We start from the raw sequence: 67,407 nt of genomic DNA on the forward strand, positions 1-67,407 counted from the left end.
CGCCCCAAACTGATGTAGCCTCAGGGACTGAGGGCCCGGGGGAGGCCGTCCTGGAGTGAAGGGACCGCCTGGCTGAAGACAGTCCCGGGGATGGAAGGGAGAAGGGACAGAACTGGACGGTTCTGGACCTGGGAGCGTCTCTCTTCTCAGGGCGAGGGTCTGGGGACCCTGGATGAAGTTGCGGTTGTGGTATTTCCAGAATAACTGTCCGGGTGCACAGAATAACACTCTGGAGGCGCAGAGTGAGGAGGATCTGCAAGTTCCAGGGTTAGGTGGAGTCTAAGGGCCCAGGATGACATTCTGGGAGGCGCAGAGTCTGGGTCCCTGGCATTAAGATGTGGGTGCACAGGAATTCCAGGGGTGCAGATTAGGTAAGGTGTAGGTGCGCAGGATGACATTTTTGGGTGCACAAACTGAGAGCCTGGGGGCTCCAGAGTGAGTTGGGGGCTTGACATCAGGGTCAATGCCCCAGGATCCTGTGCTAAGGGACCCTGGCCTGGCGCCGGGAGGCGGCTCCGGGCGGCGCCGCGGGGGACCGGGTGGGGGCCTGTGGCCGGCCGGGGGCGGAGAAGCGGGGGTCGGGGTCCCTCCCCCTGGCGCGGGCTCAGGAATCCGCCGAGGGGCGGGCGGAGGCGCCGGGGTGGGCCGCGCCGCGGCAGGCGGGCGGGGGGCGCTTCCTGGGGCCGCGCGTCCAGGGAGCTGCGCTGTCCGCCTGTCCGTCTCCCGCAGGCACTACCGGAGCCAGCCGAGCCGCCGGAGCCGCGGGCCTCCGGGCCGTCACGGGCCCAAGTGAGTGGCCGTCCATGGGGGGAGGGCGCCAGCCAGAGTCTCGGCCGAGTCGGCGGCGTCAGCACCGAGCCAGAGGCCTGCGCTCCTCGGCCCGAGCCACTGGGGGACCGGGCGGGGGCGGGGCGACCCGGGGCGGGTGGGCCCTGAACCCCGGCCTGCGTGATCAGTCGACCCCCGGCCCTGGGAGGCTCCGAAGCCCCAGACACAGTCCCGGGCGGGTGGTGTCGGGGACCGGGTCTCTGAGTCCTGGTTCGGGCAATGGGGGATCCGTGGCCCAGACGCCCTGACCCCCACTCACTACCTCCCAGCCCCAGGATGCTCCCCTTCGCCTCCTGCCTCCCCGGGTCTCTACTGCTCTGGACGCTGCTGCTGTTGCTCTTGGGGGCAGCGTCTCCCCAGGATTCGGAGGAGCCCGACAGCTACACGGTGGGGACAGTGGAGCCCCTGGCCTGGGCTGGGCTGGGCAGGGACACCAAGACCAGGATCCTGGGGTGGCTGCTGCTGGGGCAGGTTCTCCCCTCCCCTGGTCCGTGGAGCAGCTGGAGCTGTTGTTTGGAGCAGGCGGGGAGGGTGGCCAAGCTTGGGCTCTGGTCTTGGCCTGGTCAGTTAGAGGGGAGGGGGTGACCACTGGCCACCTCTGGTCCCCCTGTAGGAATGCACAGATGGCTATGAGTGGGACCCTGACAGCCAGCACTGCCGGGGTGAGTATGCTTGGGGCACCAGGAAGTGGATTGCAACTCCAGCACGGAGAGCTGCTGTGGGAGCCAGTGGCCTGTCCCCTGCCCAGCTCTGCCTGGCCGTGGCCAGCTCTGGTTCTCAGGGGGCCAGCTTAGCTGGGGGTGGAGAAGCCATCCAGGCCCCTCCCTCTCAGAGAAACATGGGACAGCCTCCTCCCACCCCCCAGGAGTCCAGAGACCAACAGGGCGCTGCCCAGAGGCATGGTTCCTGGCCACCTCCTCTAATCACTTTCCCCCCCAGCTTCGTGCCATCGTGACCTGGGAGGGCAGCGTCTGCGGGGGTGGGCGAGAAGGCCTGCACCTCACTCTTGGGCTGAGTTGGGACCAGGGCTCTGGGGCGGCATAGAGACCCTCTTGGGGATAAGAGAATGGAAGTGAGTGGAGCAAGAGCCAGCCTGCCACCAGCCCTGGTGGCACTGGGAAGTGGTCCTGGGCAGGCAGCCTTAGCTGAGGAGAGTGGGAAGACCCTTCCTGGGTCACGCAGCTTAGAGGAGGCTGCACTGGGCTCCTGCTGCCCACCCCCTCCGTGGCCAGCCCAGGAGACTGGCTGTGCCCAGCAGGCCCCTCTCCGCAGATGTCAATGAATGCCTGACCATCCCCGAGGCCTGCAAGGGAGAAATGAAATGTATCAACCACTACGGGGGCTACTTGTGCCTGCCCCGCTCGGCGGCTGTCATCAATGACCTGCATGGCGAGGGACCACCACCACCAGTGTCCCCTGCTGAACACGCCACCCCCTGCCTACCAGGCTATGAACCGGATGAGCAAGAGAACTGCGTGGGTGAGTGAGGGTCGGCTGCCCTGGTGCTGAGGCTTCCAATCCTTCTATCAAGTGTCTATCACTGCATTTTAAAAACTCACAGCTCATGTTCCTCCCTGGCTCAAAAGCTTCCTCGGGGCCGCTGGCATAATAATATCCAGCCCCTTGTCCAGATCCTCACTGTGGGGGGGCCTGCCCAGCTTCCGTCCCATGCCCAGCCAGCTTCCGGGATCCTCCTTTTGATCGCTGCAGGTGCACCGGGGGAGCGCTCGCTGTCAGCCTCTTCCCCTTTCCTGGTTTGCACCCCACTCCTGGGTGCTATAGGCCTCAGAAGAAGGTTCTGGAATCAATCAGTGTTCCTGGGAGCATGGACAGGGCCTTATTTCCTCTGCTTCCCTGACATGGGGTCTCCCAGGGTAGGGGTGCCGATATCCCAGGGACTCCAGACCAGCAGATTCTTATTTGTGCTGTTGGGTGGGCTGTGCGTTCCTGTTTTGGGGGTGTCAGTCACCCACACACCCACGTGAGCGGTATCTGGCCTGTGTCCTCCCACGTTGAGGTGTGGGCTCCCAGGTAGGGGCTGAGTGGTGTCTCCTGCAGACGTGGACGAGTGTGCCCAAGCCCTGCACGACTGCCGCCCGAGCCAGGACTGCCACAACCTGCCTGGCTCCTACCAATGCACCTGCCCCGACGGCTACCGCAAGATAGGACCCGAATGTGTGGGTGAGTCTGCGGAAGGGTCTCTTCAACCCTGCTCGGTGCCCCTGGCCTGCTGGCTCTCACCCTAGCACCTGACCCCATTCCACCCCACCCAGATTTCACCCCAGCCCCCTGCCACCTCTACTCTACTGTCATAAGACTCAGGACTGTATGTGTGAGTCCCGGCTGACCCGGCCCAGTCCAGCCCCGCCCCGAGACACAGAGAAGGCTGTGGGTGATAAAGCCTTGAGTCCCAGGCGGCGTGGGCCCCACCTGACTTCTGCCCTCAGCCAGCCTTCCCCACCTCCTCCCAGATATAGACGAATGCCGGTACCGCTACTGCCAGCACCGCTGCGTGAACCTGCCGGGCTCCTTTCGCTGCCAGTGTGAACCAGGCTTCCAGCTGGGGCCCAACAACCGCTCCTGTGTGGGTGAGGCTGGGCCGAGCCAGGCTCCTGGGTCCTGGGCAGGGTGGTGTGGGGTGGGCCAGCTCCCTTCCTGACCAACCCAGGGGAAGTGGGGGCTCTGGGATGCTCCTTGGCTTTCACCCCTCCCCGTTTTCCCCGGCACCCTCAGATGTGAACGAATGTGACATGGGGGCTCCGTGTGAGCAGCGATGCTTCAACTCCTATGGGACCTTCCTGTGTCGCTGCCACCAGGGCTATGAGCTGCACCGGGATGGCTTCTCCTGCAGTGGTAAGAGCCCCACTCCTGCCATGCGTTCCTCCATTTGATGCCACCATGTCCCTTCCACTCCGCCCCCGTACGCCTCCTGTGTAGTTCGCCCCAGCTGGTGGCAGGGCACCTGCAGAGCTGCCCACCGGAACTCCCAGCCCCCTGGGGAAGGCACAGAGGGAACAATTAGGTTCCCCACAGAAGCTCAGCAGGGAGACTGGGCAAAGGCATCAGGCTGATGTGCATGTGAGTCCTGAGCCGGGGCAAGTCATATTCTGAGCCTGTCTCTTCTGTAGAATGGGTTTTCTTGAGGATTCATTGGGGAAAGTACAACAGTCAGCCTCTATCGAGTCCCAGGCAGCTGCGTTTTAAAGTGTCCTAGCATTGGAGTTCCCTTTGTGGCTCAGGGGTTGATGAACCTGACTAGGATCCATGAGGATGCGGGTTCGATCCCTTTCCTCACTCTGTGGGTTAGGGATCTGGCATTGCCAGGAGCTGTAGTATAGGTCACAGACGAGGCTCAGATCCCGAGTTGCTGTGGCTGGGGTCTAGGCCAACAGATGTAGCACCAGTTCGATCCCTGGCCTGAGAACTTCCATATGCCATTGGTGTGACTCTAAAAAGCACAAAAAAAAATTAAAAGTAAAAAAAAAAATAAAGTGGAGTAGCATTTATTGAGAACCTGCCCTGTGCAGTGTGCTGCTCTCACATACTCAGCCTCTTTTAATCCAGCCAACAATCCTATGAGGTAAATGTGTTTTTCCTCCTTCAAGCTGACAGTAACAATGCCCGCATTTCATTGGGAGAATCACAAAAAATAAAATAAAGTACTTCAAGGAAGAGAGGTTAAGTGACTTGCCCAGGGTCACACAGCTAAGGGTGCCACGGGGCCAGGGCACTATCTCACGCCATGTCACCAGCCTTATAACCTGTTTCTGTTGTTCTTCACGCTTTGCTGCCAAGTAAGAGCACTCAGGGCCAGGCAGCATGAGGGGCACAGAGAAAACCTGGCTCTTGCCTGTGCTGCTCACAGTTGGCAGGAGGTAACTGTGCCCTGGCTGATTGTAGGTTGCAGGAATCAGGCAAAGTACTGAAAACCGGAGCAGACTGAGACGCCTCAAAGCTCACTCACTCTCGGAGTTCCTGTCGTGGCTCGGTGGTTAACAAATCTGACTAGGAACCATGAGGTTGCGGGTTCAATCCCTGGCCTTGCTCAGTGGGTTAAGGATCTGGCGTTGCCATGAGCTGTGGTGTAGGTCGCAGACACGGCTCAGATCCCGCGTTGTTGTGGCTCTGGCGTAGGCTGGCGGCTACAGCTCCGATTAGACCCCTAGCCTGGGAACCTCCATATGCCTCAGGAGCGGCCCTAGAAAAGACAAAAAAATAAAATAAAATAAAAAGGCTCACCCACTCTAACCCCTAATTTTATTGAGAGGGAAATTAAGGTCCCCCAAACTCAGCCAGTAGGATTTAAATGCAAATCTTGAGATTCCCAGTGTTTTTTTTTTTTTTCCCCTTTCTTAGGGCCGCACCTGTGGCATATGTAAGGCCCCAGGCTAAGGGTCGAATCAGAGCTACAGCTGCCCGCCTACACCACAGCCACAGCAACGCGGGATCGGAGTTGCGTCTGCGACCTACACCATAGCTCACAGCAGCAACGTCGGATCCTTAACCCACCAAGCGAGGCCAGGGATCGAACCCACAACCTCACGGTTCCTAGTCAGATTCGTTTCCACTGCGCCATGACAGGAACTCCTCCCATTGCTCTACTATCTTCTAGTCCTGGGACAGAGAGAGGGGTCTGTGAGCTGGGCAAACCTTTTCTTTTTTTTTTTTTTTTTGTCGCACCTGTAGCATGCAGAAGTTCCCAGGCCAGGGATTGAACCCTCGCTAGTGCAGTGACCCGAGACACTGCAGTGACAACACCGGCTCCTTAACTGCTAGGCCACCAGGGAACTCCTGGGCAGAACTTTCTTGAATCCTCTTTCCCCTTCCGAGCTCTGCAGGGCTGATCTCCTCCGCCTCTGTCTTCCTACACTGAGCCTGGCCTGGGGCTGGGCTCTCTCGATGAGCGTGTGTGGGGCTGCGCTGAGAGGACGGCCGTGGCTCAGGCCTCATCCTCACTCCCCCTCAGATATCGATGAGTGCAGTTACTCCAGTTACCTCTGCCAGTACCGCTGTGTCAATGAGCCAGGCCGCTTCTCCTGCCACTGCCCACAGGGCTACCAGCTGCTGGCCACACGCCTGTGCCAAGGTACAGGTTGCGCGGGGGGAGCGGGCAGGGTGGTGTCAGGGGCTGGTGGCCTGACATTCGGGTTCCAGCCCCTCTCCCCTGGCACAGACATTGATGAATGTGAGTCGGGTGCGCACCAGTGCTCGGAGGCCCAAACTTGTGTCAACTTCCATGGGGGCTACCGCTGCGTGGACACCAACCGCTGTGTGGAGCCCTACGTCCAGGTGTCTGACAAGTGAGTCAACTCGATGCCAGCCCCGAGTAGAAACTACAGCTCCCAGAAAGCTCTGCAGCTGGCTGGCACCTCTTCAGGCTGGCAAGTGCACCAAGGGCTGATGGGAGTTGCAGTCCTTCATGACTGCACCACACTAGCTGTTAAGAGGAGTGGGAGGGTGCTTTGGGGATCCCTATGGGGTGAGCCAAATTTGGAGGCTGGGCGAGGACCTCATTCGTGTCCCCATCTTGGGGTCTTCAGTCGCTGCCTCTGTCCGGCCTCCAACCCCCTGTGCCGGGAGCAGCCCTCGTCCATAGTGCACCGCTACATGAGCATCACCTCGGAGCGGAGCGTACCCGCTGACGTGTTCCAGATCCAAGCGACCTCGGTCTACCCCGGCGCCTACAATGCTTTTCAGATCCGTGCTGGAAACTCACAGGGAGACTTCTACATCAGGGTAAGGCTTTCCCCTAACCCACCTCTCAACTGACACATGATCCAAAATTAAATTCCGGGAAAACTTAAGTGGGAGACTCACCTCTGCCACCAAGCCCTGCCCCTTCTCTAAGTCCCATGGGGCCGGGGTGGGGATGGGGTGGGGGGGCGTCAGACTTCCTGCAGAAAGGAAGGGATGTTCTAAATCCCCTTGGTACAAACGAACTACAGATTGTTGAATGCCATCTAGCAAGGCACCCAGATACTGGGCTTTGAGTCTCTGTACTGGTCTGTGTATCTGGCCTCAACTGCTTCACCCTTAGAACAAGCAACTGGCACGAGAGGCCTTCGGAGGTAACGCACAGCAGAGGCTGGGAAGGGTGGCCATGTGGAGCTGGGTCTTGGAGAGAGAGGCAGCCGGGGTCGGTGCAGGAGCCTGGGGTCTGTGAATCCAGCTCTCTGCTGGTGGGGCTGTTAGGAGGGAGGGGTTCAGACAGGACTCGCAGTGAGACGCGTGCAAGGGTTTGTCTGCATCCGTGTTGGTTTTCTTTCTGAAGCTGAGTACTTTGAAGGTGAGTCTGCCTGCTCCAGGTCACCAAAGGCCCCACCGCTCCCAAGAGTCTGAAACCTGGCCCTGAATCATCAGCTGATGCTGGTCAGACAAAAGAACTAGCTACAAAGGGGGGGAAGAGCACCAGGGGGACCCTTCTGTGGGCAGGAGCCTGGGTGCTGGAGATGTCAAGGGAGTGGCGGAGCCGGGCGAGAGCCGGGGTCACGGGCTGGCCTGGGCTCTCTCCACTTCACAGCCAGCTGGCTGTGGGTCAAAGACCCGGGGCAGGGAGGTGGTCCTGGGGCGTAGGTTGACCCGATCTACCTGTCCCCCACCCATTGTACCCCGCAGCAAATCAACAACGTCAGCGCCATGCTGGTCCTCGCCCGGCCTGTGACGGGCCCCCGGGAATACGTGCTGGACCTCGAGATGGTCACCATGAACTCCCTCATGAGCTACCGGGCCAGCTCCGTGCTGAGACTCACCGTCTTCGTGGGGGCCTACGCCTTCTGAGGAGCGGGGGGCAGCCCTCGGGGAGGGGGAGGTTCCCTGCCGCCGAGGAGCCTGGGGCTCAGGGATGACTGTGTTCTGCTAAAAGGGAAGATGCTGTTTCGAGGGGCAGAGACAGAGGCAATAAAGGGACAAAGAAGGCGTCCTGGTGGCTGAGGTGGGCGGGTCACATCGCAGTGAACCCCAGAGCGGGCAAAGGCCAGGCTCGTGGGAGGTGGGCCAGGCCCACCAAAAGATGGGGGGGTGTCTCCACCCAGGCCGGGGCGGGGGGGGGGCACTGACAGAAGCTGCATCCCCAAGGCCGGGACTGGCCTACAGACCATGGGCCTCAGAAGCACCCTGCGAAGGGGGAAGTCAGGAGGCTGCCGAGTCCAGGCTTTAGCCCAGAGACTTGGGCTTGGCCGGTCTGCAGGGGGCCTGAAAAATCCAGCTCTAGACAGTGCCAGGAGGCCCTGGTTTCAATCCTAGCTTGGCCTCAAACTCTCAATTTGGACAAACGCTAGTAGCTCCCTGAGCCTCGGTTCCCTGGTCCCTGAGATGAGGCAATCGGACTGAGTGCTTTTCAGACGTTTCTGTTCCAAGCTACAGAACCTCTTATCAAAGAAAGTTTTATTGGATCGGGGAACTCTGATGATATAAACTAGATTCGAAGTTGCAACGCCTCACTGACTCCGTCTCCCGGGCGGTCTGAGGGCTCTGCCAGGGGGCACCCCAAGGGCCCTGCTGAGGAGCTCAGTTCATTTATTTATTTATTTATTTATTTATGTTTGACTTACTTTTATTTTTTTATATTTTATTGGCAGAATGGGTTTTATTTTTTTTATAATGCTTTTTATTTTTTTCCATTATAGCTAATTAAGGAGCTCAGTTTAAAAACCCTTGGACCAGAGAGTGTTGGCAGTTTCTGGCTGGCTATCTCACGAGATCCCTGGGGCCTGGCGTCGCCTCCGTAACACAGAAAGCTGCAAGCACTTAGATTTTTACTGCAGCCCAAAGATTCTGATTAAAAGGCTGGTGAGCCTGAGAAGAGGGGGCTGGGGCCTGTCCCGTGCCATGGCTCAGGTCAGGGGGCCAGAGGTGCAGTAGAGCTGTGACAAGGTCCTGCTCAGAGCGGGCCCCAGATTCCTGCACGAAGAGAGAGGCAGGTAAGGGTCAGAGCCCTGGCCAGGGTAACCCCAGCCCCACCTACTCCGCTGGGTCCTGGCCCTTGCCCTCACCGCTGCAGTGGCCCACACTTGATGGTGCTCAGCAGCATCTCCTGTTCCTTCGAGGTGGCACAGGCGTCATAGGCGGCCAGCAGGCTGGGAGTGGAGTGGAGAGAGCCTGAGTTTCTAAGTCTTGGCAATGGCTGACTCCTGGCCCCCCCTGAGCAGCTTGGGCCAGCATCACGGGAGACAGGCAGGAAGGGGTCAGCACAGGTTATTAGAGGAGTCAGGACCACGGCCACTCTTCCCGAACCTGGCATTTAAGGCCCTGTTCCATCTTTTCATGCTCCTCCAAATGTTTTCCAAGCACGGCTGTGCTTGGCCCAGTCTTCATGGCCCACGCCCTCCTCCAGGAAGCCACCCGTGATGCGCCAGGTGGAATGGCCCCCTCCCTGCTCCCAATGCCTGAGAATCTGTTTGCTGCCCACTGGCCCTTCCCCACCACCTGCCCTCTGTGAACTCCCGGGTGTCAGCTGGGGCTATCCAGCCCTCACAGAGCCAGACCACCCCACAAAACGCTGGCTGAGCCGAACTCCATGCGGGCAGAGCACAGGGGCTCCGTGGGGGCCTACCTGGCAGGGGTACTGTACCGATCCACCAGTGCGGCTGCCTTCTCCCCGCTCACTCCACGCACCTGCATCAGCTGCCTGGCAAACACCTCCCGCACAGACTGGGCCTGGGGGCGGGGGAGGACGAATCAGGGGTGGCCTAGGGCCCAGGGCCAGACCTCGGACCTCAGAAGGAGGAGCTGGGAGAGGACGTACCTTGTTCTTCATGGCTCCCGTGTTGAACTCATTGAAGGTGAGAAGTGAGCAGAGAGGGTTTGGGGGGGGCCCAGCCCTTGATACAGGGTCCTCTGGGGGTCCCCAGGGGCGACTGCGGAGGGTGTGGCCCTAAGAGAAGAGGGGGCTGAGGCCAGGCCGGAGCTCTAGGGCACAACCCCCAGTCCCACCTGGCCCCATGGCCCCATCCTAGGCTTCAAGGGACCCCATCCTAGGCCTCAGCGGGCCAGCCTGAGAATCAGGGGTCTCATTCTCCTCACCTTCCCTGAGCGAGCCCAGGGCCCGGGCGGGGGCCAGCGCCGGCCACACGGCCCTGCTCACCTGGTAGAGTCTCTGCAGGCCCCTTGTCAAGAGGGCCAGGTAAGCAGCTGACTCCTTAATGTCCGCCGTGCGCTTCACAAAGAAGCCATCAATGACCTGGGGGAGACGATCCAGGGAGGGAAAGTGGCTCCTGAGCGGAGCCATGGGCTGCGGGGTCCCTGCCCGCCTGGCCCTGCCCTCCCAGCTCACCTGAGTGTTGGTGACAGCCTGCAGCAGCGTGCTCTCGGGAAGGCTGAGGTTCTGCCCCGAGCCACGCTCCTCCACCAGGTATACTGGGTGCCCCAGGCCGCAGCGCTTCAGCCGGAACTGGGCAGGCAGACAGGGAGGGTCAGGCCTGGATGGCCATGTGCCGAGTGTCCATCATGTCACCCTCAAAACTGTCACGGACCCCGGTCCCACCAATCCACCTCCTCGTCCTCCTAGCCAATCCACCTGCCTCAGAGCGGCCCCGCCCCTTTGCTTGTGCTGTTCGCCTTGTGTGGAAGGCCCTCGCCACCCCGGGCCTGCACGCGGCCTGATTACAGGGCCAGCCCCGCAGCCAGCAGGCGGACCCAAAGCCGTGGTCCCACTCCTGGAGGCTGGAGCCCCGTCCGCCTGGAGCGCAGGGGCCGCACGCCCTCAGGGTCTTCAGGACGTTCCTCGGCCCAGCGCAGAGACCCTGCACACCTGCTGGGGGCCTGGGAGGGCCCAAGGGGGCTGATTTGGGCCTGCCCTGCCATAGCTCTAGCGGCTGAAGGAGGAGACCCTCAGAAGCTCCCCGAGCGGGCAGGGAACAGGGAGAGCAGCGAGGCTCGCGCACGGGCACCTTCTGCTCCCGGAAGCGGCCATCGATGATGCTGCGGCACAGGTCATCCAGCCTTTTCCGCTCCACGATGTGGTCCAGGACTAGTTCCCTGGGTCTTGCTGCCGAAAGGCCAAGAGGGCTCCTGTTGGCCCGCGTCGCGTCCCCTCGCCCACCAGGCCCTGCCTCTGACACCCACTGCCCATGTGTGCCTTTTACCGGGGTCTCTGGGACTGGTCTCCTGTGCCACCCACACGAAGTCCCCAACGTGTAGCTTCCGCACCGTGTGGGTCACTCGCAGCCGCTGCAGCTCTCGGAGCAGCTCTGGCCTGTGGCCCGCCCTGGAATTGCACAGCGAGAGGCCGGAGTCAGAGAGGCCAGGGCCAGCCCCGCAGCCTCTCCTCCGCTGCCCCCGCCTCACTTACCCCCTGGTCTCGCCAATGTCCACGCACAAGAGCACCCTGTACTCTCCAGGCCCCAGCTCCAGAGCTGGCTGCTCATCACTCCCTTCGCTGGCGCCACTAGGGGGGGAGTGGGGGTGGGGGTGGGCTGGGGTGAGGCCAGAACTCCAGCACCAGGGCTGCGTGGCCCCCAGCCCAGCTCAGCTGTGGCTGATGGAGATGGGGTGGGGTCTTGGCCTCATTTCAGGGCCCCTCCTGCTCCCCTGGTTCTCCCTCTCCCTCTCCTCCTCCTCACAGCTCAGCTGAGGCCGCTCCTGGCACTTCTGGCTCCTCCCCAGGGGACTCCTCTGGCGCGGTGCCCACATTCAGCGAGCTCAGGCCCTCTGACTCTGCCAGCCTCTGGGCCAGCTCCAGACCCTCCGGGGTCAGTGAGTACCTGGGAAGCGGAGAAAAGGAATACAGATCTCCCTTCTTCACTCACACTTGGCGGGCTCTCCCGCCTGCTCCCCAACCTTGGTGACCCTACACAACAAACCCAGCGGGTCCCCAACCCCCTTCCTGCTGGCCGTGTTCTTGCCCCCAAATCAGCTTCCTCTGGACCTGCCCAGGGCCATTCCTCAGGCCCGCAACAAGTTCATCTCCAACTGTAGGGCCACCCTCACACATCACACGCGCTCCCCTGGCCCCCCTCCTGCATCCCATGTTGTCAGCCCACCTAGCTGGCCGGTGTGTCCTGAAAACCAGGTTCCTGTGGAGGAGGGAGCGGAGGGCTGGCCAGGGCTGAGCGCTTCCAGGGGCTACCTGTTCACAGGGGAGGAGACCCTCAGAGAGCTCCCTGTGCCCCACAAAGGGGGTGGCTTCTGCTGGGCTCAGAGTGGGATCCAGAGTCACCTGGCTCCATCCCCCCCCCCACCCTGGTGCTCACCCTCGGAGCCTTCTGGGCACAGCCCTGCAGCAGCTCCTCCTTGGTTAGGAAGCCATGGCCGCTAGGATTCTGTAACCAAGGCAAAAACAGAACCAAGATAGGTTCAGGGCCTGAGCTGGCCTCCTCCAGGAGCCTCACTCCCACCGCCTGTTCCCCTGACTCCCGGGGTGGCCGGACACTCACCAGGTGTTCCCTGTACAGTAGCAGCAGTACCGCTCGCGCTCCTGAGTGCCGAGCTGGCCAGTAGCTGCCAGGGCCCCCTGCTTTGCGCTGGGTCGGGACCTGAAAGGTACAGGGGAGATGTGAACACAAAAGCCAGCCAGCTGTTGTGGACAGATTCCCTGGCAGAGCTGAGGTTCAGGTTCCACCTCAGTGGACTATGTAGCCCTGGGCAAGTCCCTCAGCTGCCTCTCGAGTTTCTCTATCTATAAAACAGGCCATGTGATGGGATGGTCTCCTGCAAAGTTGGGATGAGACAGTGGCCACTTTGGGGGTGGGAATGATGTGCGTGTGTGTGTGTGTGTGTGTGTGTGTAATCTGCCTGGTCCAGCCTGGGTTCTACCACCCACTGCAGGACAGAAGAGGTAAGGCAAGAAAACACAACAGCAGCATGTTCCACAACTTTACTGGGCTTGGCCCCCTGAAGAGCTTAATCGCAAGACTCACTCAACGGACTTTATTATAAATCAACATCCACACCTACAGATGAGAAAACTAAGCATCAGACAGAACGAGTCATTCACCCAGAGACAAGTGTCACATGGGTAGGGGGATCTTCACCCAGCTCTGCTAAGTCCCCCAAGCCAGAGAACTCCCGCTGCTCCCACTTTTCCCTGGGCTCCTGCTGCCCCCTCCTCACTGGCATGGAGGAGTCCTGGACTTCAGCAGGTGGCCTTTCCCGGGCTGGACTCTTCCGTCCAGATGGTGATCCTGGGGCATGGTCACCTGGGGGAGCAGAAAAGAGTCAACCCCAGACCCTGGAACTCGGCAGACTGGTCTGGGAGGCCACCAGTTCAAGCGGCTGCTGAGAGCAGTCAAAGAATCAGCCACGAGCCCGACTTCAAATAGCAACTTGGACAGGAGTGGGGAGCCTGAAGGTACAAACGGTATCCCCGGTGGTGGTGACGGAGGCTACGCCTGGGGGAGGCTCAAGGGACCAAGGCCTCCTGGCCGCAGCACTCACCACCTGATGTTCTGTGTTGCTGCAGCCGCTGGTCCAGCATTCGGCAGAGCCCGTCTCCAAAGTGCTGTAGGATCTTAGCTTCCTTGCCGCTGCGCAGGGGCAGTGGGTACCGCCGGAGGGAGCGCAGCGCCTAGGGTGGGGTGGGTGGGTAGCGGGTACAGTGCTGGGTCGCGGGGCTGGGGAGGTGCCTGATTGTCTGGCCCCGCCAGCACCTGCCCCACCTTCAGGCCCGGTCAGAACCCACCTTCTGAAACACGAATTGAGTGCGGCGCCCCCTGCTGGCGGCCTCGTCCCGCCACTCGGTCAGCCAGCGTACGAAAAGCGGGTTTGGGCAAAGCGGCAGCGGGCGTTTCCGACCCAGGCGGACCGGTGCTGCCATCAGCGCCCGGGCGGGTCCTCTGGCGCCTCACGGCGGCAGGACTGGGACGCCGCCAGTTCTGGAAACGGGATTCGAACACCTGGTTCCGGCGGCGGAGGCGGGCCCTCTGCAGTCACGTGGTCCCACGCGGGTCACTAACCAGAGGACGGCCTTCTGCTGCCCTCCCCGCCTCTGCACTCTAAGAGGTTGGTGCCGCACGTAGTGTCTACCGCCTTTCGCTCTCCTGTTGCTCCGGCACAGGACCAGCCTTTTGGACGCGCCGAACCCAGGCCTGGACCCGCCCCTTCCATCTACCCCGGATATGAGAGCGGGAGTCCTTTTTGTACAGGAGAGAAGAGGGTGCACAGCGCCCCCTATGACTGGGAGGTCTGGCCGGGCCGGGCTTAAATGAGTAACCCGAGGCTGTTGGTTTCAGACTGGCTCTAGCGGAGGACGCTGGAGAAACTGGCCTAGTGAAGAACCCGAGAGGTGGGAGGATGGGGAAGCAGATGGGTTCAGTTGTTTTTGTAGGAGGGACATTAGGAATGAGGACACAAAGGTAACGCAGGAAGAGCTGAAAGACCCTCCGAGGAAATGGTGATCCCGTGTGGGCCTCCCCATCCAGAGCAGTGGGGGAGGGGCGCGAAGACGAGGACGTGCAGGGAAGGCCAAAGCTGGGAGGACAGGGAGAGGGAGACAGTAGACAAACAGAAAGGGGACAAGTAGGAGGTGCTGGACATCGAGGCATGTGGGAGGGGCTGACATGGGCATGTTGTTGGATTCGGGGTAGCAACCCGGGAGTGAGAAATACGGACAAGGGAAGAACACTTCATCGTTCTTGTGACTCGTTGGAGGTGGGGGACTCTCAGGAAGGTTAGGATGGGAACTATGCAAAGGGGGTTCCACTTGAGCACGAGAGTCTCGCCAGCAAGTTACAGCAGCCGACATCTGCCATACCGGAAGTGGCGAGGTGTGGGTCTGGGGCCTTTCGGGAGTGGAGAGGCGGGCGCCCGAGCTCCAGGCCTGCCCCTTCAGACTCCGCCCAGCCTCGATCCCGCACCCCCCGGCCGGCTCCGCACTCCCGCCTCCCGCCTGACGCTGCCTTATAAGGAGCCTCCAGCAGGCGTTCGGATTGGACCCGCCCCCTCTAGTCTCTTGTCCTAATAAGGACATCTAGGGCATCCCGCAGCTAGGGGCGGGCGGGAGCGCGTCTCCAGGGTAACTGCGAAATCTCCCACCCCCCTCCTCGTTGCTCTTGGAAACTCCGAAGCTCAGAAAAGGTGGAGCCAATCTCATCTTGTAGCAAGGTCTCTTGCAGGAGGCGGCGGTCGAGCTGCGGTCCCCACCTGATGCTCCCGGTGGGGGGGCAATGCAGCGGTACGTCCCCGACTACAGTCCCCGGCATGCTCTGCGACATACCCCAGTCTCGGGTGTTGCTCCCCAGCTGAAGACCAAGCTTCCAGCTCTTCATTTACAGCCTTTATTCTGCATATGGGATCGATGCCCCCAATTCTCTTGTTTGCGACCCTGTCTTCTGCAGAGTAAGCGGCTATGGCCTTTGTTGAAAGCCAATGAAATCTCCCTGGAGTCCCCCACCCTAGTCTGTTTTTTGAAGGTTATGCTCCCACAGAGCTTCTGTTTTAATTTCTGTGGGTATTAAATTAACCATATGCCTGGTTACCAACTGGAGAACGAGATTTAAGTCTGGTTTAAAATCTGTTTCCTGGAGTTCCCGTCGTGGAGCAGTGGTTAACGAATCCGACTAGGAACATGAGGTTGCGGGTTCGATCCCAGCCCTTGCTCAGTGGGTTAAGGATCCGGCATTGCCGTGAGCTGTGCTGTAGGTCGCAGACGCAGCTCGGATCCCGCCTTTCTGTGGCTCTGGCATAGGCTGGCAGCTACAGCTCCGATTCGACCCCCTAGCCTGGGAACTTCCATATGCCGTGAGAGCAGCCCAAGAAATGGCAAAAATAAAATAAAATCTGTTTCCTCTGCTCACTGCCTAGTAAAAGGCGGTAATCTTCGAATGCATAAATCCCTGCTCTTCTCCCTTTATTGCCTCATGAATATGCCAAATGCCTTTAAAACTAGTACAAAGCTCTATTTTCAAAGATTTCTTTGTAGTCTTTCCTTGTGTTTTTTTTCTCTTATTTTATTGAAATTGCATATCGCCTTTCCTCAGTAGACAAGAGTGTCTTTTGCGTATGGAGAATGGTTAATGAATGTGTCCTGGATTGAAGTCTCCTTATACTTGGGATTGTCCTTGCTCTAGGACTGGATTCCAGACCAATGAATAGTTGCTTCAATTCACAAAAGCAAAATACCAAGTCACTGGAAATTTTTAGACCAAGAGATCCAGAAAAACGCCAGGATGGACCTTAGGAAAACCGTTTCGGTACGGGATAAAGAAGCGCGAAATCGAGGCTCATTTTCAGGTCAAATCACCCAGCACCGAGGCCTTGGCTCTGTGCAGAGCGTTTCCTGGGGCATTCCACCAACCCGCGCGCTCTCCGTGCTGTAGTCCCGCCCCTCTCAGCTGTCCCCGGACTACACTTCCCAGTATGCAACGTGACGACCAGACGCTGTCAGATGAAAAAGACTCTGCTACCCAGCTGGCCCGAGGACAGCGCAGGAGCCTCGGACTTCATTTCCCGTCGGTCTTCAGGAGGAGCGCCGGAAGCCCGCCCCGCCCCTCATTGTGCGGCTCATACTAAACGGAAGGGGCCGGGAGAGGCCGCGTTCAGTCGGATCCCGGCAGCAGCTGAAGCGGCTCTTGTCTTTTCTGGCTCCTTGCTATCTCCTTTTCGCTTCCGGAAATATGGTGAGCGGCAGGCCACGGCGCGGGAGGGGAGGCGGCTGCGAGTCGATTGTCTGCGTGCGCGGGAGGGAACGGGGGAGCGACGTCGGCACCCCCTCCCCCAGATCCCCCGGCTGGATGAGGGTCTCGTGCTGAGGGGCGGGCGGCGCTGGGACGCGCGTGCGCGCCCGCGGGCGCCGGTGAGGGCCGGCTTGGACGTCGCTCGCGCGCCCCCTGGACTCCCCTCCCCTCCCCCACCCCGCTGTTGCGCCCGCGCGGACACTGGCCGTGGGGGAGGGGTCCAGGGCGCGCGGGTGCGCGGCCCTCGCGGAGCAGCCGGTGTCGCGCGTCGCGGCGGGGCCGAAGCGAATGGGTTCGCGGGTGCGCGCGCGCGCTGGGAGCACGCGGCATCCAAACCTGGCTCGGGGGCGGCGAAGGAAAAGCGCGCGAGCGCTCTCGGCGCGCGCGCCCCACCCAAGGGCTGTTCCTGTCTTCGCGTCACCCTCCCTCTCAGGCGGGTCTGTCTCGAGAGCAGGTGGCAGGGATGCCCACAAGGGGCGGGGGCGGCGCGGCTAGCTGGGATGCGGGGGTGTCCGGGTCTTGGCGCAGGCGCCTGAGATTGGGGGCTTGCCCCGCGCAGCGGACCCCGCAGCGACCACGGCCGCGCTCGGGAGCGAGCCCACGAGACGAACTGGGTTCTCCGCCGAGTACTCCCGGCGAGGGATGGAACGGCGCTGTCGGCCGGCGCGTGCGCACTCGCTCAGGCCTGGCCGCCGGGCCCGAATCCCTGGACAAGTGGGGCCGTCGGCTTTCCCGGATGGGGCCTGAGGGTGGAGCTGAGTTTAGGGAAGTGACCCAGGCGGGCACCGCCCGGAAACCACCCCGCCCCCTCTGTTCAGCCCGAAGGCTTCGAGGGCCGAAGGTTGTGTAACGTGCCCAGGCCCTCAGCGGAGGGGACCAGTAAGCTGGTGGGTAAAGGCGATTCCTTGGGGTTGAGAGTCTAGAGGTGTCTCTGCATCTGTGTACCGGTTTTTCTCGGGGAGGGGTCTGAGTCTAGCCGATCTCTTCTCCGCCTACTCCGGAAGCGGCTCAATCACGTGGCCAGCTTCCTCTGCAGTTCCGGGAGCGGGGGCAGGTTTTTACCTTGGACAGTCACTCTCTCCCGGCTAGGTTGGGCCCCAGCACGACCCAGAAAAGTTTAAAGAGCTCTCAAGGGCCGTGGGCTCTTGGTGTTTGGAGTGCTAACTTAGATCAGTGACCTTTGGGGCCTGCATATATTCTGGGGAACAGGGAGTTGTTGGGTAGGGCCTTAATTAGGCGTTCGTGGTTCTTGCTTGGGTTTAGGAAGACCCCAGCGGAGGATAGGACAGCTTGTGTAGTCACTGCGTGGGACAGTTCTAATGGACTTGTTAGAGCAGTTGAGCACCGCTGGTGTCCCATGTAGCATTATGGGGTCCTGGTTCTCAGAGATGACTGTAGCCTGGGTGTCTGGGTCCTCTTCCACCTCCGTGAAGTTCTGAGTCAGCACAGGAGGCAAAAGCCGAGATTGAGGATGTGAGTAGGAAACGAGCCAGTAGTCAGTTCTGTAGGTTCTTTCAATTCTGGGCTCCCATCTGGGCCAAGGCTCTGCTGCTCGCAGGTCTTCAGACTCTAGCCTGCAGGATGTCAGGCTGGGAAGGAAGGATACTGAGTTACTTGACCAGATGTGTCTCTCACGGTTGCCATTCTGGGGTTGTGTGACATCTGGTCCTTGGACAGGAACTGGGGTGGGGAGATAGAGACACTTGTCTTGGGGAGGGGATTCATGACCTCTTGGGAGTGAGGACTACACCCCGTGGCGTCTAGACAGATCTCCCCAGAAAGCGGAGGAGGGACTTCAGGGCACTTCCCAGAAACCTCTTCCTTACGAGGTACATGCGGCCCGTCCTCTAGGCCTCCGGTGTGGCTGTCTCTGACGGGGTCATCAAAGTGTTCAATGACATGAAGGTGCGTAAGTCCTCGACACCGGAGGAGGTGAAGAAGCGCAAGAAGGCGGTGCTCTTCTGCCTGAGCGAGGACAAGAAGAACATCATCCTGGAGGAGGGCAAGGAGATCCTCGTGGGTGACGTGGGCCAGACTGTAGACGACCCCTATGCCACCTTTGTCAAGATGCTGCCGGACAAGGACTGCCGCTATGCCCTCTATGACGCCACCTACGAGACCAAGGAGAGCAAGAAGGAGGACCTGGTGTTCATCTTCTGGTGAGCTCCTCCTGCGGGCACCTGCCCCGGCTCTGCCCTGCCCGGCGCTCTCAGGCTGGGGAGGGCCGCCCTTGGCTGCTGGTTAACCCCGAGGGGTATGTGTGGAGGGACAGCGTTGTGCGAAAACGCCAGTCAGGGAGGAAGTTGGTGAAAGCGCCAGTGCTTCGCGTGTCTGGAAGTCATTCGCTGTTGGAGGGCACTTGGTAGAGGCGGAGGAGGGGGCGTTGCTGGAAGTTCTCTTTCTTTCCAGGGCCCCTGAGTGTGCACCCCTGAAGAGCAAAATGATCTACGCCAGCTCCAAGGACGCCATCAAGAAGAAGCTGACAGGTAAGGGCCAGCATCACTGGTGCCACACACGCTTTCCACCCAGGCCTTGGCTGCCCGGGCGTGGTGGCGGTCCCCCCCTCTCCTTCCCTGCCTGCTGGAAGGCAGCCTGGTCTCCTCCATCTGTTCTGACCAGCTCCTTCTCAGCTGCAGCACCCCCCACCCACCCCCGCCCTTGTTCCTCACAGATGTCCCCCCTTCTGCCCCACAGGGATCAAGCATGAATTACAAGCGAACTGCTACGAGGAGGTCAAGGACCGCTGCACCCTGGCAGAGAAGCTGGGGGGCAGCGCCGTCATCTCCCTGGAGGGCAAGCCTTTGTGAGCCCCCTCCAGCCCCCTGCCTGGAGCATCTGGCAGCCCCAGACCTGCCCACGGGGGTTGCAGGCTGCCCCCTTCCTGCCAGACCGGAGGGGCTGGGGGGATCCCAGCAGGGGGAGGGCAATCCCTTCACCCCACTTGCCAAACAGCCCCCCCCAACCCCCTGGACCTTCCCCCTCCTCCCACCACCCCTGACGGTTCTGGCCTTCCCAAACCGCTTTTGATCTTCTGATTCCTCTTGGGTTGAAACAGACCAAGTTCCCCCCAGGCACCCCTGTTTGGGGGGGGCCTGTATTTTTTTTAACGACACCCCAGTTCCCGACCTGTTCCTTCCTTTTCCCATGCTGCCAACTTCTAACCGCAATAGTGACTCTGTGCTTGTCTGTTTAGTTCTGTGTATAAATGGAATGATGTGGAGATGACCCCTCCCTGCGCCACCTGGTCCCCCCCCCCTTTCCCCTGGTCACAGCCACTCATGGAAGCAGGACCAGTAAGGGACCTTCAATTAAAAAAGAAAAAGACACAACAATAAAAAGGCTCATTAATGGGATGTTTGTTTCAAGATTGGGGCCCAGGGGACCTCGTGGGGGAGGTGTCTCTTTATGCCCCACCCCCGGCCAGCCTGCGTGCACCCTCCTCTGGCCCCAGTGGAGCCTCTTTCCTGACAGTTGCCACTCTGTATATTCTGGTGCCATAGTTGGCACCAGACTGGCTGTTGAGGAGGTAGCTGAGCTGAGGGTGGTGCTGCCGGCTGCAGGGGTCCTTTGAATAGAAGAAGGGTTTAGTGCCTGCGCAGCCTTTGTTGCCCTTACCCCCCGGTGGGAGCAGGACGGTCAGGCTGCTCTGATGCCCTGCTCAGCCCAGCCCTACCCAGCCCAGACGTGGCTGTGAGACTTCTGGTCCCTGGTTGTCTGAGCTTTTTCTCCACTTCCACTGTTCTCTTTGGCTTTCTTTGCCTTCCCTGGATGGCTGACTCATGAGGGCTGGGTCCAGCAGCTGCTGTGAGTCAGAAGCCAGGTGGAGCCTGTGGCCTTCTGCAGATGTGGCTGGAGTGCAAGGTGGGGCCAGCCAGGTGGAGCCCAGGACTTCAGACTCCTGGTGTCCTGGACCCCACCTTCCTCTGTTTAACCAGGAGGGTGTTGGCTGGAGCCCCAAGTCTTGCCCGCATTACCGTGGGCCCTGTCCAGCCTGTACTTTGGCTTTAACCTGCCCTGCAGATAAAAGTATTCTGGAAGTCTTGCCCCAGGGGTGGTAATACAGGATTCATGCCCCTTCCAAGCAACTAAAAAACCTCTTGGAGTTAGAGCTGGTTCTGCAGTTCCTTTCCAGTATCTCTGGCAGGGAGGCAGGAAGGGGTGGTTCATGTTACTGATTAGGAAATGAGTGTAGAGGATTTATAATCACTTTACGTGTTTATGGCAGTGGTGGCACGCCTTGAAGACGGCTCCTGGGGCCCAAGGTCTAGGTCTTGGACCTTCCACAGAGAGCCTAGCGGCTCTCTGAAAAAGAAGTGAGGACACAGCAGGGGTGTGCCCCCTTGTTCTCTTAGGATGTGGTCTCTACCCTGGTGCCCTGGTAAGCGCTATCCCTGGTGGGCCCTGGAACTGGAAGGTCAGGACAGGCAGGCCTCTTGACTACAAAACCAGGCTTTTTATTTGTGAACAGGCTGGAGACAAATGAACTGTGGGCCCAGAAGTGGGTGGAGGCTGGTCCTCAGCCCCTGAGGAGGGCAGTCAGGGGCCCCGGGCCTCCCCAGGTTGGGCTCTGCTTACCTGTGGCCAGGTATGGTGCCCATGCTGCCCTGTCCTCTTGCAGGGCCTGGCACCTGGGGGCAGGGGGTGGGGCCTGCCCCAAGAGGTCGTGGGGCCTGGCTGGTGGCTCCTGTGGTGGGAGGGCTGGGGGGCTCATCACGAGAGGCCCCAGAGCAGGCTCCAGTGGCTCTAAGGTTCCCCTTTGAGGATGACAAGGGTGTTCCGCAGAAGCAGGGTGCTGGCCTGTAGAGGAGAGAGGTTCTTGCGTGTCCCTGCCACCTTGCTGTTCTTCCCGCACCTTGGAAACTGCCCCTGCTCCCACATCGGCAGTAACCACTACTACCATCTATTGAGGCTTGGCTACCCCTTCCTCCAAGGCCCTAAGAACCTAGAGGCCCACGGGTGGGAGGCCAAACCTTTGCATGTTTGAGCTCCAGCTCCGCCAGCTCGACAAGATTCTTGCGGAAGGAGGAGACGCGGCGGGACTTGAAGTCCATGAGCTCTGGAGAGGAGAGGCATGGGGACCCTGGCAGGGTGGGCAGCCCAGTGGCAGGGGCTCCAGAGCCGCGGGCCTTACCCTGCTTGGCTGAGTCAGAAAGGCGTTCGAAGCGCTGGCAGCACAGCTGCTGGTGGCTCTCAGCGGCCCGCACCTCCCGGTTCCTGGTGCGCGCCTTGTCCAGTGCCTTGCTGGCGTTCTCGTAGTCGGCCAGCGCCCGAAGCCGCCGGTACAGCAGGTCCTGGGGCCGGCAGGTGCACAGGATCCCTGGCCCTGGCCCTTGCCTGCCTGCCCGCCCTCCCCAGTCCCACTGGCCTCCGGGTACAAGCTCTGCCCTCCGGGTACAAGCTCTGCCCTGGGGCCACCTCTCACCTTGGCTGCCTGTGAGTCTCGCGTGTAGTATCTCAGCATGTCTGACAGCTTCAGGTCCTGGTCAGAGGCCACCCGGCCCTCCAGCTTCTGAAGAGGAAGGCAGAGGCTAGGGAGGGAGCTTGCAGAGGTGCCGCTAAGGATGGCATGCTGCTGCTGTCCATCTACCATCCAGCAAGGTCCCTCGATACCCTCTCTAGGTCAAGCCCTGATAGTCAGGGGAGCAGGCCAGGGAAGGCTTCACAACGGAGAGGGCATCTGATCTGGATCTTGGGGGTGAGAGGGGAGGAGACAAGGGCCAAAGGCTTTGCGGATGTATAGCCTGGCTTGTTTTCAGGGAACCGTATGTTCAGTGGGGCACTTGGGCAGCAGTGGCCAGGTCACAGAAGGCCCCAAATGACAGCTGAGGACTTTGGGCTTTGTGCCTTGGGCAGTTTCTGGAAGGGAGAGGGTCTCTGATGGGCCTTGAGCAGGGAAGAGACGGGGTCCAACAGACATTTTAGAAAGATTGGCACCCTCCAATCTTTCTTGGAGAGGAGTTCAGGAAGTGTGTGTCTGAGGCAGGATGCTGGCCGCACAGCAGTTTGCCAGAGGCACGTGGCACATCCTTGTAAGGGTTTGCCAAGCTCAGTTCCCACCTCCCTGAACCCTCCCTGCCACAGCAGCCCCCCCCACCGCAACTTGACGCTGGATCCCTGTCTCCACCCCACCTCTTAAAGTAGTCTGGGCAGTGAGCTCAGGGCATCACTGGGCTGAAGTAGTCACTGAACTTTCCAAAATGATCCTGGAACTTGCCCCTCCCCCAGAATGCTTTCTTCCCTGCAAAGGATCATTGGGTGGCCTTTCAACACCGAAGGCAGTACTCACCCTTAACCGTTCAAAGAGCTCTGCCAGTTTGAGGAAGCTCCTAGGAGACAGAGGAGAGGAGTCAGCGCAGGGGTCTTAGGGCACGCTTAAAGCCTCCCCGCCCTTAGGCAGCCCCCTGGGAAATCTCCCTCTTCCTCTCCCAAAGCCCAACAGGAGCTTCTGCACCTCCCACCTAGAGATGATAGTAGGCTGATAGTGACCCCTCGTGGAAGGAGACAGTATTACAGGCATAGAAAGGGCAGGAAGGGCGAGAGGGAGTCCTCACATCTTTAGCTGGTTGACTTCCTGTGTTCCCAGGCTGCTCAGTGCAGCAGAGATAGGGATATAATCATCTGCCAAGCCTGCTGGGGGAGAGGCCTCCATCAGCCCCTTGCCTTGCACATCAAGCCCACCGCTGGTATTTGTGGCCATGGGCAGGGCATTTTCCGTTCCCTCCCCTGAGGAGTAGGACCTCTGGGGAGAGGGGGTGTGGAATCCAGGGGCCCCGGGGCCCTGCGTACACTTGTGAGAGTGCATGACACGGTCTGCCCGCAGGCAGGCGTCCCGGATGCGGGGGTGGTACTCCAGCAGGAAGGTCCTCTCATGCTCAAAGAACTCATCCACCTCCTAGACGAGCCAGATAGGACCCACTTACACCGGGTCCCTGGGAGCATGGCAGCCATGGATACCCAGGGGTGGCACCATCTCCCTCTAGGCCAGGCCCCACCAGTGGCTTCCCTCCCGCAGCCACCCTGGGCCTCGATCTCTGTGTGCTGTGGACCTGTGGCCCCAGGAGTCACCTTGAGTCCTGACATGCCCGTGATGAGGGCTTCATCCGCGGACTTCACGATATTCCTCAGAAACCCCCCAAGGAGCTCCTTCCTGTTCTTTCCTCGGACGCTCAGCTGCGGCACACACGGGGAGGGCGTAATGTTAGGGTTATAGGGTCGTCGCACCTCCCACCCCAGGCACATGCCGCCCGTGGAGCTGATGAGACGGAGGCTGGAGCCCACTTCGAGCCCTGCCCCCCACCTCCCGGGGTGACCCCAGCTCTCTGGCCCAGCTCACATCCTGGCCATATTCCAAAAAGACAAAGAAGTTGTGGTCTCGACGCAGGGTGGGGTGGGCCGCCAGGCGCTGCAGAAAGACTTCGTGCATCGCAACGGTCTTCTTGAAGATGGCCAGGTACTCCCTGCAGACCGCGACAGGCAGCTCAGGGCCCTCCCTCCCTGGCTGCCACCATCCTGCCCCCTCCCCTGCTGCAGCCCCTAAAAACTAAACATCCACAGGGGCACGTCGGGGGAGAAATGCTGGGGCTCTCAGGACAGGACTGGGGCTTTGTCACAGGCCAGGAAAGGAGGTGGCACTCACGCTTCCAGCTCCTGCTTCATTTTGGCAAACTCTTCCCGGGTGACGGAGCTGTCCCCCTCACCCAACTTCTGCAGCTTTTCCCTTGAAGCCTCAAAGTCTGGCCTCGGAGGGGCTGGAGGGATCTGTGTAAAGAACAGACTGGGCTGGGGACCCTCGTTGCTGAGAAGGCCATCACCCGCACCCCAAAGCCTGGCCCATCCTCACCCAAGTGCCGAGGCCGGCCCCCTGCAGCCCCCGCCCGGCCAGCCGGCCCCCCCTCACAATGAGACCCGCGTAGTCCTCGTTCTCCACGTAGGCGTCGTGTAGCCAGATGAACTCCTCATGCAGCCGCACAACTGAGAACTCGGTCTGGGCGAAGTGAGGGAGGCAGCTCTGGAAGGCGGGGAGCCTGTCACGGGTGTCTCTCCTCCCCTCCCCAAACCCCACACCCATCACGCTTCCTGGGGCCCCACTTCGGGGCCTCCCCGAACCCACAGCCCAGGGGAGGCCCATGCTGGCGCTCATGTGTCTGTGACTACCCTCAGGACGGTGGACAGGGGAGGACCTGGGGCCTTAGGCAAAGGTTATCGGAGTGTAGACAAGCCGCCCGCCTTCTCAGAGGGCGGGGGCAGGGCTATGGTGGCACCTGTCCGCCAGGGGAGCAGAGGCTGGCGAAAGCAGGCTCCTGAAGCCTCCTCGAGCAGCCACCTGAACCTCAGCCTCGCTGCCTGGGCCGCCTCACCTTGGTCTGAACAGTGAATTTCACTTTGTCCCGCTCGCTGACTGCATCGGAGATCTCCACCTGCAAGGAGCTGTCCCCCTGCAGGTTCAGGGATGTGCAGGAGGGCTGTTGGGGGGAGGGAAGGCCCTGACATGACGGACCAGGCCCCTTCGCCCGTCCTCGCTGCAGGCTGCCAGTCCTCCTGCATCATCCCACCATGCCCTGGGGTCGCCGGCTGCCCCCGAAGGGATCCTGATACGTCACTGCTCGGCTTTACCATGATGCTCTCCTAGCCCTCCATCCTCTGAAATAGGCAGAATTCTCCCAATTTTATAGGCCTGAAAGTCACGACCACCAGAGAGGTAAAATGACCTGTCCGAGATCACACAGCTGCAAAGGGGCAGGGCCAGATCCGAACAGACTCCCAACCCCGGGAACTTGCTCCGCTCCCTGCCCGGCCCTTCCCAGCTGGTTGCCACAGGTGCCCTTGAATCAGGTGTATTGTGAGCTGGCCGAGATGGTCCCACCATGTGAGGGGCTCCTGAGCCCATTCCATTCACTACTTTTAGTGCTAAGAGGCCCTGACTTTTAGGCCAAGTACCTGCATTTCTCTAAGCGAAAGGATCCCTGAGGCGCCAAAGTTACTAGTTCGTTCTTGCACTGAGTTATCTCAACAAGCATTTATTCAACACCTATTATGTCCACACCACTGTGCCAAAAGGTACTAGGGAGAAGGGTGGAGGCTTAGAAGTCACTCTCCCTTCAGGCACTGCTCGCCAGTATATAAATGGGCACCTTCCCACCTCTCACACCCAAGGCCCCTCTCTCTCCTCTCACAGGGTTTGGCACTTCATTTTTGTTTTTCTTTTTTTGTCTTTTTAGGGCTGCATATGTTAGTTCCCAGGCTAGGGATCGAATCAGAGCTGCAGCTGCCAGCCTCCACCACAGCCACAGCAACCTGGGCTCCAAGCTGCATCGGCAACCTACACCACAGCTCACGGGAACCACCAGATCCTTAACCCACTGAGCAAGGCCAGGGATTGAACCCGTATCTTCATGCATACTAGTCAGATTCGTTTCTGCTGCACCACAATGGGAACTCCGGATTGGCACATATCTGGCACGCTGTGGGAGCACTCTCCTGACTTCCAGCACCATAAATTAATTTTACTGGTCTGGAGCTTCATGTCAAAACTCTTTTGTGTCCATATTCTTTCCTTTTTAAAAACATTGGTTCAATCACAGAGTTCCCACTGTGGCACAGCAGGTTAAGGATCTGGTGTGTCTCTGTGGCATGAATTCAATCCCCTCCCTGGCACAGTGGGTTAAGGATCCAGCATTACCATAGCTGTGGCATAAGCTGCAGCTGCAGCTCAGATTCAATCCCTGGCCCGGGAACTTCCATATGCCATGGTGCGGCCATTTAAAAAAATAAATAAATAAATAAAGAAAAAAATTTCAATTATATCTCATTCATTTTCTTGTTTTTTTATTTTATTTTGTTTTTGGACTTGATGTGGGATCTCAGTTTCCAGACCAGGGAGTGAACTTAGGCCACAACAGTGAAAGTGCTGAGTTCTAATCACTAGACCACCATGGAACTCTGTGTCCCTGTGCTTTTTTTTGGCCACATCCGGGGCATGTGGAAGTTCCCAGGCGAGGGACTGAACCTATGCCAGAGCAGTGACAATACCAGATCCTCAACTGCTAGGCCACCAGGGAACTCCTGTGTTCATGTTCTTCACTGAGACTCATCTATGTTATTGAGTGCAGTGGTTCTTTTTCATTGCAGTGTAATATTCCTAGTTTATCCATTCCACTATCCATTTCATTCCACTGTTGGTGGTCATTTGGATTATTTCAAGTTTGGGGCTATTACGATAAAGCTGCCATGAACATTAAAAAAAAATTTTTTTTTTAATTTTTTGCTTTTTGGGTCCACACCTGAGGCATATGGAAGTTCCCAGGCTAGGGGTCAAACTAGAGCTGTAGCTGCCGGCCTACACCGCAGCCACAGCAATGCAGGATCCTTAACCCACTGAGTGAGCCCAGAGCTGGAACGCGCATCCTCATGGATACTAGTCGGATTCATTTCTGCTGCACAACAACAGAAACTCCCTGCCTTGAGCATTCTTGCATGTATCTTTTGAGGAACCTAAGTACTCTTTTCTGTTGGGTATGAGAACTGCTTGGTCACAGGGGAGGCAAGGGTTTAAAATGCTTTCATAGGAGTTCCCATCATGGCTCAATGGTTAACGAATCCAACTAGGAACCATGAGGTTGCGGGTTTGATCCCTGGCCTTGCTCAGAGGGTTAAGGATCCGGTGTTGCTGTGAGCTGTGGTGTAGGTTGTAGACGGCTCGGATCGGGTGTTGCTGTGGCTCTGGTGTAGGCCAGCAGCAACAGCTCCGATTAGACCCCTAGCCTGGGAACCTCCACGTGCCACGGGAGCAGCCCTAGAAAAGGCAAAAACACTAAAAAAAATTTTTTTTAATTTAAAAAATAAAATGCTTTCATAGATACTACCAAACAGTTTTCCAAGGCAATTGTACTAATGTATAGTCCTGCAGGCATGGCATAAGCAAGTTCCAGTTGCACCAGGTCCTTGCCAATACTTAGAATTGTCAGCCCTTTTATTTTAGCCATACCAGTGGAGGTACGGTAATAGCGCAGTGGCTTCACCTTGGACCCCCTGGTCAGGAATGATGTTAAACACCATTTTATGTACCTACTGGCCATTTAGATAGCTTCTTTCGTCAAGTGCCTCTTCGTGTTTTGCCGTGTCCTGCCATCCTCTTTTTAAAATCAGATCAGAGATCACTAACATGTGGAATTGAACAAAAAATGATACCAAAAAACTTACAAAACAGAAACAGACTCGAAGATTTTGAAACCAAATTCCTGGTTACCAAAGGGGAAATGTGGGGCTGGAGGGATAAATTAGGGGGTTGGTTTGGACATGTTCACACTAGTGTTTGTTTTTTGTTTGTTTGTTTGTTCTTTGGCTGCCCTGCGGCATACAGACCTCCTGGGCCAGGGATCAGATCAGAGCAGCAGCCTCGAACCAAGCTGCAGCTGGGCCAGGCTGGGGATCAAACCCACGTCCCAGTGCTCCCAAGACGCTGCTGATCCCATTATGCCATAGCAGGAGTTCCTGTTCACACTAGCATATAAAAAATAGATCAAGCGTTCCTGTCGTGGCGCAGTGGTTGACAAATCCGACTAGGAACCATGAGGTTGCGGGTTTGATCCCTGCCCTTGCTCAGTGGGTTAACGATCTGGCGTTGCCGTGAGCTGTGGTGTAGGTCGCAGACACGGCTCAGATCCAGTTGCTGTGGCTCTGGCGTAGGCTGGTGGCTACAGCTCCGATTTGACCCCTAGCCCGGGAACCTCCGTATGCCGCGGAAGTGGCCCAAGAAATGGCAAAAAGACAAAAAAAAAAAAAAAAAAAAAAAAGAAAAAAGAAATATACAGTCGATTTTTATATATTTACTTTATGTCTAGGAACTTTGTTAGGTTTGCTTTTTTTTTTTTTGATTTTTAGGACTGAACCTGTTGCATATGGAGGTTCCCAGGCTAGGGGTCCAGTCAGAGCTGTAGCTGCCGGCCTGCACCAGAGCCACAGCAATGTGGGATCCGAGCTGTGTCTGCAACCTATACCACAGCTCATGGCAACACTGGCTACTTAACCCACTGAGCAAGGCCAGGGATTGAATGCGCAACCAACCTCATGGTTCCTAGGCGGATTTGTTTCCACTGCGCCACGGCAGAAACTCCTACATACTACTTTCAATAGTTTGTGGATTCTTTGGGATTTCTTGTTTATACAACCCTAATCTGAAATAGTGACTTCCTTTCCAGTCTTCATAGCTTTTAATTCTTTTTCTTGCCTTATTATATTTGCTAGGATCCTTAGTCCAATGCAAAACTAGTGATATGATTATAAAGGAAATCCTTGACTTGTTCCTTATCTTAGAGGGAACACATTTAAAATTTAATCCAGAAGATACCTTTAGATACTTTATCAGATAAATGAAGCTCTCTTCTATGCTTGGTTTGATAAATGTTGAGTTTTATCGAATTTTTTCTCCCTTTGTTCAGATATCATATGGATTTTGCCTGTCATTCTTTCTTTGTATGTGTGGAATTTCAATGACTGATTCTTTTTTTTTTAAGCTTTTTAGGGCCGCACCCGTGGCACATGGAGGTTCCTAGGCTAGGGGTCTAGGTGGAGCTACAGCTCCAGGCGTACGCCACAGCCACAGCAGCGCCAGATCGGAGCCGAGTCTGCGACCTACACCACAGCTCACGGCAATGCCAGATCCTTAACCCACTGAGCAAGGCCAGGGATCGAACCTATGTTCTCATGGATCCTAGTCAGATTCATTTCTGCTGAGCCACAATGGGAACTCCTCTCATGACTTTTGATATGTCATGTTTTCAAAGTGATTTTCAAAGAGTTTTAAAATTTTTTCTAGTTACTATCATAATTTCTTCTTTTATCTATGACTTATTTAGAAGCTTACTGCTTAATTTCCAAATATCTTGGAATCTAGGGTTTTTTTGTTTGTTTGTTTTGTTTTTTGTTTTGGCTATGACCGCAGTATGCAGAAGTTCCCAGGCCAGGGATCGAACCCAAGCCATAGTAGTGACAATGCTGGATCCTCAACCCACTAAGCTCCCAGGGAAGTCCTAGTTATCTTTTTGTATTGATTCTTGGTTGATTCTCCTGGATCAGAGGTTACATTTTTTCTTTTTTCTTTTTTTTTTTTTGTCTTTTTAGGGCTGTACCCATGGCATATGGAAGTTCCCAGGCTAGGGGTCATATCAGAGCTATAGGTGCCAGGCTACACCAGAGCCACAGCAACGTAAGAACCAAGCCATGACTGCAAACTACACCACAGCTCACAGCAACACCGGATCCTTAACCCACTGAGCAAGGCCAAGGATCAAACCTGCATCCCCATAGATCCTAGCTGGGTTCATTACCACTGAGCCACAATGGGATCGAATAGGGGCTGTAGAGGTCACATTTATATCTTATTTCAGCTTTTAAAATTTGTTGATACTTGTTAAAGCTCAAAACATAATGTATTTTTGTAAATGCTTCATGTACACTCAAAAAGAACGTTTTATGCAGTTGTTGGGTATAGAGCTATATACAGATCAATTAGATCAAGTGACTGATCACATTATTTAAATCTTCTAAATACTTACCTTTTTTTTTTTTTTTTTTTGTCTTTTTAGAGCCGCACCCACAGCATATGGAGGTTCCCAGGCTAAGGGACTAATTGGAGCTACAGCTGCCAGCCTACACCACAGCCACACCAATACCAGATCTGAGCCATATCTGCGACCTACACCACAGCTCACAGGAATACCAGATCCTTAACCCACTAAGCAAGGCCAGGGATCAAAACTGCAACCTCATGGTTCCTAGTGGGATTCATTTCCGCTGCGCCATGACAAGAACTCCTTACCTTTTTTTTTTTTTTTAATGACCACACCCAGGGCATGTGGAAGTACCAGGGCAAGGGGTCAAACTGGAACTGCAATTGCCAGCCTACGCCACAGCCACAGCAATGCAGGATCCAAGCTGCATCTGCGACCTACGCCACAGTCTCAGCAACCAGATCCTTAATGCTCTGAACAAGGCCAGGGATTGAACCCAAATCCTCCTGGATACTAGTTCATAATCCGCTGAGCCACAGTGGGAACTCCCTGAAGTGGCTTTTTAATCTTTATAAAATGTTCCTCTTATTTCTACCGATACTACTTTCTTACAGTCTACTTTGAAATTAATAAAGCTACACCAGGTTTTTTTTTGGTTAGTGTGCTCATGGTGTATATTTTCCACTATTTTTTCAATATTTCTGAGTCTTTATAAAGTATGTCTCTTTTACCAGAATATAGTGTCTTTTAAAAATCCAATCTGGGGAGTTCCTGTCTTGGCGCAGTGGTGAACGAATCCGACTAGGAACCATGAGGTTGCGGATTCAATCCCTGGCCTTGCTCAGTGGGTTAAGGATCCCGTGTTGCCGTGAGCTGTGGTGTAGGTCGCAGACGCGACTTGGATCGGGTGTTGCTGTGGCTCTGGCGTAGGCCAGCAGCAACAGCTCCGATTAGACCCCTAGCCTGGGAACCTCCATATGCCGCGGGTAGCAGTCCTAGAAAAGGCAAAAAGACAAAAAAAAAAAAAAAAAAAAAAAATCCATTCTGGGTGTTCCCGCTGTGGTGCAGTGGGTTAATGATCTGGTTCATCTCTGTGGTTTTGATGGTTCAATCCCTGGCCCACCACAGGGGGTCAAGGATCTGGTGTTTCTACCGCTGTGGTGTAGGTCGCAGCTGTGGTTTGGATTCGATCCCTGGCCTGGGAACTTCCATATGCTGTAGGTACAGCCGAAAAAAGAAAAAAACATCCAATCTGATTTTTTTTTAATTTTTAATTTAAAATTTTTGCTTTTTAGGGCCACACCCCTGGCATAAGGAGGTTCCCAGGCTAGGGGATCAAATCAGAGCCGTAGCTGCCGGCCACAGTCACAGCAATGCAGGATCCGAGCCGAGTCTGCAACCTACACCACAGCTCACGGCAATGCTGGACCCTTAACCCACTGAACAAGCCCGGGGATCGAACCTGCGTCTTTACGGATGCTAGTCAGATTCCTTAACCACTGAGCCATGAAAGGAACTCCTGCAAATGTTTGTTTTTTTAATTGCAGTGTTTGTTCCAGTCATCACTACTGTAATTACTGATACAGTAAGCTATAAACCTGCCATCTTGCTTTTCATTTTCTCTTTGTCTCATCTATTTTTTGTTCTTTTATTCTTTCTTGACTTCTGTTAGATTACTCAATTTTATGTTATTTCACTTTTCCTATTATATTTAGATATTCATTTATTATCCTTTTCATTTCTCTGTACTTAAAGGAGAATCTTGAAGAAGGTAATGCTTACTCAAGAGGACAAGGTCTAGTAGTACTTTCAGAGTCTGGCACCTACAAAGGTTGAGGGTGGGTGCATCCATCAGTCTGGTAGTCCAGTACATCCTCGAAACACAAACCATCCCATATGATGACAGCCATAGTAATATAACAGCAAACATTTATATTTGTTCTTCCTCTATGCCAGGCACTGCTCTAAGCACTTTATATACATATTAACTAATTTAACCATGAATATGAACACAGATAAACAGTGAAACAGATGCTGTCTGTTCCATACTTTGTGTCTCTCAGCCGCTTTCACCTCTCCACAGTGCACTTGAACCCCAATTTTTTTTTTTTTTTTTTTTTTTTTGCTTTTTAGGGCCACACCCATGGCATATGAAGGTTCCCAGGTTAGGGGTCTAATCAGAGCTACAGCTGCTGGCCTATACCACAGCCACAGTAATGCCAGATCCGAGCCGCATCTGCAACCTACACCACAGCTCACGGCCACGACAGATCCTTAAGCCACCGAGCAAGGCCAGGGATCCCACCCGAAACCTCCTGGTCGGATCCGTTTCCGCTGCACCACAACAGGAACTCCTGAACCCCATTTCTTACTTCTTGGCTTCTCTGACACCCCCAGGGCAGGCTCTCCCTTTGCCCAACTGCCCCCCTGCCCCCCCGCACACATAACACACAGTCTGGCTCATTGGTGCTATAGGTCCCCAAGTCCCCTGTCTCCTTTCTGTTTGGTAACTGCTTGAGGGAGATGGGACTTCAAAGATGGACCATAGCTGCTCCATCCTGTCACAGCCCACTAATGTACATGCCTCCAATCCCTAAAAGTGAGCACTTCTGTACAACCATTCCTGGTACAAGAATGCTCAGAAACTATTTGTTGACTGAGGTGAGGTGGAAAGAATTAATGGCTTTACGATTATACAAACAGATACGCAAGTGAAGCCATCATTTCTGAACAGGATTCCCCACACTTTGGGAAAAGAGGAAGGCACTCCAGCCCCTTCTCAATCCTTAACATCCTTGCCTTTTCTTTCCCATTAAACCAGCATGACTCGGTCCTGGGGAGGGGAGAAGTAGGAGCGATGGGGCCTTTTCTGTTAGGGCAAAGGTAAAGATGCCTTCTTTGGCATCCTCACCAGTCCCCATGCAGATGCCATAGAGGCGCCCCACCCCTTGCTCAGGTCTCTTCTTTCTCTAGCTCACGCGTGCGCGCGAAAACACACATCACCACCACTCCCTGACTGGGTAGCACTGGGTACCACGGAGTGAGGGGAAGGTTGGGAGGGGGTTTGCATCCTTTCTCTACCTTGCTCTCCTTCCCAGCCTCTTGATGCTCCTCCATCACTCTCCTCGACTATAGCACACAAAGATGCCGCCGCAGGCCACTGCCCGCGCGCTCCCGCAGTTTGGTCCTCGGTAACTCGCCTGGAGGAACAGACTGAGTAGGGACCCTATCTGATGACGGTGGCACGCTCCCCTCCCTGCCCAGGAGTCACCTGGAGTAGGGCGTGGTTCCCTCGCCTTTCTCTCGCAGCCGCGCCTTTTGATTGGGTAGCAGGTTTACTGTGCGGGACGCCATTGGCTGTAAAGCCTGTCATTCCCTTGCCCAGGTCCCGGCTTTTAAGGGGGCAGTGGGGAACTGAGAGGGCCGGGGACAGGCGACAAAGTGGGTACTGGAGTCGGGGGGGGCTCCAGGGTCGCAGAGGTCTCGTGTCACGTTAGGCCCCGCCTCAGGCTTGCGGGTTGCCGTCCTCCACCGCTCTGGGCCGAGGCTTCCAACGGCCTCGCGCGGTCTGCGCGTGCGCACTCGCCCAGTCTCGCGCCCTCTAGGCGGTGGGCGGGGCGGCGGGCCAGCGGGCCGGGTGGGAGGCGGGGGGTGGGGGGTGGGGGAGACGTGGTGGGGGTGGCGGACTAGGGACGAGGGTCGGGGCTAATGTCTGTCAAGAAAGGGGTTCCGTTTGTCTTTCCTCCCTGGGACATGAGGGAGTGGAGGGGTAAGCCGCACAGGGCAGCGAGGGGGCGCGACAAGACCCGCGGCCAGAGCCCCCGAGGCCAGGCCTGGGCCCGCGGGCGGTCGCTGCTGGAGCCAGGAAGTAGAGGGGCGCAGACGACGCGAGAAAAATTGTGGATGCCCTGGAACGGGCTCATCGTGATCGGGAAGAGAATGGAGCTCCTGGGTAGAAATACGCAAAAGCCTAGGATGTGGGACCCGAAGCTTGAGTCTGAGGACTCGAGAGTGGAAGATGTGGAGAAGACAGCCTTGAGAGGAAAATCAGGCCGGAGTCAGGGTGCGAGACGAGGGCACAGTGTAGCCAGTGCATTACAGGCTTCCGCGGGTTTGGGGAAAGAGCGCTCAAAGAAGATGTGGGGAAAGCAAGAAGTCAGACACAAAATCGAGGCTGAATCTGAGAATGCCGGGACAACGCCAGGGCCTAGGAAGGGGTCTGGGTTTAAAGAGAGGTTGAACTTTACTGGAGGGAGGACCAGTGGTGAGGACTTGAGATCCAGAGGCAATGACCTAGGGCAGAATGAGGAGGAGCTGAGGTCTGGTGGAGAGAAGCTGAGGCTGAGTGGAGAGAAGCTGAGGCTGAGTGGAGAGAAGCTGAGGTCGAGTGGGGAGAAGCTGAGGTCGAGTGGGGAGAGGCTGAGGTCGAGTGGGGAGAGGCTGGGATCGAGTGGGGAGAGGCTGAGATCGAGTGGGGAGAGGCTGAGGTCGAGTGGGGAGAAGCTGAGGTCGAGTGGGGAGAGGCTGAGGTCGAGTGGGGAGAGGCTGGGATCGAGTGGGGAGAGGCTGAGATCGAGTGGGGAGAGGCTGAGGTCGAGTGGGGAGAGGCTGGGATCGAGTGGGGAGAGGCTGAGATCGAGTGGGGAGAGGCTGAGGTCGAGTGGGGAGAGGCTGAGGTCGAGTGGGGAGAAGCTGAGGTCGAGTGGGGAGAAGCTGAGGTCGAGTGGGGAGAAGCTGAGGTCGAGTGGGGAGAAGCTGAGGTCGAGTGGGGAGAAGCTGAGGTCGAGTGGGGAGAAGCTGAGTTCAAGCAGAGAGAAGCTGGTGTTTAGGGGAGAGAAGCTGGGGACTAGTGGAGAGGATTTGAGATCCACTGGAGATCAACGTCCGTCAAGTATAGAGAAGCTGGGATCCAGTAGGGAGAAGCTGGAGAGTAGTGGAGAGAAGCTGGAGGGTTTAAGAACGGGGAGCATACAAGAAGAGAAAGTTGAAAACATGGTAGAAGTTACTGATGATGAAAGATTGATAGAAATTGTGGATGCTGAGATGGAAATGCCTTTCAAAAAGGTAGAGGAGAATGATGAAGAGCTAGAAGAGACTGAGGAAGGGGTGGAGGCTGAAGAGGATGCCTTAGAGGGAGTGAATGATAATACTGATGAATCTGTTTCTATGGAAGAGAAAGAGAATATAGATGAAGGTACCAGTGAATGAGACGGATGAAGGATTTAAGCTAAAGAAGGAAGGAGAAGCAGATAGGGAAAGTATTACAAGTCAAAGAGGAGAAATTAGAGCCAAGCAGGTTATTGATCCTCAAGGGGTAAATAGGAGAGAGAAAGGAGAGCATCTGAGCCTAAGAGGAGAGAGAGTAGGATTGAAGAGCTACTGAGAGTGAAGGCAGAGACCAGGACCAAAGGAAGTGGAGAAGAGTCATAAAGAGGGAAATGGAACATTTTGAGAAGAAAGAGAAGACTTGTTAGTCTGTTGATAAGAAGAGGAAAAATGGACATTGGTTTCTTGGAAAGGAGCTATGACTCAGGAGCTTGAAGGGAAACAGTTGAGAAGTGGATTCAGGATGAGCTAGGTTTTAATTTAACACGTGACTGGGCTTATGAGACGTAGGAGAATGCCTAGCGAGAAAAACAGAACATCGCAGCAGGGCTGAGGGCGGGGTCATGAAGTTGTGGAAGAAGATGTGGGCTGCTGTAGACAAAGTCAGTTTCTGAAGGAGGCCACTAAAGAAGAAGGAGGGACTCTGAAGTGACAAAAGCAGAAGCAGAGAGAAGAAAATAAAGAAGTGAAGAAAAAAAGTAAGCAGCCCAATCCCATAGTAGTGATGGGGTTTATCAGATTTTACAGTTATTTCCTCCACTGTTTCTGCCCTCTCCTTTCCCATGCAGTCCGTTTTACAATCTAATGGGACAGACCTCTCGAGGGGCCCTGTCTATCTGGACCAGTTGTATCCAGAATGATTGCTGGGCATCACTATTTTCACCACTTCACCAGCATCACCATTTCCACAAGTTCCTCTTATCTCCACGTCAACTTTGAATTGCTGATACTCCATTTGAAGTTGGTCTCAATCATTTTATTTTTTTTTTATAATATCATTAATTTTTTTTTTTTTTTTGGTCTTTTTTTGCTATTTCTTGGGCCACTTCCGCGGCATATGGAGGTTCCCAGGCTAGGGGTCGAATCGGAGCTGTAGCCACCGGCCTACGCCAGAGTCACAGCAACGTGGGATCCGAGCCGCGTCTGCAACCTACACCACAGCTCAAGGCAACGCTGGATCGTTAATCCGCTGAGCAAGGGCAGGGACCGAACCCGCAACCTCATGGTTCCTAGTCGGATTCGTTAACCACTGCACCACGACGGGAACTCCTCAATCATTTTATTTATTATTGCTTCCATCTTTGACTTTTAATTAATTATTCCTCTAATCACATGGACTTCTCCCCCTTATTTCTGTCTCCTTTGGGATTTTCTTTTATGTCTTCTATGGGTGACCCATCATCCACTCTTACGCCTAGGAAGAGAGAAGACTCCCTGAGTACCTACTGTTAAGATGTCAGTATCAAGACTTGGCCTTTTAGGAGCTTCCTGGTGGAGCAACAGTTTATAGATCCGGCATTGTCACTGCTGTGGCTGGGGTTTGATCCCTGGCCCAGGAACTTCCATATGCTGTGGATGCAGGGGGGGAAAAAAAGACTTAGCCTGGTAGATCCTGTTTGTCTCTTGGGTAGGAATCTAAGAGGTGGTGAAAAACAGTCATGGATTGTTAGGATGAAAGGGATTACTTCTCCCCTTCTCCTCTACATATATATGTTCTTGTATTTTTAGGGCTGCACCCGTGGCATATGGAAGTTGCCAGGATAGGGGTCAAATCGGAGCTGTAGCTGCTAGCCTGTGCCCACAGCCACAGCAACTTGGGACCCAAGCCGTGCCTGTGACCTACACCACAGCTCACAGCAATGCAGGCTCCTTAACCCACTGAGCGAGGCCGGGGATTGAACCAGTGTCCTCATAGATACTAGCCAAATTTGTTACCACTGAGCCATAATGGGAACTCTCTCCTCCACCTACTTTTTATTTAAAGTCTATAAACATTTCTAAGCAACAGAAACTTTATCATAAGTCTCATAACATAAATTTACAATAGCCTCATGTTTTTAGGTTCTTTTTTGGGGTTTTTTGGCTGTGCCCAAGGCATGCAGAAATTCCTGGGCTGCCACAGTAGTGACCTGAACCACAGCAGTGACAATGCCAGATCCTTAACTGTTAGGCTTCCAGGGAACTTCCAACCTCATGAGTTTTTTTGTTTTTGTTTATTTTTATGCAGCATATGGAAATTCATGGGGCGGGGGTTGAATCAGAACTGCAGCTGCAGGTCTACACCACAGCTATAGCAGCACCAGATTTGAGCTGCATCTTCGACCTACATGAAGCTTGTGACAACCCAGATCTTAAACCCACTGAATGAGGCCAGGGATCGAACCCACATCCTCACAATGTCACGGTCTCATGTTTTTTAATTGTTAAATTTTCCACACACGCTTTCCTAATTTCCCCCAGTCTCCAAAAGATCTATAAACTCCATGCCATATTTTTGTCAGAAGAGTCAAATTTATCAATTCCATTTTTTCCCCTGGCAATTTCCTTCTCGGAGTCCTTTGTCCTTTAGGTTTGAGAGGCTAGAGAGACTGCATTCTAGGCTTCTTTCAGAGCTGATTTCCTGAGCTTCTGTTTTTCTGTGTTGGTTCTCCTACTACCTGGATCTTAGGTCATCTTCCTCTTTCTTGTTTTACAGCCTCATTTTGGGAAATCCCATCATCTAATAGCATCCAGAGAAGGTGACCTTAAGAGGTAAATTTTGTGACACCTTATCTGTCTGAGAATATTGATTCTTCGCTCATATTTGACTGATAGTTTAACTGGGTATAGGATTCTAGGTTGGCTGTGTTTTTCCCTTAAATTTTCAGAGATATTACCCCACTCTCTTCTAACTCCCAAGTGCTGCTGTTTATAAGCACAGTTTTGTTCTTCTTCTTTTTTTTTTTTTTTAATTCTATGGCTCTGACCTGTTTTTCTGCCATATGTAAATGATTTGTTTTCTGCTATGCCATGGCCCAGGCTGCACTCTCATCCTATTTTCTGTGATTCTACTACTGTGTGTTGAAGTCTGAATTATATCCTTATCTTTTTTTCTACTTTTATCACCTCTCTTTTTGTTCTACTCTCTGGATAGAAAATCTCATTAACTTTATCTTTTTATCCTTTCTATTGGATTATTTATTTATTTATTTATTTTTGGACTTATTTATTTATTTATTTTTGGATTTTTTATTTTAACTTTTTCTTTTTTTTTTTTTTTTTTTTTTTTGGCTGGGAGGTTCAGTGTCTTGCTGAGGGATCTCAGTTCCCAGACCAGGGAATGAACCTATGAACCTACGAATCTATGAACCTGGCCTGCAGCAGGAAAGGTGCCAAATCCTAACCACTAGACCCCACTAGACCCCCAGAGAACTTCCCTTGATTTTAACTCTCTTTTTCACTGATTGCTTCTTCTTCTCCTTCTTTTTTTTTAATTTAAAAATTTTTTTTACATATAGCATTTCTGGTTTTGTTTCTGGTGCATATTCTCTTAGCTTTCTGAGGAGTTTTCCTTTTTTAAAGTCTTCTGTTTTTCACATTGTTGCCTGTGAATTCCCTTCCCCTTTTTCTGGTATGTGAAGGGTGTGGGGGGGTGTGAGTGTGTGTGTTGCTGGAGATTTTCCTCACATGTTTGATCTTTGGCTGTCTATTCATATTTAGAAAGAAAATCCTAAGCAGAGATAATTGGGCCATCAATTAAGATGCCCTCATTCTAAGGCAACTGGAGCAAGCAGGGTTTTTGTTTGCTTGTTTGTTTGTTTTGTTTTTAATTTTATGGCTGCATCCGTGGCACACAGAAGTTCCTGGGCCAGGGGTCAAATCCAAGCCACAGCTATAACCTGTGCTGCAGCAGTGGCAACACCAGATCCTTTAACACTGTGCCAGGCTGGGGATCGAACCAGCACTTTTGCAGTGACCTGAGCCACTGCAGTCAGATTCTTAATCCACTGTGCCATGGCAGGAACTCCAGGAGCAAGCAGGGTTTTTTATTGGGTACCCTCAAGAGTCAGAATCTGAGGGTCACATGGCAGGGGCCATTCAGTGCCTCCAGAGATGACTCTCCAGTCTCCTGTCTGGGGGTTATTTGCGTGGCCACCACTGTGGCGGTTCTGGCAGCAGGGCAGGGGGGACAGGGTTGTGGAGCTCAAGATCAGCATGCGTATTTTCACCCGGTCCTTTTGTTTTCAGCTCAGTGCTCACCACTGCCTCTGGTTCTGCCCGGTGGCCCTGAGTCGATGTTTTGCAGACTCACTTTCTCCAGAGAGTAAACCGTCTGATATCCCGCGAGGGACTGTTGCTAGGCTAAGAAGGACTGGAAAAGGGATCTGTGAGTTTAACTGCTTTAGGTGCAGGCTTTTAATCAGTTTCCCTGTTTTCAGCTCCCTGCCTTTCTTCCACCTGAGGTATCTGGTCCCCGCCAGTCCTGAACTTTTGCAGAGGACAAGTAGAGTGAGCCGTTACTCTTCTGGCTGATATTCTCCTCTTTAAGTCCCAGCTTCCCACACTCTGCTAAGTTAGTTCCCTCCATCTCCAAAAGTTTGTTGACCTCTCTGTTCCACTGTTGTCTGCTCTCCTGCCCTCTTTGTTTTTATAGTTTTATACCATATTTATTCCTTTGTTTACATCTTGGTGGGGTTTGGGGATAAACAGATATACTTATTCAATCTGCCGTTTTTTAATAGCCTCACCTGTGGCGTATGGAAGCTCAAGCCAGGGATCAAATCTGAGCTGCAGCCGTGACCTACACCAGAGCAGCAGCCACTGCAGTTCCTTAACCCTCTGTGCCACAGGGGGAACTCTGATCTGCCATATTTGACAAAAGTCTCCTCTGTTACCTTCTCATGGTTCTTAACTGAATTCTCAAAGCGTAACCATAGGAATTTCCGTCGCGGCTCAGCAGAAACAAATCTGACTGGTATCCATGAGGGTGCAGTTCCATCCCTGGCCTCGCTCAGTGGGTTAAGGATCTGGTGTTGCTGTGAGCTGTGATATAGGTTGCCGATGTGGTTCGGATCTGGCGTTGCTGTGGCCGTGGGGTAGGCCAGTGGCTGGAGCTCCAATTGGACCCCTAGACTGGGAACCTCCACATGCCAGGGCTGCAGCCCTAAAAAAAAAAGAGAAAAAAAAGTAACTTGAGCATACTTTGCTCTTTTCTTTATGAATTTTCCATTATGCAAGTGGCTAACACAATGAACAAATAGCCTGTGCTGTTGTACTACTGCTGCCACGCACAACCAACTGTCCCAAACCAGTTATAGTAAACGTGCTGTAATGTCTCTCATCTTAAACAAAACCTCTTCTGGCCCCACATTCCCCTTAGGCTACTGTCCCATTTTTCCTCCTTCCTGTGCTAGGCACCAAAGTGGCCTCCAAAGATATATTCCTGTCCTAGCCCCAGGAACATCACCCATGTGGTGGAAGAGTGAATGTTACCTTATATGGCTAAAGGTGCGATTAAGTTAAAGGCCTTGAGATGATTTTATTCTGGATTATCTGGTGAGCCTGACATGCCACCACAAGTGTCCTTGTAAGAGAGAAATAGGAGATCAGACACACACGGAAGAGGAGGAGGTGCTGTTGCAGCCACAAGTCAGGAATGTTAATAGGCACCAGAGGTTGGAAGGGCAAAGAATGGATTCTTCCCTAGAGCCTCTGCATCCAGTGTGGCCTCTGCCAGTACCTCGCTTTTGGCCTCTAGAACTGTGAGCAAATACATTTCTGTTCTTTTAAGCCACTCAGTTGGTGGTAATTTGTCATAGCAGCACTAGGAAACTGATACACTCCCATCACAGCAAAATCCCTCCAAAAGTTACCGTGTTTACTTCTTCATTCCTTTTATCCAACTTTTTGTTTTGGACGTTTGTAATATACACAGAAAAGTTGAAAGATTGTAGCACCAAGCAACTAAGTAGTCTCTTCTAGATTCAACAGCTGATGAAAGTTTACCCTATTTGCCTTATCTCTATATATTTCAGTGCGTATCTCCTAAGAATAAAGACATTCTTGAGTTCCCTGGTAGTGCAGTGGTTTAAGGATCCAGCATTGTCACTACCACAGCTTGGGGTACAGCTGTGGCTCCAGTTCACTCCCTGGCCCATGTACTTATACATGCTATGAGTGTGGCCAAAAAAATCCTCCTGCATATCCATAATATTTAAGTAAAATTCAAATGTTTTAAATTTAATAAATTAATAAAATTTAAAGATAATTCCCTAACATCATCTAATGTTCAATCTACATTCAAATGTCTTTCCTTGTTCCCCCCCCCCCAAAAAAATATATATATATATATATTTTTTTTGGCTGTACCCTCAGCATGTGGCAGTTCCCGGGCCAGGAATGAACCTATACCACAGCAGCAACCCAAGTCCCTGTGGTGACAATGCCGATCCTCAACCCACTGCACCACAAGGGAACTCCCCCAAATATCCTGTATAGCTTTTTTTTCTTTATAGCTTTTTTTCCCTTGGCCCAGGATCCCATCAGCCCTCATATATTAAATGTGATTGTTAATGGAGTTCTTATCACGGTGTCGTGGCACAGTGGAAACAAATCCGACTAGGAACCATGAGGATGCATGTTCAATCCCTGACACTCACTAAGTGCATTAAGGATCTGACGTTGCCAGGAGCTGTGGTGTAGGTTGCATACGCAGCTTGGATCCTGCGTTGCTGTGGCTGTGGTGTAGACCAGCAACTAGCTCCAATTCAACCCCTAGCCTGGGAACTCTTTTTTTGTTTGTTTGTTTTTTCTTTTTAGGGCCACACCCTTGACACGTGGAGGTTTCTAGGCAAAGGGTCAAAGTGGAGCTACAGCTGCTGGCCTACACCACAGCCATAGCCATGCCATATGCGAGCCACATCTGCGACCTACACCACAGCTCATAGCATCACCAGATCCTTAACCCACTGGGCGAGGCCAGGGATGGAACCCTCAATCTCATGGTTCCTAGTCGGATTTGTTTCCGCTGTGCCATGACGACGCCACGATGGAAACTCCTGTTAACCCTTTTTAATCTATGTTAATCTCCCTCTTATTTTGTTTTTAACAACTTTGACTTAATGAATTCTGGCCTGTTATGCTTATAAATGTTCAACATTCTAGATTTATCTGATTATGTTCAAATGATATCATTTAGTCTATTCTTCTATCTGCTATAGTTCTTTTCTTTCTTTAATGGCCGCACCGGCAGCATCTGAAATCTCCCAGGCTAGGGGTTGAATTGGAGCTGCAGCCTATGCCACAGCCACAGCAATAGGGATCTGAGCCGCATTTGCGACCTACACCACAGCGATGTCAGATCCTTAACCCACTAAGCGAGGCCAGGGAGTGAACCACATCTTCATGGACGCTATGTCAGATTCTTAACCTGCTGAGCCACAACAGGAACTCCTGTTGTAGTTCTTGTATACTCAAAATTGGGGCTTTAGGAATTCCAGCCACGGTGTAGTAGATACAGAATTCCACTGCAGTGGCGCAGGCCACTGCAGAGGTGTGGATTAAATCCCCAGCCTGGCGCAGTGGGTTAAAGGATCTGGCATTGCCGCAGCTGCCACTCAGATTCCATCCCTGGCCCAAGAACCTCCATATGCAGTGGGTGTGGCCCTAAAATTAAAAAAAAAAAAAAAAAAGTGACTTTCAGCCCTGGTTTCTTTCTCTGGAGCATTCATCTGAATCCGAGTTTCCCCTTCCATGGTGGCGTACTGTCTGTCTCCCCCCCTGGCATATAAGCTCCATGAGGGAATCAAGGTGCATCTGTTGGGTTACCTGTTCTAGTCCACTAACCAACACGCCATCAGCTCTCAGCTTGCATTTGTGGTGCGAATCTGTAGGAACCAATCCCTCACCCTCAGTGACTTTACCCGCCTCCGTTCTATTTAACATCTACTGAGAAAATACGCTGTTCCTTATGTTGGAGACATGGCTTGGATCCTCCGTGTCGGAAATTGAGACACATGAACACCAGGTGATCGCGACAAGGCTCTTTGCTTCTGCAGAAGCGCGTGGGTGCCCAAAAAGTGCACGCTTTGGAGTTCCCATCTTGGCTCAGTGGTCAACGAATGCGACTAGGAACCATGGGGTTGCAGGTTCCGTCCTTGGCCTCGCTCAGTGGGTTAAGGATCCGGCGTTGCTGTGGCGTTGCCATGAGCTGTGGTGTAGGTTGCAGACATGGCTCGGATCCCACATTGCTGTGTCTCTGGCGTAGGCTGGTGGCTATGGCTCCGATTCGACCCCTAGCCTGGGAACCTCCATATGCCGTGAGAGCGGCCCAAGAAATGGCAAAAAGACCCCCCCCCCCCAAAAAAAAGTGCACACTTAGAAGAAAAGACCCTCCCTATTTATCCCTAATGCCTGATGTATGTATCCCTTTCCCATGGGTCAGGGCAGAGCGCACATTCTTCTTGGTTGGCTCATTTGAAACAAATTTTTACTGGAAGAAGAGGGAGAGAGGAGGGGGTTGCAGGAGGGCGTTTCGTTTCAGCCAAAAGGGGAGCAAAAGGGAGTCACCAAGATTTCCTTTGATAGAAAAGACATTATGTTCCTTTCCACACTTGGAATATCTTACATTTTTTGAAGGCCCAAATGCCTGAAAGTGTCTTATTCCACACTTGCCTTGGCTTGTCTAGGTATAGAATTTTCCCTGCAGTTGGAAGGCCTGCCCTTTTGTTATCTCCCTTCAAGCCCGGCCATCAAGGGTTCAGATCTGTTTTATGCTCAAGCCACTGCACATGACGAAGTGTTCTGTGTACGTGGCCTGCTTTCCTCTCCTTGTCTCCATTATTTTTGCTGATTTATTGGTCAGAAATTTATAGCCAGTTCTTTCTTCCCTTCCCTGGGAACTCTGATTACATAGTTAAGACTGTGAAGTAGAGATACTGGGTGTGGACAGAATTATAAAGATAAGCTTGAGGATTCCTACTGTGGCTCAGTGGGTTAAGAACCTGACGTAGTGTCCATGAGGATGTGGGTTTGATCCTTGACCTCGATCAGTGGGTTAAGAATCGGGCGTTACTGCAAGGTACAGTGTAGGTCGCAGATGTGGCTCAGATCCAGTGTGGCTGTGGCTGTGGCGTAGGCGGATTGACCCCTGGTCCAGGAACTTCCATATGCCACAGGTGCATCCTTAAAAAGGAAAAAAAAAAAAAAAAAAAAAAAAAAAAAAGCTCCAGAAGGCTCAAGCCTAGCAGTAGAATCTTTTATCTTTTCCTTTTTCTTTCTTTCTTTCTTTTTTTTTTTTCCCTTGGCTTTTTAAGACCACACCCATGGCATGTGGAGGTTCCCAGGCTAGGGATCCAATTGGAGCTACGGCTGTCGGCCACATCGGAGCCGTGTCTGCAACCTACACCACAGCTCACAGCAACACCAGATCCTTAACCCACTGAGCGAGGCCAGGGATCGAACCGCAACCTCATGGTTCCTAGTCAGATTGGTTTCTACTGTGCCACAATGGGAACTCCAGAATCTTTTTAACAAATGAGTATAGCTAATACTTACTGAATTCTTGTAACGATCAGAATAATTTCATAGGCCCCATGCTGAGCCCTCTACAAGTTCTCCATCACTTCATCCTCCTAACACTTTCATCCTTCTAACAATTCTGAGACAGAAACTCTCACTCTATCCGCAACACCCACGAGAAACTGCCCAGGCCAGGCAGCCTGACCCCAGACCTGCACTGGAAGCTGCTGTGCTGAACTGCCTCCTCCGTTCTCACCCGCCAAGTGCCCCATCCCTGCTGCGGGCCACAGCGAGGCAGCCATCCTTGCCCGGGGCGGGGAGCCAGGCTGCCGAACAGCGCTTCCATTCATGCACTGAAGGCTTGTTGAATGGGCGCTTCAGAGGCAAGTTTTTAAGAGCGTCAAATGCCAAGAAAACAATGATGTTTATTTTCTCTCCCAGATCTCTGCCCTCCCAAGATCGTCCACTGCTGGCTGCCTCTGGTGATTATCTGAGCACCAAGAAAGTGTTGCCTCTCTTCTGAGACACCTGCACGGCCACAAGGTCAAGACGGGCAGCTTTCCGTGGTGTGGGCCTCTCCGACTGCGCTGCATGCTGTAGGAATTGGGGACCAAGTAATGAGACTTGTTCTCTGGCTGGATTATATTTGCTCCCGGAGCATCTCACGCATTCCACTGACGTCACAGAAGAAAGAAGTGAAGCTGGAGAAACCGTGACCCCCCTGTAAGTGGCGATATTTTCAATCATCTGGGCAGCTAGAAATGTATGTGTATCAAACACATCCTTTTTTACTAAGCTTAACCCACATGTACATGTTTTAGGGAACTGAGGGCTCCTGAGTGATTTTATGTATTATAATTATTTTTTCCTTGCCTAGTTCCAAAAGTCCCTGTTTCTAGCAGGTGGTATTAAAAGTGACATTATTGAGTTCCCTGGTGGCCTAGTGGATCCAGCGTTGTCACTGCGTGTCAAAGGTTCTGTCCCTGACCCAGGAACTTGCGTGTGCCGCGGGCCTGGCAAAAAAAAAAAAGTCTCATCATTGTTTGGCTTTTGTTCAAATGCCCTCTTGTTCCCAGTTAATTCATTCAGCCCCACTGAACACTTAGCCTGTGCTGGTTGGTAATGCGAGCCCAAGGCACCAGGTTCTCGCCCTTGGCCTCCTGTCCACCTCTTGTCGAGACAGTTGTCTTAGTCAGTTACCCGGCACTGTGAGGTAGGCTCGAAGGGACCCATGTGCTACCGTGTGTTGGGACGTGCAGGGGAGGGGGGGAGCCTGAGTCTGGGGGCTGGTTAGAGGGGCGATCCGGGTGGAAAGGATCATTTGGGACAGGACTTAGGAGGGCAGGAAGCGGTCGCCCTTGGTGAGACGATGGCACACACACACACACACACACACACACACACACACATACATTCTAAGCAGAAAGAACAGTGTTGCTGCCGTGTGATGACCAGGACCCATGCGGCTTGCTGAGACAAGGCCAGCAAGGTAGTTTGGTGTGGCTCGGGGCAGAGAGAGGATTATGGAGACGGTAGGATGTGAGCTTGGGGAGAGCCAGGGACAGCCTGGCGGGCGGGACCGAGGAAGTTAGCCTTTGTTCTGTAGGTGACGGGGAAGATGGTACCATCAGATCTTTGCTTTACAAAATTTGCTGAGAAGAGAGATGGAATCAGCTGGGCGCAGCATGGGGGTGGGTCAAAGTGGAGCATGAAGTCGGTCCCCGGCACAGAGGAGATGCTCGGTCCAGCAGGAGGTACGTTCAGGAGGGCCCTGTAATGAACAGTTCGGGGTCCAGAGGATGAGGGTATGAACCAAGACAGAGACCGTGGGGATGAAAACAGGAGGCTAGATTGGAGAGGGTTGGTTTGTTTTTTTTTTTTTTTTTTTTTTCTTTTTCTTTTTGCAGCCACACCTGCGGCACATGGAAGTTCCCAGGCCAGGGGTCACATGGAGCTGCAGCTGTGGTGACCTATCCCGCAGCTTGTGGCAACACCGGATCCTTAACCCACTGAGTGAGGCCAGGGATCAAACCCGCATCCCTCACAGAAAGTACATCCATCCAGTCCTTAACCCATTGAACCACAGTGGGTACTCCTATAGAGGGTTTTAAAAGACCTCTTAAAGAGGATATGCTGGTGAATTGTGAACGGATGGCGAGGAGGGAGGCACAAGCTTACAGCTAATAATAGCTTATCTATCAACCAACATTGCGAGTGCTTTGCCTGCAGTATCTCACTTAATCCCTTAAGAGCCAAATGAGCAGGGTTGTAATATTATCTGCATTATATAGACAAGGAAGGTGGGGCCCGGAGTGGTCGATCAAAGTGACGAGGCAGGTACATTGTGGTGTGGTTAGGATTTGAACCCCAGGGAGGGAGATGAAATGACCACCCTACGAAGCAGTGAAAGAGTGGCTGGAACCCCCTGGAACCACCTACTGCTCCCCAAAGTCACAAACAGGCTGCCCCGGCACCACATCATGCCCCAGGCATGGAGTGTTTGCCCCATAGAATATTCTTAAAACAGTTTTTAGGACTAATTGCTAATGCTTAAAAATCTAGAGTTCCTATTGAAAACCTGGGTTTCCAGTTTTTCTTGAAAAGTAAGATCTGGCCGTACTGAGTCCATATAACAACCTGCCGCCTGCCTGCATTGCCTTCCGCTGGGGCCTCTGCTCTGCAGTTGGCCAGAGCCCACCAGCTGCCTGGGGTCCCTGCCCACCTTTGCAGGTGCCTGAGTTTGCAGGTTCAGTTTGATGCCAGGCTTACTTATGCGCTGGATCTCTTGTCAAGCTCAGGCCTCCATTGATGGCCAAATGCTCTTTTTGAATGTTAGGGAATAGAAGATAAAAACAATAGCATTTTTTTTTCTTTTTCCTTTTTTTTTGATTTTTAGGGCCACACTCATGGCATATGGAGGTTCCCAGACGAGAGGTGAAACTGGAGCTACAGCTGCTGGCCACAGCCACAGCCACAGTAACATCAGATTTGAGACGCATTTGCGACCTGCGCCACAGATCACGGCAATGCCAGATCCTTACCCACTGAGCGAGGCCAGGGGTTGAACCTGCAACCTCATGTTCCTAGTCAGATGCATTTCTGCTGCGCCACGATGTGAACTCCCGTTTTTTCTTTCATGCTGTTGGAATGGAGAAAAATCAACACCCCCCCACCCACCCCCCGTGCTCGAGTGGCCACAGGGAGGAGGGTTACATACAGGCAGGGCAGGTCAAAGTCACAGTTCCCCAAACCAGCACCCATTAAAATGAAATGTCAATCATACCACGGAAAATGGCAGGAATGGTGGGGGCTCTACAAATAATGCTGTGATTTTTTTTCTGTTTAATTTGTTTTGTAGTTAATAATTTCCGTGAATGTTGAGGTATGTACTTTGAACACATTATAAGGAAGCTTCTAGAGAAAATACATGTGCGTGTGTGTATCATAGCTTACATAGTTTGGAATTCTCTGTAGAAATTCAATTTCAGAACATTTTTGAAAAGTTTTACGATTTACTGGAGTTCCTGTCATGGCACCGTGGAAATGAATCCGACTAGGAACCATGAGGTTGCGGGTTCGATCCCTGGCCTTGCTCAGAGAGTTAAGGATCCAGTGTTGCCGTGAGCTGTGGTGTAGGTCGAAGACATGGCTCGGATCGGGTGTTGCTGTGGCTCTGGTGTAGGCCAGCAGCAACAGCTCCGATTAGACCCCTAGCCTGGGCACCTCCATATGCCACGGGTACGACCTTGAAAAAGGGACAAAAGCCAAAAAAGAAAAAAAAAAAAAAAGAAAAAGAAAAAGAAAAGAAAAAAAGAAAAAAGAAACTGCACTCAGAGACACAGGTTCAAATAGATGCAAGAAACAGAGCTGACACTGGAGCTTCAGGCATTTGACTCTTAGCCTGTGTGCTTTCCTTCGTGCGACCCTGTTTCCCCCGTGCCTGGCTGCCTGATTCGGGAATGGAAGGAAGGCGGCGGCTGCTGCTGGGCACAAATTTCTCAGAGGCCGCTGGACACCATCTGGGTTGCCCACTGCATCTCAGAGGTTCATTGTCCACCTCGCAGGGGTCACCCACCCTGTCAGACCACCCAGACCCAACTCTCAAGAGACCGCAGCCGTGTAGCAAGCTTTGCCCTAGAGGCCCGGTTGATGGTGCAGGCTCTGCCCTGAAGATCAGTGTCATCAAAGGAACTGTTTCTACCCAGGTTACTCAGGGCTGGCAAGGCCACACTCCGGTGCTCTCTGGACTCTGACTCCTGTCCGGCACATTCTCCTTCCTCCTTCGCCGCCTCCTCACAGACTCCCCACCCCCATGTGCAAGTCTGGGGGGGACCTGGACTCGAGTTGCGGTCCGTTCTCCCATTCTTGCCTGTACTGCCCAGAATCCATTTTGTCTTCCCTGATATTGTACAGCAAGTGCCTAATCCTAGGTGGTGGCCCCATGCTGAGAGCCAGGGACACCGCAGGCAGGTACCCTGCCCTGGGGGACAAGAGGAGCACGAAGGGACTCATTCATGAACACGGTGGCCCTTCATTACAGAAACAACTGGAATTTTATCTCAGTCACATTATAATCTCATTTTTGTGGTGTGACCTAAAAAGCCTAGGCTCTCCCAAAGATCCAGCCAGGTTAATGGTCAAATACTACTACTTATTCATTCTTGTTTTTTCTTCAGCTATGTATTTTTTTTAAGTTTTATTCAAGTACAGTTGATTTACAAAGTTGTATACTTATTCATTGTTTTTTTTTGTTTGTTTGTTTGTTTTTGCGTTTTTCTTAGGGCCACACCTGCAGCATATGAAAATTCCCAGCTGGAGTCAAATCAGACTACAGCTGCCAGCCTATGCCACAGCCACAGCCACAGCCACTGCAATGTGGGGTCCGAGTTGTGTTTGCAACCTACACCGCAGCTCATGGTAACACCGGATCCCCAACCCAGTGAGAGAAGCCAGGGATCAAACCCGCATCCTCATGGATCCTAGTCAGGTTCGTTAACCGCTGAGCCACGAAGGGAACTCCCCTTTTTCATTCTTTAACAGATATTTATTTAGCACCTGTCATTTGCCAGGCACTATTCCAGAAGTGAGGGTTATAACTGAGAACAGAATTGACAAATATCCCTGTTCTGTCGCTTGAGCTTGGAAAGAGACAGAAAAATCGTGTCAGTATGTAGTATGAGCTAAGAATTTTGAAGAAAAACCAGGCAGGGTAGGGGAGAGAAAAATGGCGGAGCTGGGTGGTTGGGCTGCTCTTTCAGATAAGGTGATGGGGAAAGGCCTTTCTGATGAGGCAACTCCCCACGCCGGCCCAGGAGCTGCAGGAAGTGCTTTTCAGGCAGGGGCTGCGGGGACGGCGCCTCCCAGTGGCCAGTGCTGGGCCTGTCTGGGGAATAGGAAGTCACTGAGGGAACCCCTGCCGTCCTGTTTCCTCCTCTGCAAGACCACGGGCTTTCTGCTGGAACAAATGAAATCGTTAACGTGGAAACATGGAAACTTTCACGCACTTAAAGTCATTCCCCTTATACTGCCTACATCAAGTATTTGTAGTGTCTAAATCATCATGGATCATAATTATATTACAATTCTGCCCTTTCATTTTTTGTTTTATTATTGAGATGAAATTCACACAACATATAATTAACCATTTAAAGCATACAGTCCAGTAGCCTTTAGTGCATTCATGCTGTGGTGCAACCCCTACCTCTGTTTAGTTTCAAAACTTTTTTATTACTTTGACTTTTTTTTTTTTTTTTTTTGTCTTTTTGCCTTTTCTAGGGCCGCTTGCACAGCGTATGGAGGTTCCCAGGCTAGGGGTCTAATCAGAGCTGTAGCTGCCAGCCTACGCCAGAGCCATGGCAATGCGGGATCCGAGCAGCGTCTTCGACCTACACCATAGCTCACAGCAAAGCCAGATCCTTAACCCACTGAGCAAGGCCAGGGACCGAATCCACAACCTCATGGTTCCTAGTCAGATTCGTTAACCACTGCGCCACAATGGGAACTCCGACCTTTCATTTTTAATATTAGTTTACGTTACCACTTTTTTGTCTTTTTTGCCTTTTTAGGGCCGCACCCGCGGCATATGGAGGTTCCCAGGCTAGGGGTTGAAACAGAGCTACAGCTGCCAGCCTACACCACAGCCACAGCAATATGGGATCTGAGCCTCATCTGTGACCTACACCACAGCTCGTGGCAACCCTGGATCCTTAACCCACCGAGCAAGGTCAGGGATCGAACCTGCATCCTCATAGATACTAGTTGGATTTGTTTCTGCTGAGCCACGACAGGAACTCCTATGTTGCCACTCCTGAAAATGGATTTTTTGCAGTTTCCTAGTGGCCTAGCCTTTCAGGGCTTGGTGTGGTCACTGCTATGACTTGGGATGGATCCCAGGCCCCAGAACTTCTGCATGCCTCAGGTGCAGAAAAAAATAAATAAATAAAAAGTTTTAAATTAAGCAAAAGGATTTTGGAGTTCCCATTTTGGCTCAGCAGGTTAAGAACCCAACTAAATAGTATGCATGAGGATTCGGGTCTATCCCTGGCCTCACTCAGTGGGTTATGGATCAAGCATTACCATAAGCTGAGATATAGGTCACAGATGTGGCTCCTGCGTTGCTGTGGCTGCGGTGTAGGCCAACAGATATAGCTCCGATTTGACCCCAAGCCTGGGAATCTCCATATGCCTCAGAAAAAGTGAAATGATCCCCGACTCCCACCCCCCCATCCCCCTATCCCCCCATCCCCCACCCCCGTCCCTCCGTCTCTGATTGTGTCCTTTCTGTTTCTGGCCAGCCATCACCAACCCCTGTGATTCATTTATATGCTTATTCAAAAGAAATTGATCATGTGTCCGCTGTGCAATAGGTGTCATGATAGGTAGGTACTGGGGACCCACGGGACCACACAGGTCCCTGCATTTAGGGAAGTCATAATGTAGAGGGATTTAGACACTAAACGTAAATTATCAGAAAATCGATTTAAGTTGTGATAAATGCTTATAAGAAAAAATGTTTTAAAATCATGTTTAAAACATTTTTGGGAGTTCTGTCATGGTGCAGCAGAAATGAATTTGACTAGGAACCATGAGGTTTCGGGTTTGGTCTCTGGCCTGGCTCAGTGGGTTAAGGATCTGGCTTGCTGTGAGCTGTGGTGTAGGTCGCAGACGTGGCTCAGGTCTCAAGTTGCTGTGGCTGTGGTGTAGGCTGGCAGCTGTAGCTCAGATTGGACCCCTAGCCTGGGAATTTCCATATGCTGTGGGTGTGGCCCTAAAAAAAAAAAGCAAAAAAAACAAAAACAAAAACAAACAAACAAAAAAAACCCCCAAACAAACCCCAAACCAAAAGCATTTGTGAAGTTATTAAAGCTCCTGGGAGGGAGATGGCAGTAGCTATGAAAGCTTAGACTAACACGACGATATTGTTTTTCTATTGGTGCCCCTTTGGGTCAGAGATGCTGGAGGGAAAGATCACATCAGGAAGGGACCTGCACATTATGTCAGGGCAGAGAGTAGGAAGACAGGGAAAGGTAGCAAACAGTGGTACTTCATCCATTCCCTCCTGAGGACAGCCCTTTGAGGTAGTCGGGGCAGTTACTGCGACCCTTTTATAGATGTGGAAGCTGAGATTTAGAAGGTCCTGTCTTGGGAGTTCCCGTCGTGGCGCAGTGGTTATCGAATCTGACTAGGAACCATGAGGTTGCGGGTTTGATCCCTGGCCTTGCTCAGTGGGTTAAGGATCCGGTGTTGCCATGAGCTGTGGTGTAGGTCGCAGACGCAGCTCAGATCCCAAGTTGCTGTGGCTGTGGCGTAGGCTGGTGGCTACAGCTCCGATTAGATCCCTAGCCTGGGAACCTCCATATGCCACGGGAGCAGCCCTAGAAAAGGCAAAAAGAGCAAAAAAAAAAAAAGTCCTGTCTTTCCTAAGGCCAGCTGGCAGGTCTTGGATTTAATGTCTCCTCAGCCCTCTGTCTGGCAGAGCTGAAAAGCTTTTGGCCCAATAGGGGGCAGTGGCACACCAGGTTGGAAGACCTGCACGCACACCCTGGACTGGTCCCACTCCACCCAGCCCAGCCGGCGTGCTCCCAGCCCTCCAGCAGAGGGCACTGCTAGGCTGGCCTCTGAGCCACTTCCCCAGACCTCCCGGGGGTCCTTCCCTCTGGCCCCCTCCCGGCCCACCCTCCCACTGAGACTCCAGACCCAGCAAACACTCAGCACCCTCGGGCCTCTTCTTACACGCTGATGTGTGCATCTGTGTTTTCCTGGATGATCGTTTCTTAATCACGCTGTGGAATAGCAAATCTGGGCTAGTGACCAAGTCACTCAAGTAATGAGCTAGGGATCGCCAAGACGTTGGTATAGCCCCAGGGCAGGAGCCGCCAAAAAATGCTAGTGTGGCCTAGTCCTGGTGGCCACATGGTACAGTGGGGCCACTGTAGTGCCACCACCGCACGTCCGTCATGTAGGAGCGATCATCAGGTCTCTTTAGGCAGGATGACCTGGCAGCATTTCCACCCCACCCACAGCTAGTTTCGCTTTCCTAATGTTGTTAAAAAGTGCCTTCTAACTGAAGTAGGGTGGTTGAACGGGTTCCAACATTTTGCTTAATTTTTTGTGTGATCCTTGCAGATTGCTTCCTACTAGTGGGTCTCTTTCCTTTTCTCTTAGGAAGATGCCCAGGACTGTTCTTTGGCATTTGTCCAAAGTCCAGGACTGTGGTTTCATTTTAACCATAAAACCTTCTTTGGGAAGAATTGCTTTTCAATCTGGAAAGAGCCAGGCTGATACAGAGCAGTAACACCTCCTGCCTGGAACCTGCAGGTGAGCTTATGTTCATTTACTGCCGATATAGCTGTTTTGAGGCAGGGGAGGAGGGTGATTCGATGGGAAAAAAAACAAAAAACGAAAATGGTGGATAGTTGGGTTTGGAGGACTCTTTGAATGTCTGCTTTAATCCACGTGATAAACTCTGGTGTCAAAGGAGAGGGGGCCGCGAGAGGGAGTTGAGCGGTGAAACCATTGAGAGGTCGCTGCGTTCACCTGCTGAGTGCAGCAGAGAAAGGCTTCTTCCTCAGGCTGTCCTCTGGGTACCCACGGGGGATCAGTTTTCTAGAACGAGCTCGATTTCTGATGACAGAAGACACTGGCCCTTTGCCAGGCCACACAGCAATTCGCAGTTCTGAAAACGTGGTCCACGGAGAGGCCTGTCAGCAGTGACAGCGTTATCTCGTCGGGAATGACCCTCGAGAGGCGGTGAAGCCCACCCAGCACGTCCTGAGCTCCCGGCGCTGGTCGGGGTACCTCCGGTTCCTCCTCTTCCCTCACAAGGCAAGTCCTTCAGCAATAACTCCCTGCATTTGTAGGACCTGAAACAATCTTTGATACAGCAAGACAGAAATCAGTTATCTGCCTTTTTTTCAGTTTAAGCAACAGACTTCTTCTTTGGTGATAAAAAAAAAAAAAATCAAAGATAAAAAGGAAATGGACCATGCCATGAGACTAACTCTAGAAAAAAAATGATTTGTGCTGTTGCAGCTGAGGCAGACAATTCACAGAAATAGTCTTCACCCCCCCCCCAAAAAAAAGGAAAGAAGAGAAACAAACCAACAAAAGGAATAGTCTTCACTTTACCAGAGATCCATTTAAATACGAATCTCTTCTGGAACTTTTAAGGGCGGGGTGGGGGTGGGGGGTAGAAAAACGAAAGGCCAACTATGGGAGGCGAAGGGGAGTCTTAACTGAAACAAAGGGTCTGATTCCCCAGTGAGTTGGGAAGAGCTGCAGCTTCCATTTAGAAAAATCTGAACTTGTGCAGACGTCGGGGCAGGTGTGCAAAGCCAGGTATCGCCGTGCTGGCCTGGTCAGTCCTGCAGAGGCTCCTAACGCAGAGACTGTGCCTCCCCAGCTCCTCGCTGCTCTGGTTCCTCGTTCAAAACCCTCAATGAGAAGTCCCTCCCCATCGTGGTGCCGTGGAAACGAATCTAACTGGTATCCATGAGGATGTGGGTTCAATCCCTGGCCTCGGTCAGTGTGTTGGGGATGGAACTGTGGTGTAAGTTGCAGACGCAGCTCGGATCCCGTGTGGCTGCGGCTGTGGTGTAGGCTGGCAGCTGTAGCTCTGGTTCGACCGCTAGCCTGGGAACTTGCATCTGTCATGGGTGCAGCCCTAAAAAGCAAACAAAACAAAACAAACCCCTCAATGAATCTCAGATCAACCCATTTGTGGCTTAGATTTGCAGCGGGTCAGAAGGGTCCATCCGCTAGTGACCTCATCTGGCACAGCCTCAGAATCCCGTGCTTCTCACTGCTCTTGCCTCCCGAAGGGGGCCAAACAAGAAGAGAGAAAGCAAAAGTTTCACATGCTCAGAGGAAGACACGCTTACAGAGATGAATTTAAAAAGAAAGCGAGCAGAGTTCCCGTCGTGGCGCAGTGGTTAATGAATCTGACTAGGAAGCATGAGGTTGTGGGTTCGATCCCTGGCCTCGCTCAGTGGGTTAAGGATCCAGCGTTGCCGTGAGCTGTGGTGTAGGTTGCAGACGCTGCTCAGATCCCACGTTGCTGTGGCTCTGGTGTAGGCCGGCGGCTACAGCTCTGATTCAACCCCTAGCCTGGGAACCTCCATATGTCGAGGGAGCAGCCCAAGAAATGGCAAAAAGACAAAAAAAAAAAAAAAATAAAATAAAATAAAATAAAATAAAATAAATAAATAAATAAGCGAGCAAGCTGCGTTCCTCTGGGAGTTTGATCACTACTACGAGTGTGTTTCTGTTTCATCATTCAGGTTCTAGCTCAGCCTCCCAGCCCAGACCTGTGCAGAGCAGCGTCTCAGGAAGCACCTTCGCTCTCGGGCCTCCTCCTTGCCCCCTGGGGGGAATTCCTCACTTGGACCTGGGCTGTCACCCCAACAGCCCTTTCCTGCCTCCTCCTCCAAACCTGCCACAGGCAGAGGGATTGGGGCGGCCCTTCGGGCTGATGCTAGGCTTCCCAAAGGGCGCTGTCGCCTCTGGAAAGGACTTCAACTTGGTGACATCTGCAGAGCGCCCTGGGAGGTAACCAGTGGGCATAGATTCAGTTGGGAAGGAGACGGCACAGATCTTAGATGCCTATCTGCTTGATCTAATCAGCCTGGGGAAAGGCAGGGCTATGTCTCCAACTGGCTTGGGAGCAGGAGAGTGGCATTGGGAACTCCTACACCAAGGATCCTTAGAGCGAGCTGAGGCTTCTCCATGATTCCCGTATCGTAAGGTTCTTACCCATTCAACCACGGACACGTGAACTGGGACCTCTCTTTTGTCTTGGTCATCTCCTCAGAAGCACAGGAAAACTCATGAGAACAAGGGGGTCTGAAACACAGTAGTGCACAGAGGAGGCTCAGGCTCCTGGGGCACATGCCAGAAGCTGTGGGATATTTGGGGGTGGCTGTGGACCAGAGTCCCCCTTGGGGGTGTAAGGAGAACCTTTCTGCACTACTGGCCAGTGAGAAATTTCCTCTAAATAATCTTAGAAAGGGATGGAACCAAGGCCGTAAGTCAGAGTATGGCCCTCGTCACGAGGCTGACTGCTTAATTAATAGATGGTTCCATGGTGTGGGACGCAAGGTCGTGCAGAGCCCTGCATGGTAGCAGTGCTGTTCTGGGACTCTGAGAAAAAGCGGTGACAAAGTGTGCAGCTGCAGGCTTGTTCCAGCTTCCCCCCCCCCCCTTTTTAGGGCTGCACCCGAGGCACATGGAAGTTCCCAGGCTAGGGGTCAAATCAGAGCTACAGCTGCCAGCCTACACCATAGCCACAGCAATGCCAGATCCAAGCCGTGTCTGCGACCTACACCACAGCTAATGGCAACTCCGGATCCATAACCCACTGAGCGAGGCCAGGGATTGAACCTTCGTCCTCACGGTGGTGAGTCAGATTCGTTTCCGCTGAGCCACGACAGGAACTCCCGGCTTGTTCTATCTTAGTGTCCAGCAGGCATGACCCCGGAAGAGACAAAACTATTGAAGTGCGTCCCAAGCATTAGTTCTGAAGAACAAACCTCCGGGAAAGGGAGCGCGCCCTTGGGGCCCGGCTGAGTGACGTCGCCCATGTGTGCCCCCCTCCCGGGGGAGCCCGGCGGCTGTGTGGAGCTGGGAGTCATATGTGTGACAATACTGCTGACGGTGTCATTTCCTGCCCTTAGACCTACCCTGTCAGCAAGACACCGTTGACATGATGTGTGTGCCAAATCGTGGTGCGTTAGTCACAGTGTCTTTTAAGTTCAATTAAAATTCGTGTTTAGAAATGCTATAGATAGAAAAGGCTAGAAAAGCACCCCAGTAAACAGTGATGACTGAGATTAGAGTGTTGGGAAGTTGAGCTTTAGAGAATCTTGTGGATTTGTAGGACTTAACCAGGACAAGTACTGCCTCTCAGGAGGAGCCTGGAAGTTCCGAAAGCATCTGGGCACCGATTGAGGTGTTTCAGGTAGCTTGGGGCAGAGTAAGGAGGGATGGGAAGAGATAAAACATCAGGAAACACCTCTGAATACCGAGCTTTAACCTCCCTCTGCAAAAACATCAGGGGCTGAATTGTTGGTTCAATTCCCGGGGAAAAAGGATAAAGTGAGGAGGAAGCCCTGGTGCAGACTCAGAGGCCGTGTTCTGGGTGGAGAGCCCTGTAGCCACCTCTTTGATTTCAAAGGTGAAATAGTTGAACCCCAGACCTCACTGTAAGATGTGAAGAGTCACTACTCCAAATTTACAAGCTCATTAAACTCATGTGTTGACCGTCTACACGGCCTGCTTTGGAGAAAACACACAGAGTGCTTCCAGCCACACCTTCTCAAACCACTTGAGTGTCAGTTTTTTCTCCTAATTACTCGAGTGAGCGTCTCTGTTATTTACAAAGTTTGGGGAAGGCAGATGGGGGGGCGGGGACAGGATGGCAGTGGATTTGTGCTGTGGTACCTCCTCCAGCACAGAGGGGTCCATTCAGCCCATCCTTAGAACTGGGTCTGAACTGTCAGATTACCAGCCACCCGAGTAGAAGAGCCCTGCCCCTCCGCCAACCATCTGATTTGCTGTGGCCATGGGGCAGGGCCAGGGTTTCTGAGTTTTTTGCATTTCTTCTTTGACTTCCCAGGTGAATAGTGGCTGCTTTGCCCCAAAGCTCTCCTCTCCATTAACTTTTGTCTCAATGAAATGAGAAGGCTTCTTCCTTCCCCTTCTCTCTTTCCTTCCTTGGACATTGGTCCGATCAAGGCAACAGTTGCCATAAAGTCCTCAGAAGTGTAAGAGGACCACCTGACGTGCTGCTAGCTTGGGTCAGTTCACAGATCTCCACACGCAGGGCTTCCGTCCACCCAGGGCGTGGTGCCCAGAGAGTGAGGAGGGATGCTGTGGGGTTGGAGTGGCTCATTCCTGACCTCGGTGTCACCAGTCTCCTCTCCAGAGGAAGGATGAATGGTCGTTGGGCCCCTTTCCCCTCGTCATGGGGGCTCAGCGGTGCTCAGCGTGACTTGCCAGGCGGCATGGTTCCAACCCCTATCTCAGGAACTACTAAGAGGCAGAGTGAAAAGGTTGTTTCAGAGTTCACATCGAGGCTCAGTGGTTAACGAATCCGACTAGGAACCATGAGGTTGTGGGTTCGATCCCTGGCCTTGCTCAGTGGGTTAAGGATCTGGTGTTGCGGTGAACTGTGGTGTAGGTTGCAGATGCGACTCGGATCCTGTGTTACAGCAGCTACAGCTCTGATTAGACCCCTAGCCTGGGAACTTCCATATGCCCCGGGAGCGGCCCTAGGAAAGGCAAAAAGCCAAAAAAAAAAAAAAAAAAAAAAAAAAAAGAAAAGAGGTGGTTTCCTCTGATGCACTTTTACAAGGTGTTTTCAAAGATGAGGTGGCAGGGAACTGGTGAGTCCTGCTTCCCTGTGCAGAGAGGCGTCAGAATTCTGACAGGACATTTCTTCCAAGAAAACATACAGATGGTCAACAGACACATGAAAACATGCTCAACATCACTAATTACTAGAAAAATGCAAATCAAAACTGCAAGGAGGTACCACCTCGCACCAGTCAGAACTGCCATCATTAACAAGTCTACAAATAACAAATGCTGGAGGGGGTGTGGAGGAAAGGGAACCCTCCTGCACTGTTGGTGGGCATGTAAACTGGTAAAACGACTATGGAAACCAGTGTGGAGATTCCTCAGAAAACTAAATCTAGAACCACCATGTGATCCAGCAATCCCACTCCTGGGCGTATATCCAGACAAACCTTTCGTACAAAAAATACATGCACCCCTGTGTTCACTGCAACACACCTCGCAATAGCCAAGACATGGAGACAACCCAGATGTCCATCGTCAGATGAATGGATTAAGAAGAGGTGGTCCATATACACAATGGAAAACGACTCAGCCATGAAAAGCACAGAATAATGCCATCTGCAGCGACGTGGATGGAACTAGAGAGTCTCATACTAAGTGAAGAAAGAAAGAAAAAGCCAAATACTGTATGATATCACTTGTATCTGGAATCTAATATATGGCACAAATGGACCTATCTACAGAAAAGAAACTCATGGATGTTGAGAACAGACTTGTGGTTGCCAAGGGGGAAGGGGATGGACTGGAATGGGCTGGGAGTTTGGGGTTAGTAGGTGCAAACGAGAGTGGATAAGCAATGAGATCCTGCTGTATGGCACAGGGAACTATATCCAGTCACTTGTGATGGAACATGATGGAGGATAATGTGAGCAAAAGAGTATACATACGTATAACTGGGTCACTTTGCTGTACAATGGAAATTGACAGAACACGGTAAATCAACTATAATAAACTGTTTTTTAAAAAAAGAATTCTGGAGCTCTCATCATGGCTCAGCGGTTAACGAACCCAGCTAGGATCCATGAGGATGCAGGATCAATCCCTGGCCTCGCTCAGTGGGTTAAGGACCTGGCATGGGCATGAGCTGTGGTGTAGGTCACAGACGTGGCTCAATCTGGCATTGCTGTGGCTCCAATTTGACCCCTAGCCTGGGAACCTCCATATGTCACAGGTGTGGCCCTAAAAAGCACACACACACAAAAAAGGAATTCTGACAGGAGGGTACAGAAAAGCCACACCTTCCCGGGAGCTCTCGCTCAGGACAGCCACTTAGACAGCCAGGATCGGGGAATGCCAAGGTGACCGCAGGCCTTGTAAGCTCGACACTGTTTTGCTTGCCAGGCCGGTGATGCTGTGACCTGCTGTGGCAGGAGCATGGCTGCAGGGCATCTGGCCAGGCAGGCGGACCTCTCTACACCAGCTCTCCTGGGGTGGTGTCTTCACCAAGCCTCTGCTGTCTGGGGCTGTTCAGCTTCTCCTGAACCACCTTCCCTCGTGGCTGGCAAAGGAGTTCGATTTCTTATGAGAAGGATGTTAGTTCCGTGTCCCCACCGGAGAAGCCACTGGGTTCATGAGAGTTAATCACCCACAGGAGAGGCTGAAGGACATAGGACTCTTCTAGAGATGGAGGGGCGGGGGGTGGTTGCGGAAGTGAGCCCAGAGTCCAGCGGGAGCTCATTAAATCCTGGTGGAGAGGAGCCTGGCAGTTGTCTGAGGACAGGGACGCAGAGCAGAGGCTGAGAGAGATGGTGGATGAACAGGAGGAGAAGTTTAGTGGCGATGATGATTTAGACGAACCGAAAGGGAATAGAACATTCGTTGCGTTGCCAAAAGATGTTCTTATCCAAAAAAATTGGCCAACTGCTGCCCTGGGGATTGACAAAGGCACGGTGGCCAATGCTTTGAAAAGGAGGCAGTAAGCCCCACAGCCGTGAGTGGATAGCCCTGGGTTTCTGTCCCCCAAATGTGCCAATTTGATGTCAAGCGACTCTTTGTGTGTGCACGTGTGTGCTGTTCGATTGTTTTTCTGAGCAATTCTGGCTTTTAAGAAAATGTTGGTGAGGTCAACAACTGATAATTCTGGGAGCTGAGGTCTCAGCCAGGCCGAGCTCAGGGGAAGGGAGCTGTTCCTCCCCTGCCCCCTTTGCACGAGGCACTTCTGCCATCCTTCTGTCTAGACACCTACCCGCCCTCTGGGAGAGCCGGGCTTCTGCCCTGGCTCTTGGCGAGGGGTGGGGAGGGGGCACAGGTGTGACTGCTGCCAATCAGTTGAAGGCTTTGCACTGAGCCAGGTGAGGCAAGAGTGACACCAAGTACCAAAATCAGGAGCTCGCCGTGGCATCAGTGTATTCTTGCCTCAGTGATAGGAGCAGAACCAAAGGCTTAGTTCCAGTCCACAGCGTGTTCGCCTGGCTGAGCAGGTGACAAGAGCCTGGGGAGGTGGGCTTGATGTCTGTATTTTGCTCTGCTCACATGGATGAAGGGACTGGCTCTCTGGCAGTTAGAGGCAGAACCGGGGCTTTGAGTAGATTTTGTTTTTGTTTTTTAGCTGCACCTGTGGCATGTAGAACCCGGGTCAGGGATCCAACCTGTGCCACAGCAGTAACTCCAGCCACAGCAGTGACAACACTGGATCCTTAACCCGCTGAGCCACCAGGGAACTCCTGAATAGATTTTTAAAATAAACATCAAGGTGAACTGTCTCGTTGGTGAGAGCATGATGCAGCGACTAGGTTGCCAGTTCGACCCCAAGCTGATCCTTCAGCTCCTCTGGAGAATAAGCAGAGCCGTGGCTGGGACTACAGGCTGTGCCTCTTTGCTGGGGACAGAGAGCTCTCAGGTTGCCAAGGCAGTGGTGGGTCACCTTTGTATGCAGAGAACAGCCTGTTTCCACTTGTTCAAAAAAAACCACTGAACCACTTCTCTGTGTTCATTCTCGAGGCTCCTCGTGGCGCGGGATCCCCGTAGCTAGAAAGCCACCCCTTTAAGTCCCACGGCTGGGGAGCTAAGATGCATATCCCTGTGGAATGGCCCCCTGAGAGGGACTGGACACTTGGAGGCAGGGACTTGAGTGGGCTACTTGGATAGGATCGCCTGTGTGCGGGGCCCACCCGAGCTTACAGCCCCCACGTCTCCCCAGGGGAAGAATAGAGCCGAGCTGGCATCTGCCTTCCAGCCAGTCTTTGTTCTAGGCTGGGAGCCTACTCAGTTTCTTGTTTCATGGGAGATAAGGAGGCAATAGATTTGTTTGTCCAGGTGCCACCAGGCCAGTGACTGTCTCGGGCACAGGAGTGTCTTCAGGGCAGAGTGTCAGATCCGGTCCCTGCTGACGCCTCTCTGCCTGATCTGGGTGTGCTGTAAACAGCAGCTTGATTCAAAGCTGGGAGGCGTTGGGAAACCCCTTGGGCAGGAGATTTCGAAACGAGATTCAGAGTAGGAAAACATGGTGGGGTGAGGTGCTCAGGAGTAAAGGAGACAGAAGAAAAAATCCCTTCCTGACACTTGGCTGGATAGCGGGGATGGACACAAAAAGCCTCGAAGAGCCTAGAAGGGGAGGGAGGCAGCTGAGGCAGCGGAGCTGAGCCGGACCGCAAGGCCAGCCTTGGCTGATGGGAGGCGGGGGGCCACTGGGTCTCTGTTCGCCAGGCGAAACCCCAGCTGGAGCTGCGCTTTCAGCCCTGGGCATGTTGGCACCAGCCAAGGCAGAGAGAAACCGGAAGCGCCGTGGAGGAGGAGGGAGGGCCGGGGGGCAGGAGTAGGAATATCACAAGATAAACTCAGGTACGGAAAGATTTTAAAAGGCTTGTTGGATAATTGAGGAAGGGACTAGTGAGGAAGCCAGAGGGGAAGCTCTGCTTTATAGCCCAGGACACCCTGGCATCAGGTGGCTCCGAGTGGCAGGTGCCTGGGACAGGGAGAGCGCAGAGGAAGATGCTGGCTGAACCCAGAACCAAAGAGAGGTGGACATGAGCAGAAGGAGAGGGAAACTGAAGAAGAAGGAGAGGAAGATTAATTGAAATCATCCTGCAGAAGAAAAGGGGGCCAACGGAGGGAACGGCATCTGAGGTGGAACCAAAAGGAAAAAATAAAAGGGCAAAGTCTTCTTTGGAGGACTTGGGGAGGGGCAGTCAAGAGCGAGTCTCCAGGGAGGTCCCCGGTGGCTCAGTGGGTTGTGGATCCAGTGTTGTCACTGCCATGGCTCAGGTCACTGCTGGCACGGGTTTAATCCCTGACTCAGGAACTTCCGCAGGCTGCAGGTGCGACCAAAAATAAATAAATTAACAAATTAAAATAAAACCAAACAATGAGTCTCCGAACAAGATCAGCATGAAAAAGCTTGTCATCGGGTCAATAATCCCTTTCTTCAGTAGGCTGAGCAACGTGGGGATGTGAGCCAGCTCACCAGTTCTGGACAAGAGGGGCTTCTGATTCACTGGCGTGCCTGCCACCCCCGCCCAGAAGCCACAGCTTCCCCCATCTCATGAAGGGTGGGGACCCATCTAACCGGCACTGCCACCCAGCCTCTCCCAGTGTCCTTACATGACAAGCTGTGGCATCTTGGTCTACCCACCTCAGCCCCCAAGCCTTTTGCCAGAACGTCAGTAAACAACTCTAGGTGAAGGGGTCAGGGCCCTCTGCGTTCTGTGCCACTTTCTCCTCCTTCCCACCGCCCAGCCCAGGACTAACCAGGGAGTTCTCATCGCTGGCTGCATATTCTGTCCTCAGCGAGGAGTCAGTAGGTCCCTGAACAGTGTCTTCGGAGTTTATTTTGTTTTGTTTTATTTTATTTTACTTATTCAATGGCCATACCTGCGGTATATGGAAGTTCCCAGAGCCAGGCGTTGAATCGCAGCTGCAGCGGTGGCCCACGCCACAGCCACAGCAACACTGGATCCTGAAACCACTGAGCGAGGCTAGGGATCAAACCCTCATCCTCACAGAGACGATGCTGGATCCTTAACTCGCTGATCCACAATGAGAACTCCTTGCTTTTATTTTAATGTTCTATGACGATGGACCAGGGAATTCGGGAGTTCCCCTGGGCCCCGTGGGAACTTAGCCTTCACCTCCTGCATGGCCAGTACAGCCGTGGCAGCAGCTGGCCAGCTTTCTCCCTCAGGCTGAACCGGACTTGAGTGTCATTAACTTGGACATCTCACATTTGTTGAGGGCTTTATACCCTGCAAAGAAAATAATTAGCTTAGTTAATCCTCACAATACTCCTGCATTACTGTAACTTCCACTTTCCAGACACTGAGTTTCAGAAAGATAAAGTGGCTTCCTCGGTGTCAGCAGGTGGACCTGGGAGCCCCTCCCACGCCTCTGACTCCAAATCCTCAGGGCTTTCTATCCAAGGTCATGGGCACCCGGGGGTTTCAGAGCAACATCAGAGCTGGGATTCCTAGATCCCTTTCTGGACCCCTCCTCTCTGTGTCCCAGGTGACTTCAGACCTCAGCCTTCCTCCCACCCATCCCAATCCCACCCAACCTGTGACACCAAGTGGGAGAAACCCTCCCGCTCCTTGGTGAAGCGTGTATACAGAAAGTGATGATTCTTTTTTTTTTTTTTTGTCTCTTTAGGGCTGCACCGGAGTCATATGGAGGTTCCCAGGCTAGGGGTCGAATCAGAGCTGTAGCCACCGGCCCACCACAGCCACAGCCACACAGGATCCAAGCTGCATCTGTGACCTATACCACAGCTCACGGCCACGCCGGATCCTTAACCCACTGAGCGAGGCCAGGGATCGAACCTGCGTCCTCGTGGATGCTAGTCTGATTCATTTCCACTGCGCCATGACAGGAACTCCAAGAAAGCAGTGATTCTTAAGTCTTCTGTTTCCTCTGCCGAGGACTCTTTCAAAGTCGCCAAGAGGTTTGTTTGTTTGTTTGTTCATTACAAAAGCAGCGCGGGATCATTGTAGAAAAGTACAAAATATATAGACAAACACCCAGAAAAAATAAAAATCGTAACTCCACCAGTGAGGAATAGCTCAGTATTGTGACTTGTGGTGTTTAGTCTTCCATAACTTCCATAACTTTTGTGACGTATGTGTGGACTTGCCCGTGTTTAGAGGAAGGGAACATGTGCCTCCCTGACTGTTTTGGAATCTGCTTTTTAAACTTAATATAGTTTAAACATTTTCCTGTGAGTAAATACTTTTCGTAACATCACAATTAATGGATACATAATATTTCATTACAATTTTTGGTTGTGCTCTAGAGGTAAGCAGATTATTCTTACTTTTTCATGATTGTAACCAGTTTTATGACAGACATATATCTGATTTTAATTTTTATTTCTTTGATTATAAATGAAGTTTAAGCTTTTACATGATTTTTTATCAAATGAAGCTCTTTCATCAATAGCTCATGCATACTATTTGCCCATTTTCAATGAGGTATGTTTTCTTTTTATTTGATGTGTAAGAACCCTCCACATTAAGGCCAAAATTTTATGTGCCAAAATCTCATTTTAACATCACATTTTTTTTTGTTTTTTTGTTTTTTTAGAGCCGCACCTGCAGCATATGGAAGTTCCCAGCCAAGGATTGAATTGGAGCCATAGCTGCCAGCCTACACCACAGCCATGGCCACACTTGATCTGAGCCACATCTGTGACCTACACCACAGCTCATGGCAATGCCAGACCCTTAATCCACTGAGCAAGGCCAGGGATGGAACCCAATCCTCATGCATTCTAGTCAGGTTCGTAACCCCCTGAGCCACAACGGGAACCCCCTTGACTTCGCATCTTAATGCACCATTTTGGGTGTGGGTGCCCAATGATTTCCCCCAAGTCTCCCAACCAGGCCACGAATGCTTTGCTCTTTTTTCTCTACTTTCTCTTTAACCAATTCCTCAGAAGCAAAGCAGATGTTGTAGAGGCCCCTCCTCCAGGGCCCACCCTGGCCTCCTTAGGGAATGCCATCCCCCCCTACCCCGGGGTACCAAGCTCCCCATCCCTCTGCCCTTGATTTCTAGGACCTCATCAGCCCCTCCCCTTGCACTGGCCACTGCCTGGTGGCCCCTCAGAGGTTCCTTCAGAAAATCTTGATGTGAGGAGTTTCTGTTGTGGCACAGCAGAAACGAACCCGACTAGGATCCATGAGGTTGCAGGTTTGATCCCTGGCTTTGCTCAGTGGGTCAGGGATCCGGCGTTGCTATGAGCTGTGGTGTAAGTCGCAGACAAGGCTTGGATCCCACGTTGCTGTGGCTGTGGTGCAGGCCGGCAGCTGTAGCTCCGATGCAACCCCTAGCCTGGGGACCTCCACCTGCTGTGGGTTGGGACCTAAAAAGAAAAAAAAAAAAAAGAAAAAAGGAAAAAAAGAAAACCTTGAGGAGTTCCCATCATGACGCAGCGGAAATGAATCCGACTGGGAACCATGAGCTTGTGGGTTCGATCCCTGGCCTCACTCAGTGGGTTAAGGATCCAACATTGACGTGAGCTGTGGTGTAGGCAGGCAGCAACAGCAACAGCTCGGATTAGACCCCTACCCTGGGAACCTCCACATGTCGAGGGTGCAGCCCTAAAAAGACAAAAAAGAAAGAAAGAAAGGAAACTTTGATCTGGACTTGTCGGAGGCCTGGGAGGATGAATGAGGGGAGGAGGAGAACGGGAGAAAGTGCAGCAGGTCTCAGCTCCAGCGGGGCCTGTCTCCTTAGCCAGGGTGGGAGGTACTGGTCAGGCAAGAACCTGGAGAACCCCACTCCACCAGGGCCCCTCTTGCTTTTGAGCAAGGCCCTAATGGCAGGGCTGGTGGCCGCCAGCCTGCCCTCCTCTTCCCGAGACCCAGGCTGGTCCGCTCCTTTGCCCTGTTATTACCACTGGTAGGTTCGTTTGTGCCTCTGGCAAAGGGCTGCAAGTCCTACCGGTTCTGCTGGCCTCCTCCACCAGCTCCCCGCTGCTGCGCGTGGGGAGGGGGAGGCGCCCGGGGCCTGTTACCTGGAGCCCCCCCCACCCCCCGAGAGGCGGGGGAGGCCCGGAGGGGGCCGGGCAGGAGCCGGCTGGACTGGACAGGCGGAGGTGGAGAGGACAGGCTGTGTTTCTGACCGGCCACCATCACTGCCTTGGAAAACTGGGGCAGCAGCAGGGAGGAGGTCAGGGCAGCAACGGGCGGGCGCTGGGAGCTCACGTCGGGGCTCCTGTGAGTCTGTGACGGCCGGAGCCCTGAGCGCCCCCCGCTCCCGCCGGGTCTCGGGTTTGGAAGGTCTCAGAGATGGCCGTGGCTGGGACTTGAACAGGAACAAGCTGTGGCAGGACTAGCCACCCCCCACCCTCGTCCCCCTCAGTCTCTCACTTTGTGAGGACTGGCTTTTCCCCGGCAGTTGAGCTCGGGAGTTTCCAGAACTCTCTTTTCTTGTATTCCCACACATTTCCTGGGGAGACAGTGTGAGGCCCATCAGTGAGAGCCTGGAGGGCTCCAGCCAGGTGCCTGAGCAATGGTCACTTGGCAGGTAACCGCGGTGACCTTGGCCTCTTGTTGACCTTTTTAGGCTTCACTTTCTTCATCTGGAGAGACAGCACTGGCGCAGACCTGGCGGCCAAGGTACAAATCACCAGACAGATAGATGGTAGCGGGGGCTCCTCCATGTCGGGGCTTCTCCCTCCTGTCTGTCCTCGGTTCTGCTGACGTGGGGACATTTGGGAGCTTCTGAGGTCCCTGCTGGAGGGCAGAGGCCAGGGCAGCCCGGCCCCTTCCTGCTTCCTCTGCTCTCACCTGCTAGTGCGCTGTCCCTCCCCCCAGACCGGGCCACCTGTCCCCTGCGGTTCCCCCGTTCCTCCCCCCAGGGCCTCAGCACAGGACTCGGCACAGCGGAGGTGCTCAGTGTCCGGAAAGAAAGGCCCTCGTGTCATGGCCGTGGACAGCCGGAGAGGCCTTCAGCCCTCAGACCAGAGCCGGGCTCCCTCACTTACTGGCCATGTGACCTTGAGCAAGACTTTTAAGCTCCCTGAGCCTCAATTTCTTTGTCTAAAAATAGGAACAGTAATAGCCACCTCCCAGGGT

At 53.3% G+C, this 67,407-nt stretch overlaps 5 protein-coding genes across 18 annotated transcripts; 3 read left to right on the forward strand and 2 right to left on the reverse strand.

The window, feature by feature from the left end:
- Positions 1-608: 608 nt before the first annotated feature.
- EFEMP2 (EGF containing fibulin extracellular matrix protein 2) lies at positions 609-8,257 on the forward strand. 2 transcript variants are annotated; one of them, XR_014836821.1, is made up of 11 exons: positions 609-789; positions 1,098-1,215; positions 1,442-1,490; positions 2,101-2,307; positions 2,887-3,009; positions 3,300-3,416; positions 3,562-4,147; positions 5,532-5,914; positions 6,002-6,128; positions 6,369-6,564; positions 7,444-8,257. XR_014836821.1 is itself a non-coding variant. In XM_005660679.4 (11 exons), the coding sequence occupies exons 2-11, from the start codon at positions 1,105-1,107 to the stop codon at positions 7,603-7,605; spliced, it is 1,332 nt and encodes a 443-aa protein (XP_005660736.1). In that variant the 5' UTR covers positions 609-789; positions 1,098-1,104; the 3' UTR covers positions 7,606-8,257. The 2 variants fall into 2 exon arrangements, 1 of the variants encoding a protein (XP_005660736.1); XM_005660679.4 differs by having other exon boundaries at positions 3,562-3,681; positions 5,795-5,914.
- Positions 8,258-8,411: 154 nt separating this feature from the next.
- Positions 8,412-13,852, reverse strand: MUS81 (MUS81 structure-specific endonuclease subunit). 2 transcript variants are annotated; one of them, XM_003122526.6, is made up of 16 exons: positions 13,445-13,852; positions 13,201-13,330; positions 12,877-12,962; positions 12,201-12,299; positions 12,018-12,086; positions 11,808-11,893; positions 11,388-11,528; positions 11,117-11,212; positions 10,911-11,032; positions 10,716-10,813; positions 10,100-10,216; positions 9,911-10,006; positions 9,572-9,700; positions 9,380-9,483; positions 8,820-8,903; positions 8,412-8,727 (listed from the first exon to the last, which is right to left on the reverse strand). In XM_003122526.6, the coding sequence occupies exons 1-16, from the start codon at positions 13,577-13,579 to the stop codon at positions 8,661-8,663; spliced, it is 1,659 nt and encodes a 552-aa protein (XP_003122574.3). In that variant the 5' UTR covers positions 13,580-13,852; the 3' UTR covers positions 8,412-8,660. The 2 variants fall into 2 exon arrangements, with proteins under 2 accessions (XP_003122574.3, XP_020938478.2); XM_021082819.2 differs by having other exon boundaries at positions 9,911-10,216.
- A 2,446-nt stretch (positions 13,853-16,298) lies between these two features.
- On the forward strand, positions 16,299-19,769 carry CFL1 (cofilin 1; the record flags this gene model as incomplete). Its single annotated transcript, NM_001004043.1, is given in 4 exon segments — positions 16,299-16,379; positions 18,288-18,595; positions 18,846-18,922; positions 19,131-19,769. Coding segments are annotated over 4 exon segments (501 nt in total). The 3' UTR covers positions 19,244-19,769.
- Positions 19,770-20,869: 1,100 nt separating this feature from the next.
- On the reverse strand, positions 20,870-33,516 carry SNX32 (sorting nexin 32). Of its 12 annotated transcripts, none has more exons than XM_085010728.1 (13): positions 33,216-33,516; positions 24,794-24,898; positions 24,334-24,444; positions 24,073-24,194; positions 23,770-23,893; positions 23,502-23,606; positions 23,223-23,328; positions 22,988-23,063; positions 22,723-22,762; positions 21,859-21,945; positions 21,568-21,727; positions 21,407-21,492; positions 20,870-21,233 (listed from the first exon to the last, which is right to left on the reverse strand). In XM_085010728.1, exons 1-13 carry the CDS (start codon positions 33,315-33,317, stop codon positions 21,180-21,182), a joined length of 1,278 nt encoding a protein of 425 aa, XP_084866854.1. In that variant the 5' UTR covers positions 33,318-33,516; the 3' UTR covers positions 20,870-21,179. The 12 variants fall into 12 exon arrangements, with proteins under 12 accessions (XP_084866854.1, XP_003122575.2, XP_084866851.1 ...); XM_003122527.5 differs by lacking the exon at positions 33,216-33,516 and adding an exon at positions 33,026-33,200; XM_085010725.1 differs by lacking the exon at positions 21,407-21,492.
- Positions 33,517-33,597: 81 nt separating this feature from the next.
- On the forward strand, positions 33,598-35,426 carry LOC146405048 (uncharacterized). The gene is given in 2 exon segments (XM_085010724.1): positions 33,598-35,144; positions 35,147-35,426. Coding segments are annotated over 2 exon segments (1,608 nt in total). The 5' UTR covers positions 33,598-33,652; the 3' UTR covers positions 35,263-35,426.
- The last annotated feature ends 31,981 nt before the right edge of the window (positions 35,427-67,407 follow it).

This window comes from Sus scrofa, chromosome 2 (genome assembly GCF_054392235.1).
Source record: "Sus scrofa isolate SSC_HxYL_T2T_F1_AM1 chromosome 2, Sscrofa_HxYL_maternal_Yorkshire_Landrace_v2.0, whole genome shotgun sequence".
Classification (NCBI taxonomy): domain Eukaryota; kingdom Metazoa; phylum Chordata; class Mammalia; order Artiodactyla; family Suidae; genus Sus; species Sus scrofa.

Excerpts from the sequence above, each read along its gene's own strand:
- EFEMP2 (XM_005660679.4), top strand. The coding sequence starts at position 1,105 with ATGCTCCCCTTCGCCTCCTGCCTCCCCGGGTCTCTACTGCTCTGGACG. Across the intron at positions 3,010-3,299 it reads GATAGGACCCGAATGTGTGG|ATATAGACGAATGCCGGTAC; the intron begins GTGAGTCTGCGG and ends ACCTCCTCCCAG. Across the intron at positions 3,682-5,794 it reads GGATGGCTTCTCCTGCAGTG|ATATCGATGAGTGCAGTTAC; the intron begins GTAAGAGCCCCA and ends ACTCCCCCTCAG.
- MUS81 (XM_021082819.2), bottom strand. The coding sequence starts at position 13,579 with ATGGCAGCACCGGTCCGCCTGGGTCGGAAACGCCCGCTGCCGCTTTGC. Across the intron at positions 9,701-9,910 it reads GCCTGCAGAGACTCTACCAG|GGCCACACCCTCCGCAGTCG; the intron begins GTGAGCAGGGCC and ends CTCTTCTCTTAG. Across the intron at positions 8,728-8,819 it reads AAGTGTGGGCCACTGCAGCG|GAATCTGGGGCCCGCTCTGA; the intron begins GTGAGGGCAAGG and ends CTCTTCGTGCAG.
- SNX32 (XM_085010725.1), bottom strand. The coding sequence starts at position 33,317 with ATGACAGGCTTTACAGCCAATGGCGTCCCGCACAGTAAACCTGCTACC. Across the intron at positions 21,946-22,722 it reads AGCTCTTTGAACGGTTAAGG|AAGCTGGAGGGCCGGGTGGC; the intron begins GTGAGTACTGCC and ends CTTCCTCTTCAG. Across the intron at positions 21,728-21,858 it reads GAGACTCACAGGCAGCCAAG|GACCTGCTGTACCGGCGGCT; the intron begins GTGAGAGGTGGC and ends TGCCGGCCCCAG.